The sequence below is a fragment of the Mustela putorius genome, unplaced genomic scaffold, assembly GCF_011764305.1.
Source record: "Mustela putorius furo isolate JIRA1106 unplaced genomic scaffold, ASM1176430v1.1 tig00001230_pilon_pilon_pilon, whole genome shotgun sequence".
Classification (NCBI taxonomy): domain Eukaryota; kingdom Metazoa; phylum Chordata; class Mammalia; order Carnivora; family Mustelidae; genus Mustela; species Mustela putorius.
In genome coordinates this window covers 65,997-138,085 of record NW_025421647.1, presented here as the reverse complement: position 1 = coordinate 138,085, position 72,089 = coordinate 65,997, and the positions used below count along the sequence as shown (strand labels likewise).

The 72,089-nt window shown below is 41.8% G+C and overlaps 1 protein-coding gene and 2 long non-coding RNA genes across 3 annotated transcripts; 2 read left to right on the top strand and 1 right to left on the bottom strand.

The window, feature by feature from the left end:
* The first annotated feature begins 38,149 nt into the window (after nt 1-38,149).
* Nucleotides 38,150-42,256, top strand: LOC101670137 (spermatogenesis-associated protein 31D1-like). Its single transcript, XM_045087511.1, has 4 exons — nt 38,150-38,365; nt 39,307-39,352; nt 39,898-39,958; nt 40,228-42,256. Exons 1-4 carry the CDS (start codon nt 38,174-38,176, stop codon nt 42,188-42,190), a joined length of 2,262 nt encoding a protein of 753 aa, XP_044943446.1. The 5' UTR covers nt 38,150-38,173; the 3' UTR covers nt 42,191-42,256.
* Nucleotides 42,257-42,310: 54 nt separating this feature from the next.
* On the bottom strand, nt 42,311-60,116 carry LOC123394063. The gene is made up of 4 exons (XR_006608831.1): nt 59,906-60,116; nt 57,754-57,960; nt 56,415-56,645; nt 42,311-42,774 (listed from the first exon to the last, which is right to left on the bottom strand). It is a non-coding gene; the product is annotated as an uncharacterized LOC123394063 (long non-coding RNA).
* Nucleotides 60,110-61,603, top strand: LOC123394064. The gene is made up of 3 exons (XR_006608832.1): nt 60,110-60,196; nt 61,034-61,112; nt 61,565-61,603. It is a non-coding gene; the product is annotated as an uncharacterized LOC123394064 (long non-coding RNA).
* The last annotated feature ends 10,486 nt before the right edge of the window (nt 61,604-72,089 follow it).

Here is a 72,089-nt window from a genome sequence, read left to right as displayed (position 1 = left end):
ACAGATAAGAAAGTGGAGGACTAGAATGCTTAATCAGCCTGCTCAAAGTGACACAGCTACTAAGTGGCAACACTGGGACTTGTTGCCACCACTCTGGCGCATCAGCTTGTTGCTTCCCTGTTGGCAATCTCAGGATTGCATTCCACATTCTCTTCTTCTTTACTCTCTCTCTGCCTAATGTCATCTCTCCCCAGGGCTTCTAGAACTGCCTCTAGCTGATGACTTCTCCAATTTCTGTATTTTTTACCTCCACCTCTTTTTAAAATTCCATAACCACATCCCCACCCACCACCTAGAGGAAATTCCAGAGGCATGACTGTATCCAACATGTGCAAACCCTCACAGCCTGGCCTCACCCACCTTTCTGGTTGCATTTCTTAATCTTACTTTCCAAAGGAATGATAATCTGTAGACACAGAAAACTTAATTCCACTTATGGCCAAGCTCTTTATGTCTCCTTGCCTTTATGCAGGCTGTCCCTTGCACCTAGAATCTCCTTTCCTCATTTAGCGAGGGTCAATTCCTGTTCTTTCAAGAGGTCCCTCCTGTGTCAAAGTGTCCATGCAGTCCCAGCTCCACAATGCCTTCTTTCCCCGCAAACCAGTACGACTGGTGTACCGTGCTTCTGTGTTAGCAGCTGTCTTGGGACCTGGAAATGATTTGTTTAGCCTTCTCTCCTTCAGTGCTCACTAATAGAGGGTCCCAGTGTTTGGCATAAATTGAGCATTTGTTGAATGACCAAATGTCTGAGATGATGCAGTTGGCAGTTGTATGAGTTCTCTGTTGTTGCTGTAACAAATTCCCACAAGTGTTGTTGCTTCAGCAATGCACGTGTATCACGTTCCAGTTCTGGAGGTCAGGAGTCTGAAACGAGTCTTATGGGGTGTTCTATGAGGGTGTACCTTCCTTCTTCTCCTGGGTCTTTGTTTCCTCGTCCGTGAAGTGAAGTGAGGATAATAATTCTACCCTGTCACCTGTCAGGGTTGCATGTGTGTTTGTGTTGTGTGATTGTTTATGTGCATTAAATAAGAAAAATGTGAAAACATATAGTATAGCGTTTATTAGCTGGCCTTCAGCAAGAGTTAATTCCTTCCTCTTTTTTTTTTTTTTTCTTCTCCTGAGATATCTTCTTTCCAACTCACAGTATAGAGGTTTTCAAAAGTTAGCACATATCAGCACATTCTGGAGTCCCGCTGACCAATTTGGCCTCCATGGGCCACCTGAATGTGGCAAACCCAAATTGAGATGTGCTATAGGTACTGAGTATGTACTAGATTTTTAAGACAGTATAAAATCATAAAATACTTCATTATTATTTTTATTGATAAAATGATAGAATGATATATTTGCCATATGGAGTTAAAATATATTAATAAAATTAAATTTACCTCTTTCTTTTTACATTTTTCAATATGGCTGCTAAAAAATTTAAGATTACATGTGGATTGCATTATATTTTGATTGAACAGTATTGCTGTACTAGGAATATGCCAGTTTTTAGTAGGTTCAGTTATCTGCTGCTCTGCAATAAACCAAACGTGGTTGCCTGAAACAACTACCACCTTTTAGTTTCTTGAAATTATCAGAATTGGCTAGATCTCAGCTGGAAGGTTTCTCTACTTGGAAGGTTCTTGCTTGGGGTGTCTCATGCATTTGCGGTCAGGCGGCCATGGGGGTAAAGCTGAGGCTAGGTGTCTGCCACCAAGGTCCTTGACCTTCTGGCCTCTCTGCTGGTCCTCTCCACTGAGGACCCTGGCAGCTGAGAGCAGCTAGGCCTTATTAACGCTTGGCTTGGAGTCCCAGCCCACCATTTCCCCTGCATTCTTTTGATATAAGCAGTCACAGAGCCAGTATTGTGAAGGGACAGCCCATAGTGGGAGCTCCCCAGGCTTGATGGGGAAGGTAGGATTGTTTGGAGGCCTCCTGGGGATGAGCTGTCAGAGTCAGGAGTGCCATTCAGGGTCTGCATGTTTCACAGGTATCCCTGGGAACACGCTTAGAAGAATACTATCCCTAGGAGGTTTTCACTTGTGAAAGTGAAGATCTTTTGTCATTGTACCCTCTAGTTGTTAATTCTAAAGGAAAGTTAGGAAGAGGTGGAAGGAAGATTTTTTTTTTACTGGATTTTAAGCATTCATCATTATCTCCATGATCCTGTATAATTAAAGAGTGGTCTTGACGTCATCATTGCTCTTGTTAAGGTCAGCAAGTACTAGTCGGCGATGGAAGCCAGGTTCCAGAGTGCTAAGGAGGGAGCTGTGCGTGGGGCAGACTGTAAAGCATGTGAGACCACAGGAGAGAGCAATAGGGTGTGTGTGTGTGTACGCGCATGTGCGTGTGTGTGTGTTCCTGTGCATGTGTGTCTCGTGTGTGCCTGCCTCGTGCATGCGTGATTATGGCTGGTGCTCAGAGTTCAGGTGTGGTTCCAGGCCCGTTTCTGTGGCTTCTCCAGCCACATGACTGAAGGGAACTTTCCTTCCCCTTTTTTTTCTTTGCCTTTGCTTCTGCACATATAAAATGGGGCCCAACAAATTCACATGGTCCTCGCGAGAATGGTGTCTGGATGACATACAGCAAGTGCTCAGCCGTCTTGTTATTTCTACAGAACCATTTGTGGTTTAGTTTTGTACCTCAGTAATGCATTCTCTCTCTCTCTCTCCCCTCTTTCTCCTGCCCCCTTTCCCGCAGGGAAGTGAAAAAAAAAAGGACCAATGAAGATGACAGCAAATCCATCACCAATCAGACCGGGACCAGATCCAAAAGGTCAACGCAGATGAAGAACTGTTGTAGTTAAATCCCAAACATCCTTGGCCTGTCAGGAGAATGTTCTGGAATATATACTTTGATAATGGCTGCTAACTTGGTAAAAACATGAAAGAACACTGAATTGTTAAAAGGGGAAAGGTTATGGGATGTGAATTATATCTCATTTAAAAAAACAACACACTACCACTTTAACATTTGCCCAAGGAAAATGTGCATGATTGTTTCAGACCTTCCCATGATTTACAAGCATAATCTCCAATATGGTACAAATCTCTGAACTCTGTCATGGCCAGCATTCACTACCTGAAATAATGAACAGTGAAAAAAATGTTACGTATAGTTTTGGAAATTCATCTCTTCACAAGAGGTACTGTCCTTAGGAATGGGAGATCAGAGTCTTTTGTTTAATATGACTAGTGACTCCTCACCAACAATGTGGTGGGTCTTGCTCTCCTTCTAGAACCTGCAGTGCCCCCCAGATTTCCCCACTGAAAGGTCTCTAACAGCTGAAGGAATCAACACTTGACCCTAGGGAAGCCTGGTTTTTGGTTTTTGGCTTTTGGTTCTCAGTGGCCTTGAACCAATTAAGTTATTCCCAACTAGAGGTTTGAACTTACCTTGGTTCATATAGTTCCAGCTTCCAAGTAGTCTGCTGGAAAAACCTTAAATAATAACTTATTTATTGTATTACACAAGCTAATAACATTCCTTTTTGTTGAATTAAAACAATTCCGTGGAGCAGTTTTTCCCCTGTTTATTTTTATGATCAAATCTTTTATTCCCCAGCTTCATTTTCTTTTAAGTGAAAACTGACCAGATATGTTACACACCAAGATTATAAAGAACCACAAAATCCTCAAGTTTGCAAAAGCATGCCTTCTCTCTATTGACATCTAGGTGTTTTTACCGCAAAGTTCGAGCTATCCCTGGCAACTCTACCATGGATTTCTGTTCAATGGCTTAGGTTGCACCAAGTATACATTTTTGACCAGAAAGAGCACCTCCCTGGTAGAATAGTGTCAAACTAAGCGGTGCCATCATGAGATGCACGTTTTGCCACTGCTGGTTGCCTCTGCGGCATCTTTCGAACCTGGATTAGAAAGGATCTGTGTGTTGACATATGGGACAGTTGTTCAGGTGTTTGGTGCAGTTGCACAAAACTCTGTGAGTATAGTTGTTACTGTGTTGCCTTTATTTCCCCCCCCAGGGTGTCTCTCTGTATTTGTCTGATGGTTTTTACTTAGAATGTATCTTTGATACAGAAGTATTGCCTTGGCTTTTGTGTCTGGCTTGTATGGCTAGTACACCCAAATTGACTTGGATGGAGATTACATAGACAAAAGCACTCATCTTTATTCAAACCTGGATAAATATTTTGGCAACAAAATCCAAATCACAGAGGTAGAGTTCTGGTGAGCAATCTTCTTTAAAGAAAAGCTACTTAGAAGCTCTCAGCTGCATTAGTGGGAAATCATCATTATCACCGACATTTCATTTCAGGAAGGTGTTTTCCAAGTGTATTTTTTGATTCAAAAATAATGTTTTTAGCCTAGAATTAATGTGGCACATTCATATAATCTTGAGCAACTAATTCATCTTGACTCAGTTTTTTTCTTTAAGGGCTTTTAAAATCACAATTATACACTGCTCCTTTTTTTTTTTTTTTTTTTTTAATGTATCCGGACACACTTGGTAATATTTTATTTTCATCATGGAAAAGAATGTTAGATAAGGAGACATTTTTCACTGTTAACTTTTAGCCTCATGCGTTTTCATACAAGACAGGAAACAACATGTGTTGGAGGGGATGTGGAGAAAGGGGAACCCTCTTACACTGTTGGTGGGAATGCAGGTTGGTGCAGCCTCTTTGGAGAACAGTGTGGAGATTCCTCAAGAAATTAAAAAATAGAACTTCCCTATGACCCTGCCATTGCACTCCTGGGTATTTACCCCAAAGATACAGATGTCGTGTAAAGAAGGACCATCTGTACCCCAATGTTTCTAGCAGCAATGACCACGGTCGCCAAACTATGGAAAGAACCAAGATGCCCTTCAACGGACGAATGGATAAGGAAAATGTGTTCCATATACACTATGGAGTATTATGCGTCTATCAGAAAGGATGAATACCCAACTTTTTGTAGCAACATGGACGGGACTGGAAGAGATTATGCTGAGTGAAATAAGTCAAGCAGAGAGAGAGAGAGTCATTATCATATGGTTTCACTTATTTGTGGAGCATAACAAATAGCATGGAGGACATGGGGAGTTAGAGAGGAGAAGGGAGTTGGGGGAAATTGGAAGGGGAGGTGAATCATGAGAGACTATGGACTCTGAAAAACAATCTGAGGGGTTTGAAGTGGCAGGGGGTGGGAGGTCGGGGTACCAGGTGGTTGGTATTATAGAGGGCATGGATGGATTGCATGGAGCACTGGGTGGGGTGAAAAAATAATGAATACTGTTATGCTGAAAATAATTAAATTTAATTTAAAAAAAGATAAAAATTTATTTTCATATTTGTACAGTGATCGGCTTCAGAGTGAAGGCTTTTGTGGGCTTTTATTGTAAATGTGTGTAAGAAATTTCATACGTATATATTAAGTAGGCCTCTGAGTATAGAATAATTGTTTAGTGATTTTGATTTACATGGTTTACATTTTTGTAGTATTGGCCATATTTTGTTTATACTGTTTATTTCTCTTCAAACCATTAATAATTATACCATAAAGTATAATTTTTATAGCAATGCAAATGTCTAAGGAGCTACAAATATTTTCTGCATTGTAAATTCAATAAAGCATGCTTCCAAAAACAAAAACAAAAACACACAAACAAAAACATTCTTCCTTTGGTCTTTGGGCTGTTCCCTTCAGTTTCACCGCAGGCAACCCTGAAGTAACTTGATTTCTAGGGTGTGCCTGCATGAGACCATGGCTTTAAAACAGTTGTCTTTTTGGGCCTGGGCAGCTCCTGGTTGGAGAAAAGAATGAATATGTGGCATTTGGTACTGTGGCCCAGCCATGTCACCTTGGCCAGCGGGGCATCAGGTTGACCAGCTTGGTGTGTGACAGCTAGAAACAGTGAGGCTTTTGTAGAAAAATTTCAGGACGTGTCTTGGCCATCCTCAGGACCTCAGGGGTTAGTCCCTTTCTCTGCCACCCATCCTGCTCCTTCCATCCCCCACATGGCCCCAGCTCCTGCTCATCCCCCTGTTTTAGCTGAAACCTCACTTCCTTCAGGAAGTCTTCCCTCTCCGCCCCTATAAGCTAGGATGAGGCTGCCTGCTCTCACCTGTGCGGCACCCTCTTTAACTGAACAGCGTCCTTACTGCCCTTGTACTTACTGAACTAGACGTATACCTGGAGCCCTGAGCCCTTCATCCTCTGCCTCCCTTCGGCTTTATGCAGTGCTGAAATGGCTGAGCAAATAATTAACTTTAAATGAGGCAGGCTTTGCAGAGCCATGTGTTTCTGCAAACACACAGAGGCACATATGCAGTAGTCACGGATGGTGTAATAAGAGGCAGCATATTTTAGTTGCCACAGGTCTGAGCTCTGCAGCCAGCCTGCCTGGGTATGAACCCAGCCTCATATCCCACTACTGGGGTAACAGTGAACGAGGGGCTTACCCTCTGTGTACCCCAGGGTTTTCTTTGGTAAAATAGAGATAAAAGTACCATTCTCGTGGGGTGTATATGAAGGGTTTGGAATAGTACCTGGCACTTGGATCACCCTCAATTAAAAACGATGTTTTGGGGGCACCACAGTGTCCCAGTTGGTTCAGCATCTGCTTTCAGCTCAGGTCATGATCCCTGGGTCCTGGAATGAGAGCCACACTGGGAGTGGGGAGGGTCCCTGCTCAGCAGGGAGTATGCTTCTCCCTCTTCCTCTACCCTCCTCCCACTCATACTCTTTTTCTCTCTCAAATAAATAAATGAAAATTCCCTTCCTTTTTTAAAAGAGGTTTTGAAACACCATTGATTGCATTGGTTTTGGTCAAGACCTTAGGAGCCACCATGGATGAGTAGCAGAACTCAAATTTACCAGATTACCTGGGGGATGGGGCATTGTAGAAGATTCACTTTGACATAAGTTCATTGTCTACTTCCCATATATATTCTTGATATTTCGATGGCCGTGAAGTTGGGTATCACATAGCATAGGATATTGTATTGATGGATTGAAAGAGGAGGAAATCATTGAGAGAAGTGAATGTCTGAAAGTTAAAATTGGGAAATCGTGAAGGGATTCCTTTCAGGTGTAGGACCGCCATTTATTAAGGTCTAATTGGATCAAGTAGTTGAAAGGATGGAGAGAACACCAGAGCTCTGATTGAGAGTGTGAATGTAAATGACAATAGACATGGTAGTGGGTAAGAGGGCTCTTGAACTAAATAAAAAGTAACCTTTATGTTTATACCATGACAGGTAGCCTGTTGAGAAGGATCTCCAGTGGGTATATCCAACCATCCACAAGAGGGGAATTAATTCCCAGGAAAGCATAAGCTTTAAAGTAAAAATTACATCTTTTCTTTCCAGATCTAGCTATTAAAATATGTTTTCATAGCTGAAAATGGAAAACAGGCAAAAATGCCTCAACTCAAAATTACAGGGTCAAGTGGATTTTCAAATGCAAAATTCTACGAATAGTTAACCGATTTCCTTTATTTTTTTTTCTGCATCTGTATCAGATTTATTTGTGAATTCATATTTCTTATATTTTAGTAGAATAGGGGTTTAGTTGTAATGTCCTTTAACTTGTGACCTCTCAGGCTGGCAGTTCATGAGCCATATTTCATAGCATTTGACATATACATTTGTAGGGTTTCTCTGTACCTTTGGATTTTGGCTTTCTGAAAAATTTTCCATGCAGGTTTTCTGGGACTCCCATTGCTGTGCAGCAGGGCAGAACATATGGGCTGGATAAAGATCCCTACAGGGGGCATCTCATGAATAGTTCCAGTGTCATTTTAGGGGTTCTTTAATTCACCACAACTATTTTCTTTTCTTGATCAGTCATTCGAGAAACAGATGTTTTCCCTCTTAGATAAAATCCCCAAACTTGTCATGATCTCTAGGGCCCTCTGTGATCTGGCTCCTACCTGTTTGCTCACAATGTTTCTAGACACCGGGAATGGAGAGGGAATAAGGTAGACTCTCAAGCAGATTATATTCTGGTGGGTGTTGACAACAAATTTGTGAACAAATAAAGAAGGTCCACATTCTGCTTCCTCCTCCCCTTTCTCTACCTCAGAGTCTACATTTCGGCTTGGGGAACTCTGTTCTCAGACATGCCATACACTCTCTCCCCCACCCTTGTGTGTCTGCTTGTGTCCATTTGCCGACCCAATTCCTGTCCACCCTGGGTGTCTCGGTTCCTCCCAGCAGGTTCCTCAGTCCCTGAAGTCTGAGCTAGAGCCTCTCCTCCATGATGTCTCCCTGTAGTGCCCATCATAACATTTCATCAGTGGTTGCAATGATCAGCTGACTTGTGTACTTGCCATACTAGATGATTTCTGCCTCCTGCAGCCCTTTAAAACTTTGACTGAGTGAAGTAAACTTTCTCTACCCTGCAGCATACTTCAGCAGGCTCATGACTCTTCTGAGTCCTCTGGGTCAGCTCTCAGCTTTCCTACACCACAGACTCCTCTGAAGCCCAGGATCCCCTCAGATTAATGTTTCTAATAAAGGAAACCAATGTTGTTGAAAGACTATTCTCAAGATATTTCCAAAATTTTGCAATAATGCAGTATTTGTATTGCTATATTGGCACAAGATCTGTTGATAGAGCTAATAAGCACCGTACTTATGATGTAGTCATGAATGTAAGCTGTATTTTGAGATGTCTACACCAATCTAGAGTAAATTATGAATAACCATGGTTTTGTTGGTCATAGAGTCACAGGTACCAGTGATATTACTACATTTTGTTGCATTTTATGTGAAATGAAATGCTAAATTTCAGTTAGAGTTTAGTTAGTGAAAATAAACATCTGCTTTTTGTCTCAAATTAGAAATATGGATTTCTACCCATAGTGGCAATGGGTCCATGACCCTGAGTAAGAACCTCTGGCCATGGGTGAGAAGGTATGCTCAGATGAGAATTCCCATAAAGTAATCAGAAGTCCAAGTTTGACTTAGTAGTGTTAGTCTTCTTTCTGCTCTCCAGCTCAGGCCTGCTTCATCCTGGAAAGTGGAAATGGGATAAGAGGCTTGGTTGCCCTGGTCTGTCCTGCATCCCTAATGTACTACTTACTACTGATACACTCTCCAAGGCTCCAGGCAAGGAAAGCATGGTGCTTACACCTTGGATACTGTTTTAAGCATTAGCATTAGCAAGATAATAAGCATTAGCAAGATAAATATCACAGAAGAAAAGGGATGTATGTGGCCAGCCATTCTTGACCATCATGTGCACTGAAGTTTAAGGAAAAAATAGGACCCTTGAAGAAATGTGTTGGAGCCCACCTCCTGCCTCAAAACTGCAGTTCTGAAACTAGCCTGATTTAATGATTCCTCTTATAGCCATGAATACTGCCTGAGGAAGTAAGGAAGGTATAAAGCCCTTAAACCCTCAAGAGCAAAAATAAAATAAGTTGATGACAAAACCTCCCCAGGGTGGCACATGGTGCATAAGATTGAGGATAAGATTGGGTTAAGAATCAGAAATATTAAAAAAAAAAAAGATTCAGAAATATTGAATGTTTTCTGGAGGAAGATAGCATTTAAATTTTCTTCTCCCTAAAATACCATTAAATCTAGAGTCATACAGATTTTCTTTTATATAATTAGACCAACAAGAACAGAAGATAATTACAACAAAATTGTGAAGCTGCAAAGTAGAAGGAAAATTGGGAGCTGAATTAACAACATAAGGAAGCTGAATCCTAAACCAGGAATGGGAGAAGGCTGAGAATAATCTAGATTTACATTGCGAATTTCCCAAAAGGCTGAAGAACTAGGAAGCATGTGCCTCTGTAACTGGTGGGAGAAGGGAAGGTGAGGTAAAAGCAGTTTGAGAAGCAGTTCTATCTTTTCCTTATGTATTTTTCTCCCATGCTGTGCCACTACTATCCAGACCAAAGTCCAGAGACTTTGGAGTAAAACAGAGCTGCTAGATTAGGGGATGGATGCCAGACACAGTTGAGTGTTGGTACTATTCAAAAAAATGAGGGAATTAAGTGATACTACATATTCTGGGTACTTGGTGCCGAAAGCCAATATTTCCCACTCAGCTTTCAGGACAGTGACAACCTTTACCTTCCCAAGACTGAAAGGCTTTCCCCTGGAGTATGACCAGCCACAGGGGAAGACCTTAAAATACTGACCACAGACATAATTCCAAAAAATACAACCCTCCCCCATCACCCTACAGTAAAGTTCAAATTTGGCAAGTCACACCACACACTTTCCATTAGGATTTTAGCTCCCCTGAGCAACCCAGAGATCCCTGGATATTTGTGGCAAGGCTCTAGCTTGGAAAGTGGAGAACAAATAAGACAGAAAAATAGCAACTTAGGGAAATGGAGCCCATGCAGAAAAAGAGAAAAAAAATCATGAATATATTTAGATAGACAAAACTATTTGCAGCCATAAAACAAGAATAAGTTACTATCAATAAGGAACATTTCAAGAACAAAAGTAAGCTCTTCAAAATTGAAAGCATGGGAGCAGAAGTATAAAAAAAAAGTATGTTATAGGGTTTGGAAGATAAATTTGAGGAGTCATTCAGAAAGAAACACACAGAAACCAGGAGTGAAAGAAGTCCAATGTCCAAAAACAGCTGTTCCACAAGGAGACATCAGAGAAAACAAGTTGACATGGTCAAAAATTCAAGACAAATTTCCAGAACTGAAAGGCATGACTTACTAGATTGGAAAAGCCTATCTAAAGCCCAGAAGAATGGATGGACATAAAGCATGCTGTCATTAGGGTTCTTTGCCCAGTGAAAAATTTTCCATGTTTGCAGAGAGGAAAAAAAAAAATAGGAAATAGGAATTAGAATGGTTATGCATTTTTCAACAAAAATACCAGAAGCAAAATGACAATGTAGCAATACCTATAAGTTTCCAAAGGAAAATTACTTCCAAACTGTAATTCTATACCTCGCTAAACTAGGTCAGTAATAATGACATTTTCAGGACATTCAAGGTCTCAAAAACCTTCTCACCTATACACTATATACCTTTTCAAAGATGCTTTAGGAGAATTTTCTCCAACCAAGGAAAAGTATGTGACACAGAATACAAGAATTAAGACATTCAGCATAGGATGGTATAAATTCCAATACCCAGAGAGACAGTGAAGGAAGATCCCTGTCTGAGAGACGTCACCAGTAGTAGAGGATATTGGTCCCAATTGGAACAGTGTGACTTAAGAGAGCTGTCACCACAGAGGCTGTAATGGCAGATAAATCATCTTTTTATCTGAGGACAGAATGGCAGGGTAAATCTGGCCCTGATCCTGATCTGTGTACTCCTGACCTTGTCTTATGCTGATGAAGTTCCTGCTTGCTGCTTCATTCCCTGCTTCACAGCTGCCCATTCCTTAGGAGTGTTCTGTTTTTTTCCTCTCTTGGGAGATGATGGGAAGCCATAGGTAGCTAGGCGAGAAAAAAAGGGAGGAGGGAGAGAGAGAGTGAGAGCGAGTGAGCGAGCGCACGAGCTGTACACCTTCCCTGTGTATATTTGCTGTAGACATCCGGTACCCAGATCACACTATATCCTCTCAGAATGCCAATGTTTGGTCAACCCTCTTTCCAGAAACCAACTCATTAAATTTTTAAATGATATGCCTAGAAGGTGGGAGGGATGGAGGTAAGAAGGATGGAAGGAGAGAGAAAAAGAGGAAAGAAGAATGTTACTGTAACACAATTTTAAACATTGAACATTGAACGTTAAATATTTCACATTGAACACAATTTTAAAACATTCTCTAATATAAATATTTGAATTTCATTAAAAAGTTTTCAGTTACTTATTTATGTTTTTATAACTACGGACAAAAGGGTCTTAGCAATACTATTTTAAATTTCTTGATTAAATCCTATGCTGGATAATTCAGACGATCAGAAGCAGTGTTAGACATTTGTCTTTTCCTTTCCTACCAGCATCTGAACACCCTTCTTTTTTACCAGGAATCCCATACCATGTGAATGTTAGTGAGAAACAAAACCCCATGGATCCTGAAAGAAGCTGAAAAGAACAAATGTTCCCTCTCCCCATCACCTAAAACCCAGGGTTTTAGACTTCTCCCTGTCTTCCCACCCAGCCCTGTGCTCTAAAGGAGTGACCTAGACCTGAGTGTGGTTGAGAAACTCCTCACACATGGGACGCCTGGGTGGCTCAGTTGGTTAAGCAGCTGCCTTTGGCTCAGGTCATGATCCCGGCGTGCTGGGATCGAGTCCCACATCAGGCTCCTTGCTTGGCGGGGAGCCTGCTTCTCCCTCTGCCTCTGCCTGTCATTCTGTCTGCCTGTGCTCGCTCTCTCCCCCTTTCTCTCTCTGATAAATAAATAAAATCTTTAAAAAAAAAAAAAAAAAAAAAAAAAACTCCTCACACGACAGTAATGGATCCTAGACCCTCTAGGGTATGGCCTTGGCCACAGTAGCCAGGGCCTAGCTACCCTTGGTTTCTGCTTATCATCTATAATCTCCACTGAGTTCTCGAGCCTTTTTATTGATTCTGTGTTACCCATGACCTTTGGATAAGATCATTTCTGCTAAGTTTCAAAAATTAAAAAGAATATAAAATGCAATTAATTCATCAGTCTTTCTAGTTTGCTTACATGTGGCATCTCTAAATTTTGATCTCAAACTCGGAAATAGTTTGTTGTATACATATATTATGTCTTGTGTTCCTACTCCACCTGACAAATTACCACCAACTTTATGACTGAAAAGAACACTGATTTATTCTTATAGTTCTATAGGCCCTAAATATAAAAATAGGTGTCAGGGACTAAAATCAAGCTGTCAGTAGGATGTCATTCCTTCTAGTAGCTCTAGGGGATAATCCATTCATTGTCTTTTCCAGCTTTGCCAATAAGGTGACATATTTACAGGGTCTGGGGTTCAGTGCTTTAGTGGACGAAATTCTATCTACTGCAACATCCACAATAATTTTATATCATTATCTTTTTCTTTTCACAGTTTGCAAGTATCAGGTGACTTAAAAAAAAAAAAAAAAGAATGCTTGACTCCTGATAATTTGCCTTTTAATCTTTTAATTTGGAAAACGTAAATAAATAAGTACACAACCCAAATTTTCACTTTAAAATATATATATATGTGGGTGATTTAAAAATTTCCAAAATGCTCTCTGAGAATAAGAGCATTTATCATTTTAAACATTACGTTTATGTAAATGGCCACAACTTGACATAGAGTTGGCCAATTAAACATTTATATAGCACTGCTTAGGGGGAGTACTCTCTCAAAGTCTGGGCAGAAAGAAAAAAAAAAGGTATATTCCCTCTTCCTGAAGAATGTATCATTTAGTTGACAAGATCACAAAAGAAGCCATCCCCTCAGTACTGAAGAAAGTAGAGCCATTGGAAATTCCAGCTGTGTAGCAACGGAGAATGCGCATTCCCAAAGGTTTCTGCATCAGCTACTGAGCTGATGTGTACTCTCTTACCATTTTAGAGGCTATTCAAATGGCTGTAAACAGATACTGCCCTTTGAGGAGTTTAAAACTCCCAAGATTGTAGACTTGATGGAATTTCAGTGGAAGCACTGAGCAAGTACAAGATCAATTACTAAAAACATATATCATAGCATGACCTTGTGAAGATGGTCTATCCTAAGGGGTGTGAGATATTTACCAGAGCATACCAATAGAGCATAAACCAGACCTGTGGTCTGCTCAGATATGGGCAAGTCACAGAGAGGATGTATATTTCTTATTGTAGATAGGAAAATTTGTATTTCCCAAGTGTTTCCTTGCGTCCTACAAGCTTTGTACATGTTTTCTCTTGGCAGTAACTCCTGTTTTAGCAGATGAGGAAATGGGTGTAACTAAGCCCAGTGACTTAGCTAAATCGATCTAGGGCCTAAGTGGCAGAGTTGGGCTTTTAACCCAGGTCAGTTTGAGTCTTTCCAAGATAGCGCCCTATCTCAGACATTGTACATATCAAATGTCACCCAAATTTATTGAGTTTAAATGGTCTTGGAGAAGAAAATATCTCACTTAAAAAAAAAAAAAAGGCACAGGAATAGGAAACATCTTTTCTTTCTATTGTCTTGACTCACTGAGCCTGGAAGGAACAGATCACATTGTACTGGGGCTACTGTTCTGATTCAAATTCAAGAAGCCACCTGAATGCCTTTTTCCCTGAGGCAGGCCAGGACATTTAAAGTCTTGTTTTAAAATGAGGATGGTTTGTATAAGGTTTTTCTCCCTCAGTGTTGAGTATTGGAAGCCTTCAAATTCCTGTTAGAACTGGTTCTTGAATTCCCAACTATATAGTGACCAGAAGAAACACTATCCTCTCTGTGGACCCATTCCATTGAGTGGATGTCCAGGATAGAATTAATGCCAGTGCTGAGAAGGATTTTAGAGCTTATCCATGCTAAGCGCCTCTGTAACCAAACCAACGTGATTTCACTCCTTGGTGAGTAGGAAACTGTGCCAGGTTGAGTTGTTACACAAAGATTCTATTTGCAGCAAATAAGGAGATCACGGAGAATGAGAATGATTTCCAAATCTGTGATTCCCTGAGCAAGGGTGGATGGATTCCTTTTATTTAGGGTTAGGATGAATATTTAGATAGAGCAGCCTTGTCATCATATGGAGAGGCAGGAATAAGGTCATGCGTGCAACTTAAGGAAACATTCCTGCACACATAGTATGTTATGAAAATGCGGCTTGTACTCCTCCTTGGGCAGAGATTTTAGCATTACAATGAGGTAAAGGTAGTTGTTGGTCGTTCTAGAGGTCACTCCATGGTCTACCTGCACAGGCATGAGTCAGAGGTTAAGCTCAGACTGGTCTGAGTGGTCTGGACCCGCTGGAGGTTCTGTCCTGGCCGTCGCCTTCTCTCCAGGGGCAGTGTGACTTTATGTCTGCCTAAGAGATACACTAGAGAAATGAGCTTAAGGAAAAATGTGGGACCAAGGTCAATGAGTACTAGCAGGTGGGCAGTGAAGTTTGTGTGTGGGGTCTAGCTGGTGACACTTTGTTTTAATTGGTGAGGTAACTGGTGTTCAGGGATAGCCTGTGATTATCTGTGTGGATTCAGAGCAGGACACAGAGTCCAGGTCTCCTCTCTTCAGGCCAACAGTTCAAGATTCCACACTTCCTCCTGCTTTTTAGGAATGGGAACTGAGAAATTCTTTCTTCATATCTTCTTCTCTCTTTCCTCCATCCCTTCTTTCCTTCCCTTCTCTCTTCTTTTCTTTTCTTCTTCTTTTTGTTGGGTGCAGAGATCAGGGTGTGAGGGTGTGGGGCTCTGCTTCAAGGCAAAGAGGAGAGAAGAACTGGAGGCATATGGTATGGTTATTAGTGACTCCCCTGTTAGGCACAGAAGTAAAATTCTTTCCCTCAAAAACAAACAAGTAAACAGGACCCTAACCTACCATACTCTGGGTATTTAAGGCAAAGTACTCACCATCAGGTAATTTTTTAATAGTAAGCCATGTAATGGCAAAGACTTAGGAAATGAACTACTGATCTTGGGGGAAAGGACTGTGCATGTGAACCTGTTCTATTGATGAAGTTCTAGAACCTAGGTGAGGTTTGGTGGGCTGAGGTCCAGAGCCGATGACCAAGAAAGAATTCTCGAGACATCTTTGGTGCAAAATGGTGGTTTATTAAAGCACGGGGACAGGGCCCGTGGGCAGGCAGAGATGCGGCCGCCCCAGGTTGTTAGGAGTGGTTGGTTATATACACAGGAGTTGGGTAGGTGAGGACAAAGGGGTGTTCAGAAGGGCTGTTGGGGCAAAGAATACTATCAGGATATTGAAGGCTTAGTTGCTATCAAGTAAAGACAATTGGAAGTCTGGTGGAATGTTACATTCCTGCTATCAAGCATCCTTGTTAATGAGATTTCGGTTTAGAAGAAATTTAACTTTATTTACTTTTCCTTCTACCTCCACCTCCTTCGGTTTTTTATGGAGGGGAGGGTGACATTAGGCTTGAGGAACTGAGTTCTGTGTCTTTGGAAATTGGGCTATTGATAAGGTTACTTCTTTGTTGTAATCTCAAGGACATTTGCAAACCAAGGGAGACTCCTGTCTTGCAGGATTGTGATCTCAGCAAGTTAACTATTTATCATTTTATGGCAGTCCGGGGTGCCTGAGGAATGCTACACCTATGGAGGGGAGCGGATGAAAGGGGGGGGTGCAAGGCGCCAGCTCTTGCTTTGTCCTCAGCCAGCCTCCTGCTCCCTCATCACTATGAAGGAGTACAAATCACGTAGTGACTCATCAGAAAACCTACTCCATGTGGCTTTTTCCCCACTGACATGATACTTCAAGTCTTAAGAAAAATCCAGATTTTCCCCGCTTTTTTTCCTTCCATTCCTTTTTAATTTCCTTTCTACTCTTCTTTTTTCTATGAAATATGGGCTTACTTATTTTTTCTCATTAAGTCACTGTTGTGGGTTAAATTTTATCCCCCTAAAATATATGTTAAAATCCTAAGCTTTGGTTCCAGTGAATATGACCTTACTTGGAAATAGAATCTCTGCAGGGGTACTCAGATTAAAATGACATCATGCTTGGTGAGGCTGGTCCCTAATCCAATGTGCTTGGTGTCCTTAGAAGAATAGAAAGAGACACACAGGAAAAATGTAGTGTGATGATGCAGTCTGAGATTAGAGAGATGTGTCAACAAGCCAAGGAACACCAAACATTTCCAGCAACACCAGAAGCTAAGAAGAAAGTACAGGACAAATTCTCCCCTAGAAACTTTAGAGAAAACATGTTCCTACCAACACCTTGATTTTGGACTTCTGGTCTCCAGAACTGTAAGAGAATAAATTTATATAAGAGAATAAATTTATATTGTTTTAAGCCACCTAGTTTGTGGCAATTTATTACAGTTGCCCTAGGAAAATAATATAGTCACCAATCATTTCTAGAATTCCTGCTATAGCCAGTAGCATTGAGTGGGGTATGTGATGGGGAGGAGAGAAAGAAACAGGTGAATATGATACAATTTTTTAGCCTCTAGGAACTCACAGTCTAGCAGCGAAGTTAGGAAGCTTTGTCATGGCCCCATCTTACCCACAGTGATATCCACTTTTCAGAAGACGCCATCAAGGACAGGTGATACCTATGGTGACATCTTTGTGTTACACTTTCAATGCAGGGGATTGATCCCAGGGAAAACTGTGAGGAGAGGAAATGTGAGTAAGTCTTTAGAATCAAGCAGTAATTTCAATGGCATCAGAGAGCTGAACGCCAAAATTTTAAATTATTAAAAGAATGATGGTGATATTGAGTGTTCTGTTTTGGGTTATTTTGGGGTCCATGGCCAAGATGAATAAAACTGAATAAATCAAACAGAAGAAGGTAGGAAAGTTCTCTCTGAAATACTTCTAGTCAGGATTCAAGAGGAAAATATGGTGCAGAGATCATTGGCTCTCAAGGACCTGAATATACATACTCTTTGACGTGAAAGTTTCCCTTTTACAAATCTGTCCACACTCATGCAGAATGCCTACCATTGCGATGATATCTGCTGTAGCGAAGTTTGGAATGGGAACTAAATACACATTTTAAAAATGGGGAAATAAATTATGGAGTACCTGTACAATGGAATATTACGTAGCCTTCTAGAAGAATGACCCAGTTCTGCATATACAAGCTATGAACCATTTCTAATACATCTTTAAGTGAAAAGGAAAGAGACTGATACATATAATATGATATGGTTTGTGATATAAAGGTTATAGGTACAGGCTACCTGTGGAAATATCCAGAAGAAAATCAGCAGAGGAAAATTGGGGAGCTAGGAGACATGGGTGAGAATGAGCTTACCCCTCAGTATACCCTTTGGAGCATTTTGAGGTTTGCTTCATGTGCATTACATTACCCATTAAAAAAAATCACAAAGCAAAAAGAAAACTCATCCTAACAAAATACTGGTGGTCTTGGTGTTGGCAAAAATGGCCCTTCTGCCCATCAATTCCAATCTGCTTGGCTTATCTCCTTTGGCTCGTTGGCATTTTGGATCCTCACTCTGGCGCTCTTGACTCCCAATACCCACCACCAGCCTCCTTTGTCCTGACAACCCACTTTAGACAAACTCCTCTGGCTTCTATCTCTGGCACTTCTCTTGGTCATGGTGCCGTGAATGCTCTCTGGCTTGCTGGAGCTCAGCTTGCTGGAGCCCGCCAACTCCTGGTCAGGCCAGCCAGGTCACTAGACAGCATGTACCTGGCTGCAGACACTGCCTAGGTACGAGAAGGGAATGGTCTCCATGGTTGGTTGTCCATTGTCTGGGTGCAGCAGAGCAGCTGCCTCTAATGACATGTCACCCTTCGGTTGACCCAGAATATGTGGTTCCTTCATTCACTTATTTCCTCATTGGTTGATTTGTGGGTTCTTTTGTTCATTCTTTTGTTTATTCAAATAATATTAGGGGTGTGCCAGGGGTAAGATTTCATAGCCCTCTACTTTCCTTTCCTCCAACCCCATGGATAATTTAGATTTTATTATGTCTTGATAGCATGAGATTTAATATTTAAAGCAACATGTTCATTAAAGAACATGTTGTATGCAGACTGGCAGCTTTTGGGAATTACAATTAAATGACTTCCCTTTCACCCTCACCAGAAAGGATCTAAAAGGTACAACAAAGAGACATTTAGTTTAATGACATTTGCAGATGAGACTTATTTCCCTTGGCTGAAAAAAAATTTTTTTTAACCAGAAAAATCATTTTTACTGAAGCTTGTCAGTGTTCCAGTTCTCCCAGAGGACATCTTAGGGAGAACAGTGAATGCCTGTAGGCAATTGACCACTTTCCATCTTCAGCCACCAGGGATCTTGGGTGAGGTTGGAAGTGCTGCCAGGAACTCCTTCAATATTGAAAACGCCTCTGGCTTGATTAAGCTTTGGAAATACCTTCATTGATCCTATTCAAGTATTTATTGAACATCTCCCTCAGACAGGGTATACTAATTGACCTCAGAAAAGTCACCTTTGCCCAAGGCCTGAGAGGGGAACGCACACGCGTACACGGGGCAGGAAAGGGAAATTCCCGGTGGGGTGACCGAAGAATGGGCTGGCTTAGCTCCAGGGAAGGATCCAGTGGTAAAAACCATTAGGTGCCCGGACACTGATAAGGCTTATCGCTCCTATTATCAGAGGTGTTCTGATCTGAATGGTCATCCAAGCAGTAAAGCTCCAGAGTAGCAGCCAGAATGGACCTCAGGAAGGCAATGGCTTTCATGAGTGGAGGAACCATGTTGAACAACCTCACAGAAAAAAAAAAAAGCAGCAGGTTTCTTGAGTTGTCTGCCCTATAGAAAGTGTTCTTTATTGAGTTAGTTTAATAGTATAATACAGACTCTGAGGACAGACCAACTACCTGGGTTTGTTTTCAGGCTCTCCCTGTAACTTTGCTTTACTTCTCAGGACCTCACTGTCTTCATTTGTAAAAAATGGGATGTGAGAGTCCGCACCATGTAGGCTTGTTTGAGGACTAAATGAGTAAAGTGCTAAAATAGTAATGAAAGCATAAGTACTTGAAAATGGAAAGTTATTTTAACTGTGCCCTTCTGAAAACGACCATGTCTTCCAATGAGTGGAATTATTAATTCACCTAAATTTGAATTTTGTACTTGTAGGGGTAATAAGCTTTTGTGCTGCAAAATACATTTTCTCCCCTTTTGTGGCTTTTCTCTGTTGTCCTTTCGACATCACTTTTTGATCTCAGGCAGATGATGTAAATGACAACAGCCATGTGATCAGTCGTCCCCAGAATTAGAACATAGATGTGTCTCTTAAATTCTAAGAGGTGCCATCATTATTGGCTTAAAATGTCACAAAGGGGTTGCAGCTGAAAATTAGTGAGCTCTTGAATGATTTGTCTCAGTTTCTGCCCGTCTCATATGGAACGTATCATTGAGGGGCACCTGGGCGGCTCAGTCAGTTTAATATCTGACCTCAGCTCACCTCATGATCCTGGGGTCCTGAGATGGAGCCCCAAGTTGGGCTCCCTGCTCAGCAAGGAGTCTGTTTCTCCCTCTCCCTCTGCCCCTCCCCTTGCTCTCTCAAGCTAATAAATAAAATCTTTAAAAAAAGAAAAAAGACAGTGTCATTAATAATATTGACTAAATCATTATCTTTCCCCAAACCTGCCTAAATGATTTTTTCCATTAACCTGTGTGTTCCTTGTATTAATCAGTTGAAAATAATTTTCTCACGTAATATAGGTCCTTCGTGGTTATTCCACATTGTTTTGTATTGTATATAAGTTGACATTGCCTGAGGAGAAAGAATTTCCAGTTTGTCTTCAAAATCGTAACAATTAAGAATATTCCCGTCAAACTCTCATTTGCTGAATTTAGGCTGTCACCCTCAGCCTAAATTCAGCAAATGAATTCTTTCCATCCCCTCAGTACACCTCTTGGCTTCTGAGTCAAGCCTGAATAAGTTCTGAATAAATTTTATTTTTGCAATTGAATTGTAGTTTCGACCATATGGACCTATTCAGACTCTGTAACAATCCACTTCCGAATGACTTTCTGTCAATTCAGTTCAAGGTGCAAATCGAATGTAATCGTTGTGCTGAAAATAACTGGAAAGAAAAGCATTTCCCAAGTGCAAGTTGCATATATGACTTAAAGGGGCTCCCTCTTCAAGGCAGTAATTTTTCACTGAAAGCACGCAGGAGTCATGCTTCTCCCCCGCTGCCACCCAATAATGTATTTTGTTTCAGTTCCTTGAGCCAGCAGAGTGCAGTGGAGAAAGATCCCCTTTTCACAGCGGCCACAGGCCTTTCTGAATAGCAATGCGTCAGTTCTTCAGCGCAACCTCTAGGTGGCAGTGCAGCCCAAGACAATGTGCCTGGTCCCCTGCCTCCTCCCCTCCCCATTGCTCTGGGTTGGCAGCACAGGTTGGATTGGCAGGCAGGGAAAATAATCATTAAATATAAACGCAATCAAAAGAAGTAGGTTATTATAGTGGCACACTGGAACTGCTTTAGTTAGAAGTCTGTCGGCCCCCCGTTAGAAATGTCGTTTGGGAAGAGTGTACCACTGGCTGTGAAAATTTACTAGAGGTTAAAAGTGACATTCTCTAGGTCTCAAACTTGTGGCCTATTTAATCCTAAGAAGTCTGATTTCAGACGGTCGAGTGGCTTTGAAGTAGCACGCAAAGACACACAGATGGATTTGTTTTTCTTAAAGGCAATTCACAACTGTTTTTTTTTTTAAATTTGTTATTGAACCAATTATTATTTTTTTTAAATATTTTATTTATTCATTGGACAGACAGAGATCACAAGTAGGCAGAGAAGCAGGCAGAGAGAGGAGGAAGCAGGCTCCCCGCTGAGCAGAGAGCCCGATGTGGGGCTCAATCCCAGGACCCTGGGATCATGACCTGAGCCGAAAGCAGAGGCTTTAACCCACTGAGCCACCCAGGTGCCCCTCACAACTGTTTTTGTAGCCTTGATATGCACTATGACCCCATGACCTAATGTGGTTTTGTTGGCCAAATGAGGGTGTATGTCCTTAGTAGGATCTTAAGATTAAATTCTGAAAAATACTGAAGTGTGAGGAGGGAAAATATTAGAAAGTGCAGCTTAGTTACACATTTCGGTTGGTTTCATAACAACCCACCTCCCACTTTAGCTGAGGCCAATCCTTTCTCCGACTCCTTTTGACACCGTGGTTTCTTCCACTTTAAAATGTGGTATCATGCTCCGTGAACATTATCATCCTGAGTGCGTCAGGATGTTTGGGTTACGGTATGGTAACAAGCAGCTCCCCAGTCTGAGTGATGTACTACCACCAAAATGAATTCCCAGCTTGTACAGTGGTGTAACTTGGGTGACACATTATCCCGGAAAGTCTACCATCTTGTACCTGCACCAGGGGAATATGTGCCCTTAGGCTTTCTTTTCTATACTCTGTTCTGGAATGTTCACATCACTTCTGCCCCATTCATCGCTTACCACTAGTTTTGTGGATACACTCAACAGCAAGGGAGTGGGGAAAGTACTAGGACAGCATCTCAGCCTCCAGCCTATGTCCCTTTCAGCTCTGTATTTTCTGATTCTGTAATTCTGCTTGGATGTTAGCTTATTTATATTTTAGTGCCCTCAACCGTCAATACCAAGTGCATATTCATTCCTCAAAAACTAAATTGGATTGAATATCTTGATGACCTCCCAACTTCTCATCAAGGTAAATAAGACTATGGAATCTTTTCTGAGAACCCTATTCTCCTTTTCTAGGCAAAATCAATTGCTGCTTCTCTGTGCTTTTGTAGCACTTTGTTCATGCTGATGGTTTTGCATTTGCCACAGTCCATTTTGTTGCTATTCTATCTATTCTGATAGAATACAGTCTCCTTTTTCTTTTTAAGGTTTTTGATTTATTTAAAAATAAAAGAGTGATCGAGAGAGAGTCAGAGACAGAGAGAGAGAGAGAGAGCATGAGCAGGGTGGGGAGGAGGAGCAGAGGGAGAGGGAGAAGCAGGCTACCCGCTGAGCAGGGCACCTTCAGATGTGGGGTTTGATCCCTGGACTCTCGGATCATGACCTGAGCTGAAGGCAGGCAATCAACCACTGAGCCACCCAGGCACCCCTAGAATATAATCTCCTTGACATAGGCACTCATTTTTGTTTTTTTTAAGATTTATTTATTTATTTGTCTGTATATGTGTGTGTGTCTTAGAGAGAAAGAGAGCGAGCACAAGTGGGAGGGACAGAGGGAAAAGGACAGAGAATCTCAACTAATTCCACACTGAACATGGAGCTGGACGTGGGGCTTGATCTGAAGACCCTGAGATCATGACCCAAACTGAAACCGAGTCGGACACTTACCCAACTGTGCAACCCAGATACTCCCGCAGACACTCATTTTTATCCAAATTTGTATTGCTGATGTCTGAAAAGACACACACACACACACACACACACACACACACACAAGGATAAAAAGTTAATCTATGAAAAAGCATGATAAAAATAATATTTTTGAGCTCTGTGTATTCAAAATAAGTTTTAAATGTATGGAATATGCATTGATACCTCATCTCTTTCAATTCCTATAATAATTCTATAATGTAGATCGATGAGGAAACTGCATTTTGAATATTTATTTTTATTTTTTCTTAAAGAATTTATTTATTTATTTGATAGAGAGAGGGGAGGAAAGCTTGAGCAGGGAGACCAGCAGGCAGGGGGAGAAACAGCCACCCTGCTGAACAGGGTGCCTGACTGAGGGCTTGATCCCAGAACCCTGGGATCATGACCCGAGCCAAAGGCAGACACTTAACCAACTGACCACCCAGGCACCCGGAGAAAACTGCATTTTAGAGTAGTCAAATTACTTTCCCAAGTTTATGAGGTAGAAAATGCTAAAGCTGAGATTCAAGTCAAGGTCTCTTTGATTACAGTGTAGTATTTCTGAAGCATTACGCTATATTTACTTATCTTCTGATTTGTACGTTTTAATATCTGTCCAGAGATCTGGATTCTGCTTCCATCTGAAGGAAGCCTGTTCCAGAGAGCTCACCCCCAGGGAGCTCTGGTGGGTTATCTACTTCTGTCCCAACAATCATAGGCATTGACCCCTCCAGCTTGTCAGTTTTAGACCTCCCTTGGTGGCAAACACATGCCAGAAACTTCTTCCCTTCAACCCTGGCTCCACGTGCTTTCCATCAAGAGTTTATGGCCCTCCATTCTTCCGAGGCTTCTTCCAGGGGAGACCCTGCAGCCAACCTTGTAGAGCCTGGTACCCTCTCACTTCTCAGCCCTGATGCCCTTGGCACTTCTAGAGAAACAAGTCCAAAAGAGGAGTGACTTCCTCAGGTGGAAGGAAACAAAGCGTTCTTTTCCAAAACAAACAAGTGCTGATGAGCATGATTTGGCATCCTCCCTTCCTTTCTGGAGCAGCAAAGACCAATCAAAGGAGCTGCCTATGCAGCAGCAGCGCCCATATCCTGCAACCTTGGAGGAGGGCCAGTCACAGCAAACCCACATGCAGCTCTTCTGGGGTCTCACAACTCTGCATAGTGAGTCCTTGTTCTCTGCTGCAGATGTCTCAGATAATTGTTCCTCCATCTTTATTTTCAATAAAATCTCAAATGCCTCTACAGAAGAGGAATCCCCAGTAGTTCCCCATCCACTTCCTCCATCCTTGCCTCAGAACCAACCTCAATGCCTGCCTCAAACCTAGTGCCAACCAATCCCTCAGGTCCAGCCTCAGGTCCAGCCCCAGGCCCACTTTCAATCCTCACTCCCAATCCTGCCATCTGGTCCTCTACCCCACATCAAGATCTGTGGAGACCTCAGAATGAATCAGAGAGTCTCAAATCAAATGAAATGCAACATCTGGAATGGAACGTGTTGCAGAAAGAGCAGGAACGTGTGTGGGGTTTACCACTATTGTCCAAAGATCCCAGGAGGAATTTTGTCCTTTAGCTCCTAACCATTCTCTCACACACCGGGCCTCCCAGGCCTATGCTGCAATCTCTATCCCTCCTAGACAGCTTTCTATCAGTGTTGAGCTTCGGAAAAAACTAGAGAGTCATTTTCAAAAGAGGCTCATCCAACACCAGTGGGACCTGCCCCACAGGATCATTGAGTCTCTAACAATGCCGATGCGTCCAAGTACTCTTCCACAGCTACCTGAGTCACAGCGTTACCGTGGACGCTCATGGATCTCTAAGAAACAAAGAAAATTGAGTGACTATGAAAGTATTTATGAGGAGGACTCAGAAATGCTTCAGCTAGATAACAATGACCTGGAAAAGTACAAAGGTGACATGGAGAAGCATAACAATGACCTGGAGAAGTACAGTGATGACGTGGAGAAGAACAATGATTACCTGGAGAAGGATCAGGGACACAACCCAGAGAATGGCCCAAAAAATCTGTTGAGTGACCCAAAGAGCTCTTTAGATAATGATATATGGGGTATGATTCTGAGAAAAAACTGAGGAGCCCATCAGAGAAAAACTCCATGGTGTCTGTGGAGACCATAGATCAGAGACAACTTGAAAATGTCCTGAAAATACATTTGTGCAAAAGGTCTGTGGAAATCACTGAGGGTCAGTTGTCTGGGACTGTGCTTAATTCATGGCATACAATGAAGCAAAGATCACTTCTTTTCTGAGAAATCCCAGGCTGAAGTAAAACAGAAAAAACTTGCCACTGTCAGAGGTTGAGGACTACTCCCTGAATACCTTCCAGGAGCTTCCCTTTGTTGAATCTAGTGCAGAACAGATGCTGGAAGCCCATATTAAAAGATTTCATTGGAGGATGCTATGGGGCCTTCCCTCCAGGGTTCTTGAATCCATAGAGATCTTTAAATTGAGAAAGGCCACATTCCCTTGAAGCTTTTCCTGTTCAACCAACCCCATTCCTGCAGCAAATTCTAAAGCTGAGGGCTTCATCTCCTATAGAGGAAGCTTGAAATCTCTCCATGGAGACAAAGCAGGAACAGCAAATTCAGCCCCCATTCCGGATGGTCCTCGCCCTGCCATCTCAACTGTGGGCAAAGAAGAACAGAGAATTCTGAGGGAATCACTCTCTATTATCAAACATCAGTTTGCAGAGGATGTCCGGAAAACTAAGGATGGCAGACAGACTCTTACACCTGTCTCACATGTCACCATTAGCAACGGACAGTCCTCAAAGCCACCTGTAAGCGGGGGCCAGACGTGAGCCAAAGAATAAAAGTGAAAATTCCAGTGGTAGAAGAGGAGGGCAACAAGGAAGAGATGAGGAATCCAGAACCTGTTGTTATGCCCACTGTGTCCAGGAAGATATCCAGGGCCAAGGAACTTGATGCAGGTCAACCACAATCTAGAATTTTGACAACCAGCAAGACAGTAAGGCCTCATATTATAAAGCAGAATGAGCATCAAGTCAAAACCACTATCCCATCAAACTTACCAGTTCCGCAGGATCCTGAATCATTGAATCTCAAAGAACAACTCTTGCCTGAGTTAAAGCTTATGCTGGAGAAGAGGGAGCATAGCTGGGTCAAAGCCCAATGCACTGGCCTACCCCCTGCATCAGATTCTTTGACTTAGAGGGCCTCACTGACTCCTGCCCAGGGTGTCTCCCCCAGGGACACGAGAGCTTCCCAGGTGCTGCATGTCCATCCAGAGGACACAGGAATTACTGTGGAACAATAGCAGGAGCCCTGGGTGCCTAACCATGTCTTAAGAAAGTGCCAGAATAAGAATCCCCCACCTGCTGCATAGACCATGAGGCCTCTGGTCCCAAGGCACAAGAGCATGGTGGAGGGGATGCAGGACTGGGAACATCCCAACCGAGAATGAACAGGTTCCCTACTGAAGATGTGGCATCAAAGAATAGGTTCCCTACTCAGGACACAGGTATGGAAGGTAAAGCTGGGGAATCCAGCCTTCCCAGACCCTATCACAGAAGGGTCAGCTGCCTCCTGAAAGCCTTTCCCGGAAGGGTCAGGCTCCTTCTATTTTCAGTAAAAAAAATGAAGGATTTTTTGCAATGACTTACTCTTGGGATAAAATGCAAAAGTCAAGGAAACTCCCAGGAGAAGCATAGTCCCCTATCTGTGGAAAGCAGAGGCCTGTTTAATGGTAGAGCTACCTTTACTGGGATACCTGAAGCTCAGAAAATCATGACAGCTGTTGGGAAGTTCCAAGAGGAGAAAATGGGGCGTTGGCATGCAATAGGCAGCACCTGCCCTCAGCAGCCCATTCCCTCCCCAACCAAGTTTGGAAAAACTCAGCAGAAAGCACAAGTGCAGGCCCAGGCACAGCCTGTCCCAGGGTTTCCTTTCAACTCCAGGCTTCCTGCCTGAAAGGAGGCAAATACCATATCTTGTAAGGAAAAAGCTGTCTCTGCTGGCCAAGGCCTTCCTGGAAGTAACAGACAGCTCAGAAACAAGGACACACAGCCCCAGAAAGTTGTGGCATTTAAGGAGCAGCTACCACATCAGAGGTATCCCCTCTCCATTCCCCTCAGGGAGCCTGCACCCCACCCAAAGGCCATTTGTGGGCATCAAGCTATGCAGTGGCCTCCAGCTACTCTCAAGATTCCTGAAGGCACTGTGTGCAGAGATGTGTGTCTACTATTTATTTAGACAGAAAACCCTTCTCCAGAATTTCCAGTGAGAGGGTTTTTTTTTGGGGGGGGGATTTCCTACCCCAAAATAATGGCTTGTGAGGAATAAATATTTCTCTAATAACATGTTGTCTGTTCTGTGTACTGTCTTGGGAGCATGGGTTTGGGTAAATCAGTTCAGCTATTACTGATTGCTTCCTTCAGCTTCTAAAAGGTGACCAATCTCCTGGACCTCTTGAGAAATATGTATCATGTGCCCCCAAAAGCCCCCAAAAGCCCATTCCCTCTCTGATGAAGCCTGTCCCATGGCTTAGCCTTACTGAAAACGTATAGTAGCTCACACCTCTCCCCTCATTGAATGTTTTACACCCTCAGCAAGTCTTCTATATCTGAGGAAGATTAAAGACAGAAATAGTTTTCAGAAAATAATGATTAAGCCACTGTTGTTTCTTCACAGTTATTGTGTTACAATAGCTTAATCATTATTTAGAAGTCAGTGATCAGAGGTTCCCACAAGTGAGTGAACTCTGAATGGGAGTGTTTTTGGGGGGCGGAGTGTTGTTCGGGTTGATCTTGGGCTGGTTGGGGTAGCATCAAAGAATACCCTAGATGCTGCTGAAGAATCTGTCCTTTAAGTCAGGTTAAACTTGACATTGAGCTTTCCTACTGGAAGTGCTTCCCCTCCCTGGGTGTTTCTTCAGGCTGCTGGACTGAGGATGTTTTTTTGCAGAACAAAAGCATCACTTAGCTGTTAGTGGTAGGAATGTTGACAAGGCAGCTACCACCTTCCAGGATAAGACACCTTTGATGAAATGAAAAAGTGAAAGAGGTAGAACAAAAGTTTATGTCTAATCATCCCCTTCTCAGGACCCTGTCCCACTCCTCTCCGTCCTCAGTCTGATCCAGGCACCACCACTTTGAGGCAGACTGGAATCTGGCACAGCCTACCGATGCCTTATACCAAAAAGGCATGGCTCTGTTCCTTGAGTATGCAAGCAATACCTGCAGGCTGTCAGGCATGGCATCCCCTTTGGGGGAAGGTGATCTTGGTGCCTGCCTTATATCCACACTTGATGACAATATATAAGATACAGCCTTTACTATGGCTAGGATGGCAGTATGCCACCTTCAATATTCACGGCCTTAGTAGAGCCACGGTAGCTCTTCCCCAGAACAAGTGCAACTTAAGAACCAGAGGTGAGTTCTAGATTGTGTGCCAGGATACAGATATTTGGGGGCTTATCATGGAACTCCATGGAATGCTTTTTTGGGGGGGAGGTGAGGGGGGCCATGACGGCACACATTCCCACACTTAAAACAGGGCTCTGGAGGGAAGGCAACCCCACCTCAGACTGGGACTCAAAATGGGGTGAGTGTGCTAGAGAACATCCGAGGTAATCTTCTGGACAGTCTCAGGATGCTCAGTGCTAAAACAAAAAACCAGGTGTCCATGACCTCGCTCACTTACCACACTTGTAGCTTCTTGTCCAGGTTATCATTGACCCTACACTATCTGAATGTTGGGGTCTCAGAAAGAATGCAGATTTGATGCGGTGGAGGCCCTGAGGGGGACAATAGGTGGGATGGGGCCCCGGCCAAGAAACCTGGAGAGGTGAGGAGGGGGTGCAGGAGGCTCTAAATCTATGCGGACAGACCAGCCAGTAACGCAGCCTGCCGGTTCCTACATAATCTCATTTTAGAGTCCATTATGGCCAATCCAGTGCACTTCTTGCAACCCTGTAGAGCTCATTACCGGGAATACTTCTGGAATCAGAATCCTATAGTTTGACATTCTGTCCCTCTGCCTCATGCCCCTGTCCTTCCAGCTTCTATGTCCCTGTTAATTTTTCTACTCTACCTCATCCACTTTCCACTTCTTGCCTATCCCGCAAGGCCTTGTTCTTCCTTTCCTCACTGATGGATTGTTAGGTAACCAACATGTAAAAAGTGAAAGAGCCCTCTCCCCTTGCTAAAGGCTTGTTTAAGTAACCTGATGTCCCCAAAGCACCCCCTATCCCCTTGCTGAAGGCTTGATTGTTCCCATAGCCGGATGGCAACACATACCAGGATGTCTATTGTCTGTGATCACCCAGTCTGTCAAGAGAAAAGACAAATGAGGAATAGAGTGTACCTGGGACTTTCCAGAGTGCTGAGCCAAGGCCCACCAGAACAAACCGTTGTGTCCTTGCCTTAAACCCAGCGCCTGACAATGCTTGATTTAAGTTAACCAATCAGATCCCTGTAACCAAGCATCTGCTTCTGTAAGCTCGCTTCCCGCCACCCCAACCTTGCCCTATATAATCTGCTCCCCAACTTAGTCCGGCGCGCTCAGCCCACAAAGGCTGATGCGTCCGCAGGTGCCTGTGTAACCAATAAACCTCTTGCAATTTGCATCCAGTGGAGGCTTGGTGTCTGCTTCTTGGGTGCGGATCCAGGGTCTTTCAAAAGCACCAGTCCAGCAAAGGAGACAGAGTCCAATGTACTGTAACAGCGTAATCTGGTGACATGTGGTAGCCACAGTTGTGATGAGCACAGCAGAGCATAGAGTTGCATACCTGACACTAATGTGATATTGCATCAGCCATTCTTCAGTTAAAAAACAAAACAAAACAAAACAAAACAAAACAAAACAGGCTCTAGTACAAGTGAATGACCCCATCTAATCCCCTTCAGTCCTTCCTGTGTGGCAAAATCTTGTCTATCTGCCGTATTTAGAAATGCCTTTCTATATGTAAGTGATTATTGTTGGATTAAATCTCCCATGTCAAAACTGAGTCTACTCACAACAGAGTCGACTGATGCCACATGAAATTCAGCCCCAGCACTACCTGGAAATCATTCATCATTCCACATATATTTATCCAAGACTTATTAACTTGAACAAAATAAATGGAGTTAGGTCACTATTTCCTTAGTACATTCTCTCCTCAGTGTACTCAGATCTAATTTATTTTATTTGACAGAGAGCAGGGGCACAATCAGAGGGAGTGACAGAGGTAGAGGGAGAAGCAGGCTTCCTACCAAGCAGGATCAGGACTCAATTCCAGGACACCCGGGTCATCACCGGAATCGAAGGCAGATTCTTAACCGACTGAGACACCCAGGTGGCCCTCAGATCTATTTCAGATTTCCTTTACTTTCCTCAAACTTAAGCCATCTTCACTTGCCCAGCGGATGTGCTGGATCAGAGCTCACAGAAGAGCAAGAAAGTAGTGATCGAGCCTCTCACAAAACAAAGCAAACCCAAATCCTTTCAAAAAAGTCTCCCCATTCTTCTTTTTCCTCTTCCTTCCTGTTATACGGAAAGAGGTTTCCTTCCCAATCTCAAAGGAAATATACTTTCTGAGATGTCTTTATTCAGAGAGCTAACTTCTGGTCTTGATGGACTGATCCACCCTTGCCAGGTCTCCTTCTGACCCCTCCTCCCTCTCCCTTTGAGGCACCCAACATCTTTGTTTTTTATTTATGGTTTTACTACATCTATTTTTTTTCTTTTAATGGCTTTTACTACAGAAACATGTCCAAGAGCACATATAACAACATGACTTCGCACATATCTGCCACCCAATTTGTACTGTTATCATTGGGCGGGTGTGAGACACTGTGACTAAAGTGCAAAAGCCCCTTTAAAACACCTTGCCTAGGGAAGCAAGGGCAAAAATGAACTATTGGGATTTCATCAAGATCAAAAGCTTTTGCACAGCAAAGGAAACAGTTAACAAAATCAAAAGACAACCGACAGAATGGGAGAAGATATTTGCAAACGACATATCACATAAAGGACTAGTGTCCAAAATCTATAGAGAACATAGCAAACTCAACACCCAAAGAACACATAATCCAATCAAGAAATGGGCAGAGGACATGAACAGACATTTCTGCAAAGAAGACATCCAGATGGCCAACAGACACATGAAAAAGTGCTCCATCTCACTCGGCATCAGGGAAATGCAAATCAAAACCACAATGTGATATCACCTCACACCAGTCAGAATGACTAAAATCAACAAGTCAGGAAATGACAGATGCTGGCGAGCATGCGGAGAAAGGGGAACCCTCCTACACTGTTGGTAGGAATGCAAGCTGGTGCAGCCACTCTGGAAAACAGCATGGAGGTTCCTCAGAATGTTGAAAATAGAACTGCCCTATGACCCAGCAATTGCACTACTGGGTCTAAGGATACAAACGTAGTGATCCAAAGGGGCACGTGCACCCGAATGTTTATAGCAGCAATGTCCACAATAGGCAAACTATGGAAAGAACCTAGATGTCCATCAACAGATGAATGGATCAAGAAGATGTGGTATATATACACAATGGAATACTATGCAGCCATCCAAAGAAATGAAATCTTGCCATTTGCGACAACATGGATGGAACTAGAGCGTATCATGCTTAGCGAAATAAGTCAAACAGAGAAAGACAACTATCATATGATCTCCCTGATATGAGGAAGTGGTGATGCAACATGGGGGCTTAAATGGGTAGGAGAAGAATCAATGAAACAAGATGGGATTGGGAGGGAGACAAACCATAAGTGACTCTTAATCTTACAAAACAAACTGAGGGTTGCTGGGGGGAGGGGGGTTGGGAGAAGGGGCGGTGGGGTTAGGGACATTGGCGAGGGTATATGCTTTGGTGAGTGCTGATTCACAGACCTGTAACCCTGGGGATAAAAATACATGTTTATAAAAAATAAAAAAATTAAAAAAAAAAACCACCTTGCCTTCCATCTCTGAGACATATGCTATGCGTCCACGTCGAAGCCCTCAAATTTCTTTGATATTTATCACCTGTGCTACACACTTATTCACAACAGATGCATGGAACTTAGTGTTAAAAAGGCCCTGGGCTTTAGAGGCTTTGGCAATCAGTCTGCTCTGCCTTATAGTAAACGCTGAGGAGCCATCTGAGTGAATTCCTCAACCCCACAGAAGAAGTAATCTTACAGAGCAAATTAAGGGCAGAATTTCACTGTCCCTTAATCACTCGGTAACTGTAATATGTAAAAAGCATAGAAGAACACTTTATATGTTGTTAAAGGCTTGACATTGTGTGCTTTCAAATATTTAGAAGAAAAACTTGTCATGTTACTGTTTAAATAAGCTACTGTGTATCACCTTAAATGAAATAGACCAAACACTCCCCTCTTTCCAAAATTCCATTAAGAGTTAAAGGTTAGATGAAAACGGCTCAATATCATTAACCATCAGGAAAATGCAAATCAAAATCAATATTTACCAAAACTTCACACCTACAACGCTGGCTAAAATAAAAAAGAATACAAATGTTGGTGGGAATGTGGAGAAATTAGAACCCCCATGCAATGTCGGTGGGAATGAAAAACGGTGCAGCCAATTTGGAAACAGTGTGGCAGTTGATCAAAAAGTTCAACATAGAGTTAACATAAGACCCAGCAATTCCACTTCTCGGTATATACTCCCCAGAAATGAAAACATGGGTCTACACAAAAACTTGTAAACAAATGTTTATAGCTATCTTATTTATAAGGTCAAAAGATGGAAACAATTCAAACATCCATCAACTGAGAAATGGGTGAATTAAAGATAACATATTCCTATGATACAATATTTTGGGGAATAAAAAAGACCAAGCCGTGCCACTACAGGGATGAACCTTGAAAACATGTTAAATGAAAGAAGCCATTCACTAATGGTCACATATGACTCTATTCACATGAGGTGTCCAGAATAGTAAAATCTACAACACAGAAAATAGAGTCATCTTAGAGCTTGAGGGAGGAGAGAAAGGAGAATGATAGCAAAAGGTTGCAGATTTGTTTCTCTTAAGTCATGACAATGTTTTAAAATTGACTGTGGTGATGCCTGTACTGAAAATCAAGGAATTATACGTGTTAATGGGTAAATTGTATGGTATGTGAACTGTATTTCAGTAAGGCTGTTAAAACAAGTAAAGGATTTAAAAATAAGTGCTTAAGGATGACAAGAAGGGGAGCATAAAGAACAAAAGCTGTCAACACATTTTTGGAAAATGGAAATCTGGTGGAGGAGTGGAAACTGACTCGCAGAGCAAACAAAGTGCTGGCAAATCAATTCACACTGCAAAACCCAGGAGAAGAGCAACGTGGTGGCACCAGAGAAAAATGAAATTAGGGGTTTTGTGTTAGTAAACATGTAGAATTTTTGTTCTTTGTTGTTTTTTTTTTTTTTATATTGCATATAATTTCTAAATTTTTTTTTGAAAGGGGGCACTCTTTGCCAGTTTTGTAAAAACTTGCTGAAATGTTAGCATGTTCCAAATGTGCAGAGAGGATCCCAGGTTTCCTGCATAGGACAGAACCTGAGTCAACTGTTTTAAAGTTGGCATTGCACACATCTGGGGTCAGAGTATGGTGGAGGCACTAGCTTCTGGAATCAAAGTCAGAAATCTAAAAGGTTGGGTTAAAAACATTTTTAAAATGTATTTGAAAATACAGTTGTGGAAAAGTTGCATAGATGGTAAAGCCATAGATGGTAAAGCCATATCCCCTTTATCCAGATGTTCCTATTATGATTTTGACCTGTTTACAATCTCTCTCTCCTTTCTTCCTTCCCCTTCTCTCTCTATAGGAAGACATGTATATGCCTAGGAAAACTATGCATACATTCTTGAGTATTTGAGAATACATTTCATGAATCATGCACTTTTTCCCTGAATATTTCCTTGTGTGTTTCTTAAGAAAAAGAATATTCTCTAACACCACAGTTATCTCCTTCGGTAAATTTCATATTGACATAAAATTTTTAACTAATCTCTCCATTTTTATCAATTTATCAAGTAACGCTTGTGTGTGTGTTTGTGTGTGTGTGTGTGTGTGTGTGTGTGTGTGTACCTCTTTACAAGATCTAGTCTAGGATGACCTACTACATCCAGTTCCTGTGCATCTTTAGTTTCCTTTAATATGGATCAGTTTCTCAGCCTCTTTTAGAACGAGGCCAGGTTTGAAAAATAAAATCATTGTGCCATATTTAAACCCCTTCTCACCTGGAAATGTTTTGGGGTGGAACTTATCTTGCTCAGACTTTAAAGGATGTTTTTATAGTTGTGAGTCCTAGGGGCCTTAGGGACAGTTAAGACCACACTTTCTATTTGAAAACAATTCCAGAAACTCAAAGATATGTGGAGGGATTTTTTTTTTTTTTTTTTTTTTTTAAGATTTTATGTATTTATTTGATAGAGAGAGATCACAAGTAGGCAGAGAGGCAGGCAGAGAGAGAGAGAGAGAGAGAGAGGAGGAAGCAGGCTCCTTGCTGAGCAGAGAGCCGGATGGGGGACTCGATCCCGGGACCCTGAGATCACGACCCGAGCCGAAGGCAGCGGCTTAACCCACTGAGCCACCCAGGCGCCCCTGGAGGGATTTTTCTTAACCGACATCCGTCTGAAGTCAAGGAGGGTATGTGACGAGGGGTGGGCTTGAAGAGTACCTTCCTTTGGGTAGAGACAATGGTGAAGGAAGTACCTTCCCTTGGGTAGAGACAATGGTGAAACTGTGGATGCAGGATAAGAGAGGGGAAAAAAAGGAACTGTCATTATAGGCAAAACTTCTTCAAATGGCAGGGAAAGGATTGGGTGTCTAGGGCCAAGACTGATTCATCATCAGCAAGGGAATGTAGGCGAGTCAAGTAAGGAAATGATACAGGGCTTAATTTCAACAGTTTATAATCTAAATAATGAAGCTGTAAGAGTTCCAACAATGAAATGACTAGGTAGCATGGGGAGAAGAAATAAATACATATAACCATCAAAAAAATGAGATTATTGTTTAAAATCAGTAGAGATGACAATAAGGTATTTTGGTGAAAAGGTAGAAGGTATGTGGGAAAAAAAACTTTTCTTGGAAGAAATAAACATAGGTGTCATTCAAAAAACAACAACAACAAAAAAAAAACTTGTCAGCATTGAATAGAAAAAGTGGATACTATTTGTATCCACATGGCTGCTTTAATTTTAGGACTAAGGTGGCTTTTTAGGATATCACTTATTATTTAAAATAGAGGTGTTGAGAACATTGGGGATTTCATCGTCAGTGCTCTACGAGTTACAGCTGAGTGATCTAGAGAAGTCACTTACCCTCTCCGAGCTTCGGTTTTGTTCTTTCATAATAGAGGCACACTAATACCTGAGCTGCTTACACCATGGGGTGATTGTGAGGTTGCTCTCAGTAAACTTCTTGAAAAGGTAGCAAATCATTTACACTTGCTGTTAGTGTAGGAGGAGAAGTGCTGTGAACCTCCCTACTGAACCTCAGTGGAGGTTATTTTTGGTGAGATTCTATATATATATACCTTTCAGGTCTTGTTCCTGAAAATAGAACTGCCCTATGACCCAGCAATTGCACTATTGGGTATTTACCCTAAAGATACAAACGTAGTGATCCAAAGGGGCACGTGCACCCGAATGTTTATAGCAGCAATGTCCACAATAGGCAAACTATGGAAAGAACCTAGATGTCCATCAACAGATGAATGGATCAAGAAGATGTGGTATATATACACAATGGAATACTATGCAGCCATCCAAAGAAATGAAATCTTGCCATTTGCGACAACATGGATGGAACTAGAGCGTATCATGCTTAGCGAAATAAGTCAAACAGAGAAAGACAACTATCATATGATCTCCCTGATATGAGGAAGTGGGGATGCAACATGGGGGCTTAAGTGGGTAGGAGAAGAATCAATGAAACAAGATGGGAATGGGAGGGAGACAAACCATAAGTTCCTTTAAATTTTGAAGGAACTTCTACCAGGTTCTGAGAAAAGATTTAACTCAAGGCACAGAAATGTACGTAAGGATATCGAGCCAACACATGCCCTTTTAAAAGAGAAAAACCATTCTTCGACTATCCTCTCAAAGAGCCATTAATCTGTATCACATAATCGCAGAGATTAGACATGCAGAGTTGCCTTTCTAAGGAGCATGGTGTGTGCGAGCATTTGTGACCCACAGTACCTGTCACTTTGTTCCTCTGTTCCAGAGATCACCTGGCAATTCCCAAATGCGGCAGGATACCTGTCCTGGGTCCTGTGTAACTCTGAGCCTGCACAGGGCTTTTCCCTAGAACAGCACCATGAGGTCCTTAAGGACGGAGACCAGGACTTAACAGGTGTTTGTGTCTCTTGGCTTCCAAAAGTAACTATTTATTAAATGAAAATGTGGCTGAGACTGCATGTCAGGATGAGGAAGAAGCGGTGCCTCTGGGCAGGTCTGATCTTCCAGGCAGGTGACCTGTTCCTGCAGAACCAAAAAGAGACTCTGCTGGGCCAGGGTGAAGGCTGTCCTACCCTTTCACAGATGACCAAGTTCATAATGCTAGGCCAGGGGTGTCAAATAAAGGGCATCCCAGTTTAAGAAAGATGTGTGAGAAGTTAGGAACAGTTCAGAGGACAGCTGCTGTGAAGATAAAAGAAGATGGAGGAAGAGTGGGATTATTTAAACCTGACAAAAAGGAACCTGGAAAACCTGTCACAGGTAGTTGATTTTCAAACATAGGTGGGGATGATAATCTAGGGTGGAGCTTCTCAACCGCTTTTCCTGTAAGGCGCTCCTAGGAAAGGATATACAAGGCCCACAAGGGCAATCAGCAAGACTACATTCTGCAGGAAGGCTGTGACACTCCTGGGTCCCACCCTGCCACCACAGGAGGGGATCAGTAGCTTACTTAGCAGCCTGTAACCTATCCCAGCCTTTGGGGAGTTTATGAACTGTATGTTTGTGCTCCTCCCCAAATTCATATGATGAAACCCTAATCCCAGTGTGATGGTATTAGGAGATGGGGACTTTGGGAGGTGATTAGGTCATGAGGGTGGGGCCCTCATAAATGAGTTTAGTGTCCTTAGAATAGAGACCCCAGAAACCTCTCACCCACTTTTTCTGCCACATCAGGTTGTAGGGAGAAGATGCACCTGCGTGTGAATCAGGAGGAAGGTGTCAACAGACACTGAATCTTCTGTGCCTTGACCTTGGAATTCCCGTCCTCCCGAACTATGAAAAATATATGTGTGTCATTTAAACCACCCGGTCTATGGCATTTGTTACAGGGCTGCAACTCACTGAGAAGGAACTTGTACAAGTATTAGGGTGTTGATGTACAGAACACAGTATTTTAGGTAGAGTAAGAAGACCTGGGGTCAATATTTTATGAAATACTGAAATAAAAGGAGAAAACACTTTATTCTTCAATATGAAATATACTGGATTGTTTTGTCAAAGGGTGTGTGTGTGTGTATGTGTGTGTGTGTTAGCTTGTCCCCAAACCTTTTATGCAGTTTAGCTTCACTAACTTTAGGAATACGAGTGCTACACAGTTACCCCCAAGACTATTTGAAGGTTTAATTATTTACAGTCATTTTACACTGACTTTGGTTTGGGGATTATTGAATAATGCATTATTGAGTTTAATGGAGTCAGCCTCTCTGACGGAAGATACTAAAGGCCGAATGAAACAAAAACTGAAATGTGCTGTGCAACATGTACAGAACTAAGTGAGTGTGAAAGAACGTTAAGGTCTCTATCTGGGCTCATGGAAGCCAAACACATTTTCTTTTAAAGGTTTTATTTATTTGACAGAGAGCACACAATCAGGGGAGCTGCAGGCAGAGGGAGTGGGGGGGGAAATCAGGCTCCCCGTGCCGTGGAGCAAGGAGCCAAATGTGGAGCTTGATCTCAGAACCCTCAGATCATGACCTGAGCTGAGGGCGATTACTTAGCCGACTGAGCCACCCAGGTTTCCCAGGCAAACACATTGTATATGAAAGCTGGATCTGAGGACCTATGTGATCCAGGGTACAAGCAAAAACTCCAGGTAGCCTTGCAGACTTTCAAGGCACAGACCTGGTAAGACCAAAGCCAAGTTCTCAAACAGTGAAGAGGGACCCAGGTAACATATGAATTATACATGGAACGACAGAAAATTTCATAAGTTTCATAAGTGATGAAAAGGAGTAGGAAAATAGGATGGCAGACCTGAAGGACCAGGAGGATGGAGGGGTCTCTGAGCTAGTAGGTGGGGAGGGGCTCTGGACACACCTTGTTCAACTGTCCCCTCCCTCACCCTCAGAAACTCTTTGTGACAGTGCTCTGTGATGTAAGCCTGGGGAGGATATAAATTCAGCGTGTGCACAGTATAGGCTGTCTTGTGATTTAGACTATGGATTTCCAACACTGGAATGTTCTCTCATTTATGAATAGCGATACCAAACCATGTCTGAGCTCTGGCTCAACATGTTGGGAGATGGACCCCAACTTCACCTTCCTGTGTGGTTTGGGATTGCTCCTTCTGTTCCTGTGCTACCTGGTGGGGATTCCATTTCCAAATTGGAAAATCAAAACTACCCAAAAGGTAAGAAAACCTTGGAGAGGGGGGGAACTCAACATGGCTTATTACGGTTTCCATTTCTAATCCCAAATCTTATTCCTTTTTTTTTTTTTTTTTTTTTTTTAGATTTTATTTATGACGAAGAGAGCACAAGTGGGGTAGAGGGGCAGAGGGAGGGCAAAACAGGGAGTGCAATGTGGGGCTATATCCCAAGACCCTGGAACCCTGACCTGACCCCAAGGCAGACACTTAACCAACTGAGCCATCCAGGAGCCCTAATCCCAGGTTTTAAAAGGAGTTTGGTAGAGTGGGAGAAACACCTAAAATGGGAAGTCTTAAGAGAACAGAGATTCAGTCCTCTAGGAAAAGAGGCCTGGCAGGGGTAAGTGTTAAGAAAGGACTAGGGGTTCTAATTGAAACTACAGTCTATCTGGGTATGGTGGTGGTTCTTGGATAAGATCCCAAACTCAGGGATTCTGTAGTCCTGGATTGGGTTATTTTGAGAGGATGGGGTCTGTGTAAGAGAACAAAGTTTCCCAGCACTCGACCATATCAAGTCACATTCCCATGTCCAGCATCACTCGATCAAGCCTTCCTTCATGCTGAGCTGATCAGGAGAACACTGCTAAGCCTCTGAGAAGACAGTGAGGTCGGAGCTATGACCTAGTTTACAGGGTCCTACCTGAGGCAGCACAGGTGTGACTGTTGGGCTTCCTTTTCTATGTCCTCAATGAACAAAGGACTTCTGATTGGGAATACCAAGTGTGGACCTCCTAGACCAAGTCGTCCCCTGGGTTTTCTAAAGAGTAAATATTGACAACATTTTATCATCTTTAAAACTGAAAAAAGCAAGGAACACAAAGTTCTACTAAAGTCCTAGAATTCTTGCATAAAGGACGTTTCCATTTCTGAGAGAAGAGTAAGACATGGATCCCAACCCCCCTCTTTGTTCATTTTTCTTCTAGCATCAGGGCAGAGCCAAGAGGAGGAGGAAAGGAGGGACACTGGAAGGTAAGGTTCTGCCTATTCCACCTGAGCTCTCTCCAAGGCTGATGCTTGCTGTCCTCTCCATGAGGGCCCGGTCCATGAACTCTGAGGATGCGAGCTGCTAGATACATTCCCTCAGAGGAGAGGCTCATGGAAATGTAGCCAGAGGGCAAAACCCTTCTCAGATCCCTGCCCTGACCATTATTGAGCATGAAGCAGTGATGGATCCAGACGAGTGCTTCCCACTAGGTGGCCGTGTGAGATGAGGAGTCAGAACTTCTGTCTCCTGACTTTGTGAAAGCTCTCTGACATCATGGACCTTCAGGAGTCTTCCCTGACCTCTCTGCTTCATAGAGGTGGTCTGATCATCACATGGATAATTTACATGAAAGTACTTTATACAGGAAGCTAGATTACTAACCAGCTTCACATCACTGGCCGTTTGCCCTCATCTATTGATTGTTGTGGCTTTCAGAGTCCAACATCCCAAGGCTGTCCTATAAGGGGACTCCTGGATTAATACCTATGTTTCTGCTTTCACTATATAACACAGTCTCCTGTTTCCCCAGATGGCAGATGGTACCAACGGGAAGTGGAGGAGGCCCGGAAGCTGATCTCGATTTTAAGAAGGTGACCAGTTTTCCCCCTTGATCCTATTGCCTCTTAGAGCAGGTTTTATGCAATTGCAGGATTCACTGCAGTCTGTCATAGCCATGGGGTGGGGGTAGCCATAGGAACAGATATTGGGGTGAATGCTACTGAGTACACTGCCAGGTCATAAAAGTGGGGCATTGTGAAGGGATAGCAGGCTTCAGGTGGCCCCTCCCTTGTCAGGTCTGCATGGCCACCTCCCCTTGTTCTGGTCCTGGCTGCAGTTTTTTACCTCCTGTCTCCTGCAGCCCCCTCGGCCGGCATCATGATACCATCCACTTTCGTCAACTGTTATGTCCAGACCCCTCCTGTGAGATATGTAACAGCACATCTGCTGAGATCGATCGGCTGCTGTTCCTGCAGGCTCTGGAAGATTCTACTCCCTTGGCTTCCACAGCTTCTGTGACTTCTTCATCATTCACTCTCTCCACTGACTTCTCAGCAGTCCCTCCAGGAGAGCTAATACCAGCTTCGCTGTCTGAGTCTTCCCCACCACCTGCCTCCATCTTCTCACCTAACCCAGTGATCCCTGTGGCTGATTTCTTTCCACCCTCACCACCGGGTGATTCTGTGCCACCAGAGCCCTTTCCTCCCTTGGATTCCAAATTCCCAATGGACCATTTCCCAGCCCAGCCCCCTGCCTTTCCACCTCCTGTCCCACCCCATCATGCCCATTCAGTGGACCGTAGCGTCCAAACAGAGACAGTGTCTCTAAATACCCTTTCCCAAGATGTCAGCCCCTTACCGGAGTTGTGGGAGCAGTGTCCATATCCTACCACCTCGGAAGAGGGCCATTTACAGCAAACCCCCATCCAGTTCTTCTGGGGTCTCCAAACTCCAAGCGGGTCCTTCTTCCCTGCTGCCTCCCCAGAGCAGGAATCCCCAGGAGTTCCCCATCCACTTCCTCCATCCTTGCCTGAGAACCCGCCTCAACTCCTGCCTCAAACCCAGCCCCTACCTCTCCCTCATGTCCAGCCCCAGGCCCACCTTCAATCCCCACTCCCAATCCTGCCATCTGGTCCTCTACCTGACATCAAAATCTGTGGAGCTTGTTTCCACAGACCTCAAAATGAGTCTGAGAGTCTGCCATCAACAGAAATGGAACATCTGGAATGCAACGTGTTGCAGAAGATACAGAAACGTGTGTGGGGTTTACCCACTATAGTCCAAAGATCCCAGGAGGACTACTGTTCTTCTGCGTCTAACCCTTGTATTAGCCACAAGGCCACCAAGGCTCATGCTGCAGTTTCTGTCCCTCCTGGGCAGTTTCCTCTGAATGAAGAGCTTCGGAGAAAACTGGAGTCTCATCTTGAAGACAGGCTCATCCTACACCAGAGGGGCCTAACCCGCAGGATCTATGAGTCTCTAGCACTGACTCTTCCACAGCTACCTGAGTCTCAGCGCCATGGTGGACGCTCGGCAAACTCTAATAAGAGTCCGATCAGAAGGAGTATGTCAAAAAGTGTCTATGTGGAGCTCCCAGAAATTCTGCTAGAGGAGAGTTCCTGCAAAGATGACCTGGACAAGGATCAGGGACACAACACCAAGAATGATATGGGGTATGGTTCTGACCAAGAACATAGCCCATCCGTGAAAAACTCGATGGTGGCTGTGGAGACTACGGGACAGAGACAACTTAATGCCGTGAAAACTCTCCATAATTCATGGCACTCCGTGGAGCAGACATCACTCACTTCTAACAAATCCCAGAAAGAAAGAAGACAGGGAAGTTTGCCACCATCACAGGTTGAGGATGACTCCCTGAATAACTTCCAGGAGCTTCCCCTTGTTACACCTACGGCAGCAGAGATGCTGGAAGATCACATTAAAAAGCTTAGTAAGAGGTTGACTTGGGGCCTTCCCCCTAGGGTCCTTGAATCCATACAGCACTTTAAATACAAAGAGTTCAATGGAAGCTTGACATCACTCCATGGACACAAAGCAGGAACAGCAAATTCAGCCCCCATCCCCGATCATCCTTTCCCTGCCACCTCAACTGCGGGCAAGGAGGAACAAAGAATTTTGAGGCCATTAGCCTCTAATATAACCCATCAGACTCCTACATCTGTCAAACGTGACTCCATAGGCAACAGATGGCCCCCAAGGCCACCTAAAAGGCAAGGTGCACTCAGACGGCCTACAAGGCAAGGTGTGCTCACATGGGAGCCAAAGGTCAAAAGTGCAAATGCCGATACTGGAAGGGGACAGTAACCAGGCATAAAGGGGAAGAAGCCAGAACCTGGTGGTGTGCCCACAGAGTAAATATTTCTCTAGTAACATGTTGTCTGTTCTGTGTACTGTCTTGGGAGCAATGGTTTTGGGCAAATCAGTTCAGCCGTTACTGATTGCTTCCTTCATCTTCTAAAAGGTGACCAATCTCCTGGACCTCTTGGGAAATATGTATCATGTGCCCCCGAAAGCCCCAAAAGCCCATTCTCCCTCTGATGGGCTCTCTCTCCTGTCCCATGGCTTTGCCTTCCTGAAAATATACAGTAGCTCACACCTCTCCCCCTGAATGCTTTACACCCTTTACAGTAAGTCTTCTATATCGGAGGAGAATCAAAGACAGGTATAGCTTTCAGAAAATAATGATTAAGACACTGTTGTTTCTTCACTGTTACTGTGTTAGCTTAATTATGACTTAAAAGTCAGTGTTCAGAGGATCCCACAGGTGGATGAACTCTGAATGGGAGTGTTTTTGGGGGATGGGGTGTTGTTCTTGGGCTGGTTGGGTCACTTAGCTGTTAGTGATAGGAATGTTGACAAGGCAGCTACCACCTTCCAGGATAAGACACCTTTGATGAAATGAAAAGTTGAAAGAGAAACCTTGCTGGTAGAACAGAAGTTTATGTCTAATCATCCCCTTCTCAGGACTCTGTCCTGCTCCCCTCCTTCCTCGTCTGATCCAGGCACCACCACTTTGAGGCAGACTGGAATCTGGCACAGCCTACCGACCTTATACCAAAAAGTCATGGCTCTGTTATTTGAGTATGCAAGCAATACCTGCAGGCTGTCAGGCATGGCATCCCCTTTGGGGGAAGGTGATCTTGGTGCCTGCCTTCCATCCACACACAATGACAATATATAAGATACGGCCTTTACTATGGCTAGGATGGCGGTATGCCACCTTCAATATTCACGGCCTTAGTGGAGCCATGGTAGCTCTTCCCCAGAACACGTGCAACTTATGAACCAGAGGTGAATTCTAGACTGTGTACCAGGATACAGATGTTTGGGGGCTTATCATGGAACTCCGTGGAATGCTTTTCTTTGGGGGGGGGCCATGATGGCACATATTCCCACACTTAAAACAGGGCTCTGGACGGAAGGCAACTCCACCTCAGACTGGGACTCAAAATGGGGTGAGTGTGCTAGAGAACACCTGAGGTAGTCTTCTGGACAGTCTCAGGACGCTCAGTGCTAAAACAAAAAACCAGATGTCCATGACCTCTCTCACTACCACACTTATAGCTTCCCATCCAGGTTATCATTGACCCTACACTATCTGAATGTTGGGGTCACAGAATGCAGATTTGATGTGGTGGAGGCCCTGAGGGGGACAATAGGTGGATGAGGCCCCAGGCAGGGAACCTGAAGAGGTGGTGAGGGGGTACACACTGATCTAATATCTATGCGGACAGACCAGCCAATAACCCATCCTTGTGGTTCCTACATAATCTCATTTTATAGTCCATTATGGTCAATCCAGTGTTCTTCCCACCACCCTGTAGAGCTTATTACTGGGAATTCTTCTGGCATCAGAATACTATAGTCTGACATTCTGTTCTCTTGCCTCATGGCCCTGTCCTTCCAGCTTATATGTCTCTTAATTTTTCTACTCACATCATTCACCTTCCTCCTCTTGCCTATCCAGCAAGGCCTTGTTATTCCTTTCCTCACTGATCGCCACCAGTCCAGCATAGGAAATAGAGTCGATGGTACTGTAATAGTGTTATCTGGTGACATGTGGTAGCTGCAGTTGTGGTGAGCACAGCACAGCATAGAGTTGCATACCTGACACTAATGTGATACTGCATCAGCCATTCTTCAATTAAAAACAAAAGAAAACAGGCTCCAGTACAAGTGGACCCCATCTAAACTCCTGCCCTCCTTACTGTCTGGCAAAATCTTGTCTCTCTGCCTTTTTTTTAGAGACATGCCTTTCTATATGTAACTGATTACTGTTGGATTAAATCTCCCATGTCAAAACTGAGTCTACTGGTGCCACATGAAATTCAGCCCCAGCACTACCCGGAAATCATTATTCATTCCACAAATACTTATCTAAGACCTACTAATGTGAGCAAAATAAATGGAGTTAGGTCAATATTTCCTTAGTACATTCTTTCCCCAGTTTCTCAGACCTAATTTATTTTACCTTATTTTTAATTTCATTTGAGAGAGAGAGCAGAAGCACAATCAGGGGTACTGGCAGAAGTAGAGGGAGAAGCAGTTTTCTGCCAAGCAAGGAGCAGGACTCAATCCCAGGACACCATGGCCATCACCTGAACCGAAGGCAGATTCTAAACTGACCGAGACACCCAGGTGGCCCTCAGATCTATTTCAAATTTCCTTTACTTTCTTCAAACTTAGGCCATCTTCGCATCCAGCACATCCAGCACATCCAACACAGCTCACAGAGGAACAAGAAAGCAGTGATAGAGCTTCTCACAAAACAAAACAAAATGAAATCCTTCCAAAAAAATATCCCCATTCTTCTTTTCCTCCTCCTTCCTGTTATATGGAAAGAGGTTTCCTTCCCAGTCTCAAAGGAAATATATTTTCTGAAATGTCTTTATGGAGATAGAGCTAAGTTCTTGTCTTGATGGACTAATCTACCCTTGTCAGGTCTCCTTCTGACTCCTCCCTGTCCTTATGAGGCACCCAACATTTCTTTGAAAATGATTTTTACTACACAGAAATGTTTTAAAAATGTCCAAGAGCACATAGAACAATATAACTTCCCACATATCCATTACCAAACTTGTTCTGTTATCATTGGGTGGGTGTGATACACTGTGATTAAAGTGCAAAATCCCCTTTAAAACACCTTGCCATCCATCTCTGAGACATATGCTATGTGTCCACGTCGAAGCTCTCACGTTTCTTTGGTATTTATCACCTGTGCTACACACTTATTCAAAACAGATGTATGCAGCATTTGTGATGAAAAGGCACTGGGCTTTGAGGCTTTGGCAATTAATTTTGCTCTGCCTTAAAGTCAACCCTGAGGAGCAATTGGAGTGAATTCCTCAACCACACAGAAGAAGTAATCTTAATTCAGGGCAGAATTTCACTGTCCCTTAATCACTCGGTAACTGTAATATTCCAAAAGCATAGAAGAACACCGTCTATGTTTTTGAAGGCTTGACATTGTGTGTTTTCAAATATTTAGAAGAAAAATTTGTCATGTTACTTTTCAAATAAACTACTGTGTTTCCCCTATAATGGAGTAGATAAAATACTCCCCTCTTTCCCAAAATGCCATTAAAAATAAAAAATTAGATGAAAACTGCTCAATATCATTAACCATCAGGAAAATGCAAATCAAAATCAATATTTACTAAAACTTCACACCTACAATGATGGCTAAAATCAAAAAGAATACAAATGTTGGTGGGAATGAAAAATGGTACAGGTATTTTGGAAAACAGTGTGGCAGTTGATCAAAAAGTTAAACATAGGGCGCCTGGGTGGCTCAGTGGGTTAAGCCGCTGCCTTTGGCTCAGGTCATGATCTCAGGGTCCTGGGTTCGAGTCCTGATCCGGCTCTCTGCTCTGCAGGGAGCCTGCTTCCTCCTCTCCCTCTCTCTGCCTGCCTCTCTGCCTACTTGTGATCTCTGTCTGTCAAATAAATAAAATCTTTAAAAAAATAAAAGTTAAACATAGAGTTAACATAAGATCCAGCAGTTCCACTTCTTGGTATATACTCCCCAGAAATGAAAACATAAGTCTACACGAAAATGTGTAAACAAATGTTTATAGCTATCTTATTAAAAGATCAAAAGATGAGAACAATTCAAACAACCATCAACTGATAAATGGCTGAATTAAATACACATATTCCTATGATATAGTATTTTTTGGAATAAAAAAGACCAATCCATGCCACAACAAGGATGAACCTTGAAAACACGTTAAATGAAAGAAGCCAGTCCCTAATGGCCACATATGACTCCATTCACATGAAATGTCCAGAATAAGAAAATCTAGAACCAGAAAGTAGTACATCTTAGAGGTGGAGGGAGGAGGGGGGAGGAGAATAATAGCAAAAGGTTGCAGATTTGTTTCTTTTAAGTCATGACAACATTTGAAATTGTAGTGATGTATATACTGAAAATCAAGGAATTATACATGTTAAATAGGTGAATTGTATGGTATGTGAGCTGTATTTCAATAAAGCTGTTAAAACAAGTAAAGGATTTAAAAATAAGTGCTTAAGGATGACAAGAAGGGGAGCATAAAGAACAAAAGCTGTCAACACATTTTTGGAAAATGGAAATCTGGTGGAGGAGTGGAAACTAACTCGCAGAGCAAACAAAGTGCTGGCAAATCGTTCACAGTGCAAAACCTAGAAGACACGCAACCTGATGGCACTAGAGAAAAAAAGAGATTAGGGATTCCATGTTAGTAAAGATGTTGAATTATTGTTCTTTGTTGTTTGTTTTATATTGCATATAATTTCTAAAATCATTTTTTTTTGAGTGGGGGTGCCCTTTGCCAGTTTTGTAAAACCTTTTTGAAATGTTAGCATGTTTCAAATGTGTAGAGAGGATCCCAGGTTTCTTGCATTGGACAGAACTTGAGACAACTGTTTTAAAGTTAGCATTGCACACACCTGATGGTCTGAAAACATACTGTGTGTGATTTCTATTTTATATTTGTTAAGGTGTGTTTCGTGTCCTTGAATATGGTCCATCTTAGTGAACGTTCCATGTGAACTTTAGAAGTATGTGTATTCTGTGGTTGGATGAGGTATTCTATAAATGTCAATTAGAGCAAGTTGATTGAGGATGTTGTTTGGGGCAACTATATCTTTACTGGTTTTTTGCTTTCTGAATCTGCCCATTTCTGATAAGGGCTGTTGAAATTTCCAAGAATAACAGTGGATTCATCCATTTTTTCTTGCAATTATAGTGTTTTGCCTCACAGATTTTGACACTATGTTTTACATGTGTACCTGTTAAGGAGTGTTCTGTCTTCTTGGAGAATTGACCCCTTTGTTGTTATGTAATGCTCTTCTTTACCTATGATAATTTTCCTGTTGTGAAGTTTGCTTTGTCCAAAATAATAGAGTTACTTCTATTTTCTTTTCATTAGTGTTTTCATGGTACATTTTTCTCTGTCTCTTTTTTTTTTAATCTATCTGTATCTTTATATTTAAAGTGAGTATTTCATAGGTCTTCAATTGGGTCTTGTTTTTTTATGTGCTGTGACAGTCTCTTTTAATTGGTGAATTTAGACCACTTCCATTTAGTGATTTTTAAATATAGTTAGATTAATATCTCTACCTTGTCCGTTCTATTTGTTATTCATTATGCCTATCCTTCCCCTCTTTTTCTGTTTTCTTTTCTGGTTTTAAAAAAAGCATTATATATAATTCTATTTTCTTACTTTGTTAGTCTATCAATTATTCTGTTTAAAAATATTTTAGTGTTTGTTCTAGAGTTCATAATATATATTTACAAGTACTCTAAATTCCCTTTCATGTAATGTTATATCACTTCATAGATAGTGCAGGAGTGTCCAATTCCTCCTGTCCCTTGTACCACTGATGTCATTCATTTCACTTATCCATGTACTATACTCACTGAACACATTATCATTATTGTTATTATTAGGTCAACTGAGAATAAGATGAATGAATGTTTTATTTGACCCTCATTCATTCCTTCTCTTCCTTTCCTTTATGTATATCTGAGTTATTTTCCTTCTCACCAAAGAACTACTTTTAACATTTACGTAGGGCAGGACTGTTGCTGATGAATTCCCTGTTTTTATTTGTCTAAGTTATTATTTCTGTTTTACTTTTGCAGGATAATATCACTAGATATGAAATTTTGGATTGGTGGTTTTTTCTTTCAACAGTAAACATTCTAATCTCTTACTTTCATGGCTTATGATAATAGGTCATAATTCTTATTTTTTTCCTCTAAGGTAGGGTTTCTATTTCCCTCTGGATTCCTTCGAAATTTTACCTTTTGTTTTCCTATCACTTGAATATGATATGTCCAGGTATAGACTTTTAAAATATTTCCCTACTTGATGTACTCTGAACTTCCACAATGTATCGCTAACCTTTTATTAATTTTGGAAACTCCTTGGCCATTATTACTTCAAGCATTTTTTTCTGTTCTTTCTTCTTCTGGTATTCTAATTATATATCTGTTGTACATTTTGAAACACAGTTCTTGGATATTCTAGATTTTAGCACTAAGAAAATTCTTTTTCTCTTTGTATTTCAGTTTGGAATGTTTCTACTGACATATATGCAAACTCACATATTCTTTCCTTGCTTGTATGGACCTACCGATGAGTCAATCAAAGTCATTTTTCATTTGCCATACTGCTTTTGTTTTCTAACATTTCCTTTTGATTCTTTCATAGAATTCCCTTTCTTGGCTTCCTCTGTTTTTGTATGTTTTCTACCTTTTCCACTAGAGACCTTAACATAATAATCATGGTTATTTTAGATTCCATGTATGAGAACTGTGAAATTTGTCATATCTGAATGTGCGCCTGATGCTTGGTTTGTCTGACAAGTTTGCTTTTTCTTGCCTTTAGCATGCCTTGTAAGGTTTCTTTGAAAGCCAAACATGATGTATTGGGTAATCAGAACTGAAATAAAGAGACCTTTAATGTGAAGTCTTATGTTAGTCGGGTTAGGTGTTGGGGTATGTTTAATATTTACTGTAACTATGCATATCAGGGGCTGCAATTTCCTTTAGTGTCCTTGTTTTTGTCTGTCCTAGTGTCTTTAGGTTTCCCTAAATTTCCCTAAATAGAAACTATACCTTGCAGCTCTGTTTAGCTATGATCCTGTTCCTATACCAGAGCCATTAATACTGTAGCAAGGTGTCAAGGGAGGGGATATGATTAATCATTCATCTTTTAATGGGCTTATGTCCCTGGATTATGATGTTCACTAGTGTTTAAAAGTTTTTTTTTTTTTTTTGTTCCACTTTATCAATAAGAAAGGAAGCCTAGAGGGGGCTGCTATTGTTGGGTAATTTACCTTCTTCCATGGGGCATAACGCTCTGGTAGGATTTTCCCAGTGAGTAGGTTTTTGTTACGGAAAAACCCTCTGGGAATATTTCACGATGTTTTCAAAATGGGTTACCTTTCTCTTTCTCTCCAACACTACATTCCTCTGCCAGAAACTTGAGCTTTTTTTTTTTTTTTTTTTTTTTTGGTAGCTCTACTGTGAGAACTAGTTTGGGTTCCTGGTAATATCACCTATAAATAAATGGGGGTCCTCCAGTAGATTGTGACCCCAGGAGTTTCTCACTCTCATGCTAGCCCATATGCATCCTTCAGGAATTTGTCCAAGTGTCTGTTTAAGTGTTCATACCAGGAGAGCAGTGTTGAGCCTCCAGTGCTTCTGTTTCAGGTAAGTGAATCTTAGGTATGATTTTCTGCACTGACACTCTCAGAAGATTTGAGGTAATGGTTTGCCACTATGGTTCCAAGAAATGTCATTGATTTTTAGTCTGTTCAGCATTTTGCTTCTTTCACAGACTGAAGTGATGACTCCCAGGCTTTTTAAAATGTTAGATCTGGAACCAGAAGTTGCCCTTCAGAGAATGACTCTTTATTTTCCTGTTCCTCTTCCCGCATTTCTAAATGAGTTTGGTAGGGTCAGAGAAACACCTAAAATGAGAAGTCTAAGGAAAGAACAGACATAAACTCCTCTAGGAAAGGAGATCTGACAGGGTGAAGGATTAAGCACGCACTAAGGATTCCACTTGAAACACATGGTCTATTAGGGTATGGTTGTGGCTCTTGGGTAAAATCCCAAACACAATGATTCTGCAGTTCTGGATTGGGTTATTTGGAGAGTATGAGGTCTGTGTAAGAAAACAAATTTTCCCGGGTCTTGATCATAAGTCACATTCCCATGACAAGCAAGCCTGCCTTCACGTTGGGATGATCAGAACAGTGCTGAGCCTCTTAGAAGAGACTTGGGTCTGAGGTATAAGCCTACAATACAGGGTCTACCTCAGGGAGCACAGATGTGACTGTCAGGCTTCAGTTTGTATGTCCTCATTGGACAAAGAACTTCTGAGTGAGAATATCAAGTGTGGACCCCCCAGACAAAATCCTCCTTTGTTTTTCAAAATAAAACCTTAAAAATTGAGAAAAGCAAGGAACACAAAGTTCTATAAATTAAAATACAGTCCTTGTGTTCTTGGATAAAGAATGTTTCCATTTCTGAGAGAAGAGTGAATGATGAGTCCCCACTCCTCATTCTTTTCTTTTCATTCTAGTGTCAGGGCAGAGCCAAGAGGAGGAAAGGTGGGACTCTGAAAGGTAAGATTCTGCCTATTCCACCTGAGCTCTCCAAGGCTTACCCTTCCTGTCCTTTCAATGAGGGCTCAGTCCATGGTCTCTGAGGATGCCAGCTCCTAGATACATTCCCTTTCAGAAAACAGAGGCCTCAGAGGAGAGGATCATGGAAACACAGTCAGAATGCAAAACCCTTCTCATTTTCCATGCTCTGACCATTACTGAGCAAGAAGTAGTGATAGATCTGGGCAATGGGTGCTGTCCAATATGTAGCCTTGTGAGACATTAAGAGTCAGAACTTCTGAGACTTTGTGAAATACCTGTGATGTCATGGATACTTGAATTCTTCTTTGAGGTAATCATTGACCGATGTCCCACATAGGGCGGTCTTCAGTATCACATAGAATAGATAATACACACAAAAGCCCATTGTGAATGATAAAATAATGTAAGTCTTATGATCATTGATCATGTGACCTTATATCCTAATACATGGTACTCTCCAAGTCCAGTCTACCAAGGATATCTTTAAAGGACACTCTATTCAGCCTTCTATTAGATCTCTCTCTTCTATCTTCATTATTTTCCTGGTTTCCCAGGGTGGAGAAGTTGGGGAGGCAGAAAGGTGCTTCCTCTTCTGTAAAGGTGAGTAAACATTACCTTCTTTCCTGTACCGCTCTTTTAAGCAGAGTCTATGTATTTCTAGAGCCTTAGGGAAGCCTCAAATTGACATAGGATGAAAAATTCTAAGAGTTAGAATTTGAAGTCTTGGGGATGTTGGTGGGTGGGGGGCTACCTTTGCCAGACCAGCCATGGTCACCTATGTTTGTTCTGGTCCTGGTTTCAACTTTGTTTGTCCTATCTCCCATAGCCCCCTAGGCTGGCGTCATGATACCATCCACTTTCATCAACTATTATGTCCAGACCCCTTCTGTGAGGAGTCTAACAGCACAACTGCTGAGGTGAATCAGTTGCTGTTCCAGAGGCCCTGAAATATGCTACTCCCTCTGTGATCCCCTTGGTTTCTATAACTTCTGTGACTCACTCATCATTCACTTTGTCTCCTGACTTCTCTGCAGTTGCTCCAGGAGACCTAATACCAGCCTCGTTGCCTGAGCCTTCCCCCCAATACCCTCTATCTTCTCACCTAACCCAGTGACCCCCTTAGCTGACTTTTTCTTACCCTCACCCTTAGGTACTCCCTGCCACTAGAGCCAAACGCCTAGGATTCTTAATTCCTAGGGAACCATTCCATACCTCTACCCCCTGCCTTTCTTCCTTTCCTTCCACCATATGATGTTCAGACAACAAGAGGCCACTTTACCTCTGAATACCATCTCCACTCTTGACCCCACCATTTCACAAGATAACAACCTCTTACCACATCTGTCTCATATAAGGAAACCCACTGATTCATTTGCTTGTTATCAGGCATCTGTTTCACCACTGCCAGACTGCCCTTTAACTGTGACTCAATCTAAATCAATTTCCATCTCATTTAAACATATTCCTGAGAATTCATCTCCAGATGGTCCTCGTGGGATATCTCCTTGTGTCCCAACAATCAGAGGTAGTGAGTGTTCAAACCCATCGAGTTCCAAATTCACTTATTGGCAGGCCTATGGCAAGAACATGTTCCTCCCCACATTATCACAATCCAATGTTCACCAAGAGCAAGTCTACCTCCGCCAACCAGAAACCTGTTTCAGGAGAGAGACTGCTACTAAACACAAGGAGGCCAGTGGAATTTCTTTCCCTGGTCTTAACTTCCAGGCCCTATTGGAGAGACAAATGGAGAAGAGGATGGCTTTCCAGATTTTAGAGAAGAAAGTAAAAGAGGAGGGGCCATTTTCCAAACAATTGTGGTCAGAGTACCAATGTCCATTGGTACTTTAGGGAATGTTTTGCATCTGCTTGATGTGCAGGTCACCATAGCCTCCAAAAGTGGCTGGAACACTGAAGCAAAACCAGAGCAGCTCTCTATTTATCAACAGCTCCTCTATGTCAAGGCTTTGGCAGAAAACTTGCATCAGATTTATAGCCAGCTCTTCTGGCGTCTTCCTTCTTTGCACAGTGAGTCCTTAGTAGTCACTCTCCTGATTTCTAGTAGTATTTCCCCACTAGAGTCTCACTTTGTCTTATTCAAAGGAATTCATAATACCTCTGCTATCAAAATACAAGCATCTCCACCACTTCCTCATTCCCAACCATTTCCTCTCCCCATTGTACACCCCCAATCCTTGCGTCAAACCCTGTCCCCATCCCAACCTCTACCTTTCACTAAGGTGAACACCCATTCCCATTTTCAATCCTACCTCCCGATCATACCACCTTCTTCATCCCTAATTAGAGACCGTGGAGTGTCTTTCCATAGATCCAAGAATGAATCAGACTCTCCTATCTTGACTGAAAATCAACACCTGGGATGGCATGTGTTGCAGAAGCAAGAGGAAAGGTTGTGGGCTTTAGTTCCTGTATTTCAGAAATCTGAAGAAACCATTTGTCCTCGAGCTCCCAACCTTCCACTGGTTAGCCAGACGTCCCATGCCTATGTACTCGTCTCCATCCTTCATGGCCATTTTCCTATCTTCTGTGAACCCCAGGAGACACTGGAGTTACATAGCCCAAGGAAGGTAATCCCACGCTGGTGCCTCCATGACTGCAGAAATCTAGACTCCCTAGCAGTGATGGAGCCTCAGCATACATTATCAGAACTCTCCTAGCAAAAAGGCAGGCATGTTCACTTAAACAATTCTCTGAGTTTCAGGGCCATAGTAACCAGGATCTAGCAAAGACTGAATTGAGTCTCCCCGGAAGTTTCCACGAGAGGGTCCAAACAGTGTTCCAGCTAAGAAAAGATATGAGGAGGAATCTTGGGTATATCCTAGAGAAGAGTCCAGAAGACAGCCCACAGAGGATCTTAGAATGCCACCTAGTGAAGGGTCTGAGGGCTGCCTTGGAGACAACAAGGAACTGTGTGTGTCATTCAAGGAATCACTCGGGGAATGAAATATTGAATGTCTCAAGGAAGGACACAGACCAGAATCAAATGAAAAGTATTCTTAGTTTACATATGAGCAAGAAGTTTTGGCAGATCACTGCGGGTAGGATTCCTATAGGTGTGTGTTATTCATGGCTTGCTGATGACAATACATTGCCTTTCTCTGGGAGTTCCCATACTGCTCCAGAAAACACAGATGCTAAAGACAATGGTGGGTAGGGTTTACTGCCAGAGCACCACTCTAGAGCATTCTTTTCTTGGTCCCAGTACTCGACAGGTGCTAGAGGCCCATATTATTAGATTTCGCATGAGTGAGAGGTGGGGTCTACCCCTCAGGGTTCTTGAATCCATAAAATTCTATAAGTTGAGAGAATCCAAAACATGGCCTCTTCCCCAATTTGACTTTCCCTCCTCAGCCATGCATATTTCTGGGGTGGATTCCAAAGCTGAGATTTTTAAACACCTTGAGGGAAGCTCTAAACCTATTTTCAGAAACAGGGTGAGAACAACAAGTCAGTCCCCACTGCGGATCATCCTCTCCTCACTATGTCATCTGTGGGCAATGATGGACGGGGGACCTGAAGGCATCACACTCTGACACTGACCATAAGACTGCAGAGGGTATCCAGATAGCTGAGTCGGGCAGCCAGACTTTTCAGCCCTTTACACACAGCATCAGAGCTCAAGTGCGACCCAGTGAGACTGTACCAGACAACACATGTGGCCCAGAGGTACCTGCAAGTCAAGCTGGTGCTGGACTTGAGCCAACCCATGAGAATGTGAGTTCCAGTAACAGAGTAGAAATGGAACAGGGCAAAGATATGGAGGAGAAGAATTTACAACATTTTGCCATGCCCATCCTGTCCAGGGATATATTCGACACCAAGGAGCTCTATACCCTTCAATCCCAATCTTGGGAAATCTTGATGACCAGTGAGTTGGAAAGCTCCAAAATGATAAATGTCAACATGAATGTAGTAGAAACTGCCATGGCCATGGAGCACCCCTCACCCAAAATACTGGTTCCCTAAGATTCTAAACTATCAGACCTGAAAAGACAGATCCTGAGTGAGTTAAAGTTTAAACTGGAGAGTGAGGAGCATAACCAGGCTCAAGGATGTCCCACTGACATGCGCCTTCCCTCACATAGCTTGAATTCCAAGGCTTCACTGACTTGGTCCCAGGGTGTGTGCAGCGGGGGGGACATGGAAGCATCCCAGGTGCTGCACATCCAACTGAATGTTAGCACAGAGGAGCAGCAGGAATCCTGGGACTCAAAACTGGCCTTCTGTAAGGGCCAACCTACAAATTTCTCACAAAGAAGAAGTGCAAAGAAAGTGAGACCTTAGGATCCCAAAGCAAGAAAATGCAAAAGTGAGGACTCAGGAGTAGGGACATCTGTAGGCAGAGAGGAGAGTCTCCATGCTGAGGACAGAAAATGAGAGAGTGCTTCCCCAACTCTGTCACAGAATGAACAGTTTCCTCTTGAAAGTTACTTCAGAAAAAAGATGAGACAATTTTCTCAGTGGATCAATTCCAAGAAAAAAATCATAGGGCATCAGGAAAGTCCCCAGCAATAAGCCAAGCTCATGTCCACCTTACTGCAGCACCAAGAACCATTTGAAAATGTGGCTACTTTTGGGAGTGATCGGCCTCCTGAAGATCACAAGCTCACTTGGGAAGGTCCTAGAAGAGAAGCTGGAACATATACGTATCTGAGGCCCCAGAGTTAAGCCAGCAGCAGGAGGAACTACAGGCCCAGGTAGGGCACGACAAGAGACCTCCCTCCAACTATTGGGCTCTTTCTGACCCACAACAAGAGAAATGGGCAAGTTATCAAGTCCTGCAGCCAAGAATCTGTCTGTGCTGACCAGAACTGTCCTACAAAATTTAGGCAGAACAGAAAGAGGGTCAGACAGCCCCAGAAACCTGAGGCTTTTGAGAATCAGCTATTAGGCCAGAGTCAATGTCCTTCTGGAGTCTCTGCCTTCTGGAAAGTCTGTGCCTCATCCAATCCCCACCTTTATGCATCAAGTTTGCCAGGTCCTTTGGGCCACCAGGGGTGACCCTGACAAAAATACTGTGTTTAGCAATTTGACTCTTCTACTCAGGCAGAAAATGCTTCTCCAGCACTTCTTGGGAGAAAAATTTCTCTAAAGAAATCATTCAGTCCTTGTTGAGAAAACTTCACAATGTTCATGACAATATATCCTCTGATGAGAACAACCTTCAGCACAACCAAGAATATTAATCCTCCTCAATAAATGTTTTTTTCTAATAGAGAGTGGTGTTCTCTGAGTACTGCACTGGCTGGGCTTGCAATCAGGGAAAGGAAGCAGTGCGTTCAACTCTTAGTAGTTAATGCTTTTGGCTTCTACAAGTACACCAGTCCCTTGTAGAAAGCCAGACAGTGGCCTTCTCAGTTTTATCCTGGAGTCCCTTATTTGATCCTGCTTTGATATCCTGTATTTAAAACCTGTACTTTTTTTTTTTTTTAATAAGAAATATAACGTGCTTACTCTGAAACCTTCAGGCCTTTACAAATAATGAGAAAAACCCTTAAAGACTAGAACTTGATTTAAACTCTCTTTCACCTTCTCCCAAACTATTTGTCAGGTAAGATACTATATTAGCTAGGCCTCACCTCCTGGAGGTTACTCAGGCCCAATGATACGATTTCAACAGATGAATATACGGGATAGTCTTTGAGCATGAAGACAGTGCCCTCAGGGATGTTGCCAGGGACATTGTCCTCCTATATGATGCACCTTCCCAGACATGCAACATTTTACCCCAAGGTTACAGTAATTGAGGTGTACATTAATTATCTATTGCTGTGTAATGGATATTCCAAAATTTAGTGGGTTAAAAAAATACATACTTATTATCTTATGGCTATTGTGGGTCAGAAATTTGGGTGAGGCCTACCTGGATCCTGGATTCTCGGCTTCAAGGCTGCAATTAAGGTGTCAGCTGAGGCTACTACCTTCTCATCTGGAGGCTTGACTGGGGAAGGACCAACTCCTGTACTCATTCACATAGTTGCTGGCAGGATACGTTCCTCAAAGTCTATTGGAATGAGATCTTTAGTACCTTGCGGGCTCTTGGCTGGGGCTGGCTGGTTCCTTATCAAGTGGGCTTCTCCAGCATGGCAGCTTACTTCATCAAAGCAAGGAGAGAGTTTGCAAACAAGATAGAAGTTACAATGTTTTGGAAACCAGTAATGGAAATGATATCCTATAACCTTTCCTTTATTCTATCACTCAGAGGCAAATCACTAAGTCCAGCCTATGCTTAAGGGGAGGTGTAATTACACAAGTGTGTGAACATCAGAAGTAGGGATGATTGGAGTCTTCTCAGAAGTCTTCCTAATGCAAGGGTTTCTTTTTGGACACTTTCCTCAGTTTGCTGGTGCAAAAGTCTCCAAACATGCCAAGTTGGATCTTTGTCCTCATTCATGTCCAAGTCATCAAGGTCAAAATTGCTTAATGGCTAAATGAAGTGGCACCTGGGAAGTAACCATCAAAGAGACTGGAGCATCCAAAGAAGGAAGGAAAGATGACATAGAGAGGTAAAGGTAGTTTGGGTTTATCCTGAATGGTTAAGTAAAATAAACCCTGAGAACCACCTGACTTACCAGTATTCAAACTGGGGGCAGGGGCAGGCAGGGAAGCTGGTGTAATATGACTCATCCAGCTCTACCGCAGTCTCTCTATTTTGACCTAGCTCCAGACCACAGGTGTGTAGAAGTAACCTTCAGCTTCTGTAGACCTAGCTAACGTTATACAGGAAGGAACCTATAGGTCGCAAGGTTTAATTTCTGTTCTTGTTAATATATTTAATATAGTGCTATCATTTCAAATTTAATTCTCATAGTTTGAACATCAGAGAGAATGTGTCGCTCAACTGTTGGAAACGGCAGTACTAGGGATCTTAGAGCACATACTCCCATTTTGGGATATTTTCCACATACCTATGCCTTGAAGGCTCCGATGCCTGGGAAGTCTGCCACACTCAGGCACCCCTGTTCTTTCTGTGATCCCGGGAATCCTGAGACCCACTGCCCCAGCGAGGATTCTGCCTGCTTTGGCACCTAGGAGTCCCTCAGGCAAGGGCATCCCTCACAGGAGCTGCCTTCTAAAAGTTCTGATTCTGTGCTCTGCTACTCTATCACTAGCCTGTAGCCAGCTGATGGAGGCTCCCTCCCCTCCCCCCATGGCTTATCTTCCCATATATCGCCTCGGATTCCCTCCTTTCCATCTCCTACCTGGCAGAACACGGTCACTTTTCTATCTGATGAGTTGCAGGTATTCTTTTCTTTGAACTCCCCTTGATTTCACAGGTGTTCAGAATGATTTTATAGCTATCTAGCTGAATTCCTGCCACCAGACAAAATTAAGGTCTCTCACTGCTCTGCTTTCTTGGGCTGCAATCTCAATGCAGATTTCTTAATCCCCTCTCATAGAAGGGCAACCTGAAGGACAGAGAACATAATATATATTTAGAGGGCTAGCATGAAAGAGGGAGACAGTGATGGAGAGCCCCCTTATACTGTGAGGAATTATTTAGATGTAAAAGACAGGAAATATAACTTACCTGACTTAAAAAGGAGAATCTATTGACTTAGGTACTTGAAAAAGTCTGGGAATAAAGCTGGCCTAAAGTACAAGGTTTCATGCTGGGGCTCAATTGATGCCTTCAAGATTCACTTTCTATCTATTTCTTGGCATTCTGGACTGACTTTCTGTCCATATTTTGTAGCTTTAAGTGTATCTTCCAAACTTTAAGTGTAGCTACAAGTGGTTGTGTCTCTCAGTAGTCCCTGCAGAAAATCCCACTGTGCCTTACTGGCTCCAGTTTTGTCACATGCCTATCCCTGACCAATCACTGTTGTCAAAAGCATAATATCATCTTTTGGCCAATACTGATTTATAGATGCATTCTCAAAAGAGGAGTGTTAGGGAAAGACAACTCTACCTGCCCATAGACTAAGACTGAGAATGGGGTTAGTTCCCTAGAGATCAATAAAGGGACTGTTTCCAGAAGGTGAGTGAATGCTAGGTATCAAAAATAAAACAGATGTCTACTCCAGACCTCTTTCTCTGCCCCATTTATGCTTTCTTGTCCAGAGTTATGCCATGACTAAAGCTTGGGGTTGCAGGAAATGCTGATTCCGGAAGGTGGGATGGGCTGGGGTCAAGGAGAAGAACCTGAAGGAGGAGGAATCAGTCAGAGTCCCCAACACCCATGTGGATAGACCGTCCAATAATCTGGTCTCTCACTGTTCACCCCTTCTCATCCTTGAACCCTTTACTTCCATTCCAGTTTAGTTATGGCCATGTCCTAGAACTTATCACCAGGAACACTTCTGCCATCTGAAAAGACAGTCTGACATTCCACCAAGTTCATCCTTTCAGCTTATGCCCTCAGTACGCCAATTCTTCAACTTAGGAACTACAAGGCACTGTACACATCTCCCTATCCATCTAGACTGGTTTGTCTCATTTCCTCACTCTCCAAGGAAAACTTCATTGTTCGTCACTTAATTCCAAACCTAAAGAGCTCTATTTTTTCTTTAAATTTTTATTCATTTTAAAAAATTTTCAGTGTTACAAAATTCTTTGTTTATGCACCACACCCAGTGCTCCATGCAATACGTGCCCTCCATAATACCCACCACCAGCCTCACCCAACCTCCCACCGCCTTCCCCTCCAAAACCCTCTGTTAGTTCCTCAGAGTCCACAGTGTCTCATGGTTTGTCTCCCCCTCCAATTCCCCCAGCTCCCTGCTCCTCTCCATCTAAGAGCTCTACTTTTGACAGCTTTTCATTCGCCTTTCATCTGTCATGCCAGGCAAAAGGCAGTTGCGTCTTTTTTAGACCTGTATTCTAATAAAGGGGTGATTCATGTAGGATAAAATCAACACAAGTAATTGTGTTGATGCCACCATAAATGTTGTATAGTATTAGCTTCAACAATCCGTGAAAACAACCCATTAGTTCCTTCAGTGTTTAATGTGCACTAGGCATTCTTCGAAGCATTAGGGGCACACCAGTGAAGGAAACAAAGCTCCCTGTCCTGGCCGACCTCATATGATTGTTCTTTAGTCAATTCTCTTACCTAAGCGTTCAAAATGATTTCACTTTTCTAGAATTTCTCGTCACCTCATTCGTTGAGCGGATGTGCTGGACCACGGCAGGGGAATAAAAGGTCACCAGAACTTTTCATCATCAAAAGACTTCAAAAGAGTAACAATATCAACACGTGAACATCTATCCTTCTTTTCTCTTTCCTTCCTATTATACTGAAAGGTTTTCCTCGGGGATCTGTCCTTGCTTCCCAACTTACAGCACTTTTTTTCACTGCTTGAATATTTGGCTTTATCGTCTACTTTTCTCAAAAACTGAGAACATATTTACCTCAATACAGTCTGGCACGCCAGCAGAGTTCAGAAACTCCCAGACAGAAGAGCCAGTAACTGAAGGGATTTCTAAGGAGAGGTTCCGACCAGCCTGCGCTGGGGGCGGAGCCACGCACAGGGCAAGTCGCACCCGGGGGTGTGGCTACGTACAGGCTACATACGCCACACCCTGCGACGGTTCGAGTCCTGAAGGGGACTGCATCCAGGGGCGGGCTTCGTCTCGGGAAAGCCACACCCAGAGGCGGTATTATCCCAGGGTGAGCCACCCTCAGGGGCCAGACGCGTCCAGGTAGGCGCAGGGCAATGTGGAGGTCGAGCCACACTTGGGGTGGTGACTATATCCAGGGCAAACCGTGCCAAGCGCGGGATAACGTTCAGGGCAACGCATACGCGGGGACGGACCATGTCCAGAGTGAGCCCATCTAGGTGCGGGGCTGAGGAGGCTGTGGTGTTTGGCTTCTTCATGGCGGCGGTGCTGTACCGTCTGACTGTTAAGCATTTCACCTCAGTCTTCTGGATCCTGTCTCCATCACTTCTGAAAATCGAGTTTTGATTTGCCCCAAAGTCAGATTTTGACGGAGAACTTCTGGGTGTCCGAACGACCTACCCTTCTGCCCCGAAGGACCCTTCCCACAGTCTGCCTTTTCCATCCTGGCTGTTGGCTCTAGAGGCCTCTCAAAGCTTAAGGGCCTCAGAGAACGTGCTGAGGCTTGGGGGTGGGGCCGCGCCTGGGCCACGCGAGCGCCCTTTGCGGAGGTCACTGGATGGAACTTGCTGAGGTGATCCTAGTAATGAATAGGGCGGCGATATGGCCCCCTGTTAAGACTTCACCTTGTACCAGCTGCCTGCCCTTGTACAAGAAGCCTGGCTCAGATCTCATCTATTATTTGCAGAGATAATAATATCTGAGAGGGGTGGCCCTGAGACGTGGAATGAAGTGAAACATTTAGAGTCGTGTTAAGGGTTGATGTTACTGAAGGGTTTGGGGCGCCTGTGGTGACCTCGTGGACTTCCGGCCCCCGGAGAGCCTAGTGCCTTGCAAGTGCCTGCACTGGTCGGGACAGTGAGACGTCAAGATGTGAGTTCAGACACTCAATTAACAGTCATCATTTCTGATTCGCGGCAGAACCCGGAACTGGAAGGATGTTCGCAGTTCGCCAGTTTTCAAACAAGCCAACAAGAGCTTCAACCACGGGGACCTAGCGGTGAGTTCAGTAGGAATGGTTTGTGGGAACCTCAGGTATAGGTCATCGAGGCATTATGGACAGGCTAGAGGCAGAGAGCCCTTTGTCACGCCTTGCCTGAACCAGGATAGCAGGACGCGCACCTCTCCAGCAGGCGGGACTACGTGTCTTTGATTAGAAACACTCAGGTAATGGCCTTACATTGAGGGCATTGATGCATTCATGCCACTTTGTGTCCTGGTTCTGTGTTAGGAAGTGTCACCATGATTATCATTGTAAGAGGTGGAAGAGAATCCCAATTGTGACTAATTCTACTATTAGAAAGTATTAAATGTGAATTTGAAAGATAGGTGAAGCTAAAATAAACCTCGTAGATTCCCACCTTCAAAACAATTACTGTTAACTTTCTGGTGCATCTTCTTTGAGATTTTATTATGTCTACTTTAAAAAAAATTAATATATTTATTTGACAGAGATCACAAGCAGGCAGACAGCAGGCAGAGAGAGAGAGGAATGGAAGCAGGCTCCCCGCCAAGCAGAGAGCTGGATGTGGGGCTCCGTCCCAGGACCCTGGGATCATGACCCAAGGGGAAGGCAGAAGCGTTAACCCACTGAGCCATCCAGGTGCCCCACTATGTCTACTTTTAATACTGCTTAAATAATATATATTTTAACTGAAAAACACTATCATAAGCATTTTTAAGTCATTATAAACTTTCATAACGTTTTTATGATAACATTCTTGTAAGTGGTAGAATATTCAACTGCTTTTTGTTGACATTTTGTTAGTTTCTAACTTCTGAAATTTTACTATTTTGGCTTGCCATGTTTGGTCATAATTGTACTTATTTATAAACCCTCCTGTTCCAAACAGCGTCAAGCTTTTCCTATGTCCGAGTAACCCTGGATTCTGCCCTAGGCCAAATGCTTTTTTCTTTCTCCTGCTTCCTTAGATGAGTTGTGTCCTCATGTGGTTAGCTGATTCAGCAGTAGACTGTCCTCTGAGTGTCAAGCCAGTGAAACCAAATGCTTGCTGAACCTCCTTTATCAGATCTTACAGACTGAACCTGTTGTCTTCCTTTATCTCTAACCTTCCCTTCCCCATACAGTTCCAGTTTCAGTAGCACCTGAAAATCCAAGCAAGAAACACAAGAGCCACTTTACATTCTTCTCTATTGTAGCTAGGCAGTTACTTCGTGGAGAAGCTGGAAAAATATGTTGCGCAGAGAAATCCTAGAACTCTCACAGTATAGTACGTTCCCCAAAGAGATTATAAGATCCTTCAGGTCATGAGCTATATTTTGGTAATTAATTTTAGTTATATTAGTAATAGATGTTCACATTCTCCTGAGTCAAAACTCTCCTTAAATACCCCATTAAATACCCCATTCCAAAACAAAGTGTCTCATTCCACATCAATCAATTAATTAATTTCTGTGCTACTTATATCAATACAGACTATTGGTTTCTAGTTGATTCAATTCAGTCTGCTACTGTTCACTTATTTTGGTGCCCAAATTGTCAGTTTTAGCTGATTACCTCAGTCTGACTGTTGTATTCTTTTGATTTATCTCAAGCATTTTTTACTTTCTGACACAAAAGATGTTTCAAGCTGATTGTATACTTTTCCTTGCATAATCCTTCAGTTCTTGATTTCTTTAATGGAAAATGGTATTCAGAAGCCAACGTCAGTTTGCTAGATGTGTTCATTATTATTAGGATGTTGCTGTTTGTTGACTGTCTCAATAAATAGAGTTAAGGAATATGTATATATATGCAGACACACACACTTTCACACATTTAAATACTAATTTATTTTTCTCATCTCTACATGTGTTGAAAGTTGTGAGTTCACACCAATACTTCTAGTTATAATCTAACACCACAGGGTTCATCCTAGTTTTCTCCCTTTCCAGTTTTGCAACTTCTTTCTCCAGCTATATTGGCTGGAGCTTTATTAAATTTTTAAAAATCTTTTCAGAGAACTAGCTTTTGGTTTAGTTGATTTTTCTCCACTGTTTTTGTTATGTGTTTTCTATTTCGTGGATTTCTTCTCTGGCTTTTATTATTTCTTTCTTTTTTTTTTTTAACCTACTTTGGGTTTAATTTGCACTTCTTTTTTGTAGTTGCTTAAGATAGAACCGAAGGTCACTGGTTTGAGACTTCTCTTATAAAGACATCTAGTGCTATGAATTTTTCTCTTAATACTGCTTTAAGTACATCTTGGAAATTTCAGTGTGTTATGTTTTGTTTTCATTCTGTTCAAAGTATTTTTAATTTCCCTTTTGATTTATTCTTTGGTCCATGGGTTATTTAGAAGTTTTTATTTAATTTCCAAATATTTGGTGGATTTTTCACAGATTTTTCTAATACTGATTTAAAAAAATTCCCTGTGGTAGAAGTACATACTTTTTCCAATTTGAAGAGTTTAAATTTTTTTGGTAATGTGTGTGTGTGTGTGTGTGTGTGTGTGTGTGTGTGTGTGATTTATTTATGTCTCAATACAGAACGTGTTTTGTCTTGGTTAATCTTGTACATTTTTCTCTTGTGTGGAGTATTGTATGAACGTTAATTATGTCAAATTGATTGACAGTGTGTTCAAGTATTCTATGTCCAAACTGATTTTTTGTTTGTCTTTTCAGTCACTTACTTAGAGAAGGCTATTGAAATCTTTGACTGTAATTGTGGATTTATCTATTTCTCCTTGAAGTGGTATTTCTTTCTTTATATATTTTGAAACCTTGTTATTAAGTATGTCAGTTTTCAGACTATTCTTTGTTGTGTGTGGGTGAAGTCTGTTTTTTAGCTTAGTGCTCAGGTAGTGGTTTGTCAGAGATTTTCTTAAATGACTGGGGAGAAAAGAAAAAAAGAGGAAAGAAAAGACTCTAGATCTTTGCAGATTGGCTGTGTGCTGGAGCACTCCCTTCTTGTTTTTGCTGAGCCTAAAGATTAGCTACTGGTGAAAGAGTAGTGTTCTCTCAGGTCTTTTCAGTACATTGTCCTATCGTGTATATGTCTGTGGCTTCTAGATTCTCTGGTGTATGGGAGAACTTTTCAAAGCCTCCTGGAGTCCTAGTCTACTGTTTTGCATCACTCTTCTCTTCCCAGCTTTGTTTTGATTAGGGATCATTTATCTTTTTGTTTTTTTTTTTAAACAAATTTAGAGTGTTTCTTAATATTTGAAGTGTGTTAGTTTTGATTTTTTTTTTTTTTTAAAGAGAGGAGGAGAGAAGTGGAGGAAGGGGCAGAGGGAGAGGGAGAGAGAGAATCTTAAGCAGGCTCCCAGCCCAGTGCAGAGCCTGATGCAGGGTTTGATCCTGCAGTCCTGAGACCATGACCCTATCTGAAATTAAGAGTTGGACACTCAACTGACTGAGCCCCAGGCACCCCAAGTTTCTGTCTTTTAGTGAATGTTTAAAATGGTGGTAGGTGGAATAGTGGCCCCCAAGAGATGATCATGTCCTAATCCCTAGAACCTATGAATATGTTACCTTATATGATATAAGGTAATTAAGTTTTCAGATGGAATTAAGATTGTTTATCAGCTGTCTTAAAATGGGTATATCTTGGAATGCCATGTGGGTCCAGTGTGAGTCCTTAATATCTGAGAACTTTTCCCAGCAGAAATCAGGTTGATTTGAAGACAGGAGGAGAGGTAAGAGAAATTCAAAATTTGAGAGTCTTTGATCCTCTATTGCCGGCTTTGGAAATGGGGGAAGGCAACCATGAGCTAAAGCTTTCAGGTAATTATTAGAAGCAATAACAGCCCTCAGCTGATAGAAAAGAAATAGTCTTTTTTTTTTTTTTGCAATTGTAGGAGTCTTAATTCTTCAAACAAATTGAATTAGCAAGGAAACAGTTTCAGAGAGTCTCCAGGAAGGAATACATCTTGCAGATCTCGGTTTTAGCCTGATGAGACTTGTACCAGACTTCTGTTGTTCATAACTGTAAGAGAATTAATTTGTATTGTTTCAAGACACTAAGTTTGTGGTAATTTGTTATGGCAGCAATAGAAAACTAATGTAGGCTGTTTATGTATAATGTGATTATTGATTTAGTTGGGTTTGAATCTTTTTTTTTATTTTTGCTATTCATTTGTTCTTTGTTCTTTGTGTCATTTGTAACTCTTTCATATATTTCATTCCTTATTTGTATTGAATATTTTGTTTATCATTTATTATTCGGTCTTATTAGCTCTGTTTTTTTGTGGTAAATTTATGGTTCATCGTACGTATCTTTAACATATAATAGTCTATCTTAAATAATATGCCACTTCATATAGTGTCTGTCTTTTTTTTATTGTTTCTCTTTTACTTGTTTTATTCTGTTGACTATATTTGTTTAAATGTATGTCTCTCTATATTTGCCAGAAATACTTGGATACAAGTGGGTAGAAATCTAACCCAAAGTATCTTAAATTAAAAAAAATTAATACTGATATGAATATTTGCTAATTCCTGAACCAAAAATGTGGTCATAGGGATAGAGGTATTGATGGGCCAGACAAGGTTGTGGACCCACCTCTATGATCAGAATGGCATTGGGTTGATTGCTCCATGAGATAACACAAAGTGAGAATATAGTATTTGAAAGATCAAGTGAATTGGATGGAAAAGTATGCTTGACAGAAGAGAAGCACTAGACTTATCATTTTTAAATATATTCCCAAAATAGAATGCAAGCTACTTTGGGTCAGTTTTATTTTAAATTATTTCTTTTAATTATTTTTAAAAATGTAAGTAATGTGTGATTAAATTATCTAAATTAAAAAATTAAAACAGTATTAAAAAAATAAAAAAAAATTAAAACAGTATCCATAAGCATAAAGACTCCTACAGATCACCCATTCCTAGGAGTTAAGCACTATCATTGTCATCAGGCTGGTATAAATTCTGTGCTATGCATAGACCTAAAATATGAATAGTTGTTTATTTCACTTAAAAAGGTATCATATTATGGACATTGCTCCTGAGCATTTTTTTTTAATTCAACAGATATCTTGTCAATCTACATATAATAGTGCGTGTAGATTTACCTCATTCCTTTTAACTGCTGCATAGTATTTCTTTAAATGGATATTCAACAGTTTATTTTTTTGTATTGCTGCACATTTGTTTCCTATTTTTCATTATTATAAACAATGCTCCCATGAACACCTTTGTATATGCTTCCGTGTGAATGTTTTCAAGTTATTCTCTAGAGTATATACCTAGAAATGTAATTTCTGGGTCAAACTCTTTAGTTTTCAAATTGTATTTGTTTGCTTAAAATTTTTAATGGATAAACTTTTGAATAGGAAGTAATGCACATGGTAAAAAAATATTAAAAATTTTGTAATGAAAAATAGTCTCTTTTAGTTTGGGAGAGTTCCTCAGCTGATGCTTGATGGCCATAAATTCTTAATATTAGAAACTATTAATTTTATAGCATATCTTTCAGTTTGGATTTGTTTGATGTTCCCATATATTTAGTTTTAGACTTTAAGCCTTTGGTAGGAGTAGCACACAAGTAAGGCTGATTTCTTATTTTGTCCTATCAACTTATCAATATTTATCAATATCAATCCTACTACTGATAATGCTCAGTTTAATCACTGATTAAGGTGTTGTGTGCCAGGCTTTTATACTTTTTTCTTTGTGATTACTATTTTGTGGTGGGTTCTTTGAAGCTATGTATATGTCTTTTTATTCATCAAACTTTTCATTCTTTATTCATTTCTATTCATATGGGCTCATGGTTTTCTATCTTATTTAGAGGATTATAGTCTGTTATTATCAATATTTATTTTGATGTTCCTATTGTCACAGGATTAGATAGTGGAAACCCCTAAGATTAACTTCTGGGTACTTTTGACATATCTCTATCATTCTTTGAACATTTTTTTAATTTCTTATTTAGCACCATATGTCAAGACCATCTGGTATTTTCCCAGCACCAGTCCTAGAATCAGCCATTTCTCTAAGATATCCTGGTTCTGTTTGCTGGAGTACAGTATTTAGAAGCCAATATATGGGTGCTAAGAGTGCTAAGTGTGTTCATTGTTACTGGAGTATTATTACCCCCATGCCTTCTCGGTGTATACACACACACACACACACTCACACATATAATATACATCTATATTTATCCTATATCTATATACATTAAAAACTATGAGTTTACACTAATATCTCCACTTCCAGTCAAACCCAAACTTCAGGGTTAATTTTAGTTTTTTCCCTTCCATATCTGTAATCCCCTTCTCCAATAGTGAGAAATCTGTCTGCCATTATTATTATTATTTTAATTACAGGGTAATTGACATTTAACAAGGCTCCTATTATTCTTAAAATAGGAAACACTAGTGATATTTGGTAGACCAATATTAATTTTTCCTGTCTCTGACTTGGGTTGTTCCAAGGGCAGTAATCATGCAACATGAAAGCATATATGATTGAGTTTTATTTGATAGTTTAATCTACATATATCCTTTTGAAAAATGTCAAATGCAGTTAAAACTCTAATTTCATATTTGTAGGTATTTATACTACTGTGTTATCATTGTCAGGAGAAGCAAAATCTTAATTTGACATCTCAGGAGGTAATCATAGTTACACTTCAAATGAGGGAAATGAATTATTTGATATGAAACTGTCTTTTTTTTTTTTAAGATTTCATTTATTTATTTGATAGAGAGAGAGATCACAAGCAGAGAGGTAGGCCGAGAGAGAGAGGGAGAGGCAGACTCCCCGAGGAGCAGAGAGCCCCATGTGGGGCTTGATCCCAGGACCCTGACATCATGACCTGAGCTGAAGGCAGAGGCTTAACCCATTGAGCCACCCAGGTGCCCCGGAAACTATTTATTTGACAGACTGAGATCACAAGTAGGCAGTAAGGCAGGCAGAGAGAGAGAGAGGGAGGAAGCAGACTCCATGTAGAGCAGAAAGCCCGATTCGGGGCTCGATCCCAAGACCCTGGAATCATGACCTGAGCCGAAGGCAGAGGCTTTAACCCACTGAGCCACCCAGACGCCCCCCTGTTTATATCTTTAAATACGATGCATTGTGCTGATCAGATGCCCCCCTGTTTATATCTTTAAATACGATGCATTGTGCTGATCAGGCTAGACTTCTCTGCACTCCAGTGTTGAGTATTGAAAGGTTACTTCTATATTTACATTAGATATCAAAAAGGAAGCTTAAACTTAACATATACAAAATAAAACCCTTGTTTTTGTTACATAACATCTGGTATATATATATTTTTTCTTTTGAGATTTTTGTTATTTGTCAGAGAGAGGGATAGAGCATATCAGGGGGAATGGCAGACAGAGGGAGAAGCAGGCTCCCCATTGAGCAAGGAGCCCAATGCAGGACTTGATCCTAGGACCCCCGAATCATGACCTGAGCAGAGGCAGATGCTTAGCAGACTGAGCTGGCTAGGTGTCCCTCTTTGTTTCTTCTTAATCAAACCTTATCTTCTCACATTTTTTTTTTTCCTTAACTCAGTTAATAGCTACATCCTTTTTCAGGTTCCTCAGGTCAAAAGTTTAGAGTCAGCTTTGATTTCTGTCTCACTTTTATACCTCATAATTGGCCCATCATTAAATCCTTTACAGTATATCCAGAATCTGCCCAATTCTATTTCCTTCTCCTCTATCATAATGGTTTAAGCCATCATCATCTCTGCTGTGAATTCTTATAGTAGCCTCCCAGTTGTCTCCCTACTTCGATGCTTACTTTACATTCTCTTCTCTACCTTGAAGCCAGGATGATTTTTACAAAACATGTATCATTTTACATCTCTGCTCAAAACTTCCAACAGCTTCACTTTTTGATGCAGAAAAAAGCCCAGTGACCTGAGTTCCTTTCATATGTTCTAACTTCCTCTACATTTGTGGCCTCATCCCCAATATTCTTTCCTTCTCTCATTCTGTTCTAGCTATGCTATTCTATTCATTGCTATTCTAACTATGCTACATCTTGCTGTTCTTATAACATTCTTATAGCATTTGCTTACCTCAGGGCCTTTGCAATTATTAGTATCTCAGGCTGGAATCCGCTTTACTCTGACATTTGCTTAGCTTAAATCCTTCAGCTTTTTTTTTTTTTTGTCCTTACTGTGTTTCTTCTCAGATATTGACTTATCATAAACAGCTTTCCTGACTGTCCTAAGTAAAATAGCATCTACCTCTTAATGCTCCCTATTTCCTTAATCCTGTTTAATTTTTTTTTCCATAGCACTTGTCAACTTATAGCATGTCTATGTCTGCTTATACCCCCACTAGGCTATTACGTCCGTAAACTCAAAGACTTTGTTTTTCTCACTAGGTGTCCCCAGTGTTTCGAACAGTACCTAGAATGTAATTGGTGTTCGGTTAATATTTGTGGAATAAATAAATAAATAAATAAATAAATAAAAGCAACTTCTGAGAGAATCTATTTTGTTCAGATTCTAATAGTAGTAGTCAAGTCATTTTCAGATGCTTCCTTCTCCTCTTCTCTGACTGCATCCCTGATGAGAGCAGAGGCAAATTTGTATGTGCAGCTGGGTATGGAATGGGTAGAAAAGTGGAAGGTGGGGAAATGGAGAAAAAGAAGGCCATATCGTTCTCCACTCTTCCAGCCTGAAAGTACTAGCAATTTGGCAGAGGGAACTTTGAATTTTAAATGAAGTTGGTGTTTATTAATCAATAATAACCTGGACTGGGCATTTTAATTACCTAGTTGGGTTATTCTTGGCACTACAGAAGAGTGTTTAAGGAAATCATGGGACCTTTCTTTGCCCAACTTTTCCTTCAAAGGGCAAGAGAAAAATGAGTCTGTAGATTGGTTACAAAGAGGCTGTGAGGGGAAAAGATGAAGGGCTTCCCCCCACCACCCCCCATATTCTGTGGAGTTCTGCTTATTAAACACAATGGTTACCCTTCTTTTGTGGTTTTTATCATAATGTTTGTTTACATGTTTGCTTCCTTTACTGGACTATGAGCTCAAGAAGAAAGGGCCAGCAGTTTATTAATCCTGTTTCTCTAAGACCTGCCCTGGTGCCTGATACATAGCAACCATTTAGTATTTGTTGAATAATCTCCCTGCCCCCATCTCAATTCAAGGATTATTTGAATAACAAAAATACCTTGAGTGTCAAAAATGGAGTATTTGGTGATACACAGGAGGCTTATTGTTTAGATAATTAAGATTATAGCATATTCTAAGATTTGGATCCATTTACCATGAAGAAAATTCCCATTCTGAGGGAAAACACTTTACTTTTGAAATATATCACAGGGTTGGCTTTATTCTTCCCTTTTTGCCCAAGGTCTTAACTATCTAATCTGTTTCTCCTGTTTCAGCACGGCACCAGTGAGGCTTTTAGGAAGCCCAGTGTTGGGAATAAATGCTAAAATAATCCTCTTCTCTCCACATCTGGTATGGCTGTGATTCCTCTTTAAAGGAAGAGCCTGGATCCTTATTATTTAAAAGTCTAAAAGTCAACATCTTGTGTATTCTTGTGGTAAATGCAAAATATTAAGCAATATTCTGAAAGACTGAGGAGAGGGTCTGTGTTTCAGTATAAAAACTACAGCATTATTATCACTGTGATATAGAGATGAAAAGTTATAAAACATTTTGGCTCAAAGAGATGCCACATGAATTTAATAATTTTCATGTGGATAATTTTCCAAACAAACTGTAGCCATGACTTAATCCCTCCTAGAAAGACAGGAGTGTATCTTCAAACAAACTGCCTAAGCTCTTTGTTCACAGTTTGCTTTTTGATTCAGCAAGATGGATTATGAGGGGTAACAACCAAAAGCTGTGACAGCTTTGGCTAAATCCCACCTGGCGTTCAATCCCTTTCTCCTTTAAAAAGCTCTCCAAAGTTCATAATTCTACAAAAGGATTAATCAAAGTCATTGGAGGGGTGCCTTGGCTTGGAGGTGGTGGGGGGGAGGGATTTAATATGCCAATTAAAAATCCATTGTTATAGAGAAATTCTTGGTTTGTTTTATTTGTATAGTGAAAGCAACCCAAGTATGAATCTTATTTGAACAGTAGTGCACTTGGGCTGACAATGAAGTGAACTAAAAACATTTAGGGCCTATTCCACTGCTTTTAGTGAATCTTTACTGGTCAGTGACAGCCCAGTGAACCTTCTTTGGGCACAGTGAAGCTGCCAATTTCTTAGCCTCTAGATATCGTTTCATCCATAGCACTGCTCCATGATCACATTATATATCCAACACACATATGAATGTGAAACCTCCTCCATCATACTCATCAGCTTATCTCCTTTCTACCTTCATCCCCCCCACCCCCCTCCCAGCTAGAACTCTCAGTAAGGAAGGAAAGAAAAACTGTAATAGTCTTTTAGTGTATGTGAGAGCTCCAGACAGAGGAGTTGCAAAGTACAGGACTAAATGGTTACTTAGTATTTCTTTCAGGTCTGTGATATTATGCAAAATACCTCATGGTTAGAATAGGCAAGTTTTTAATTGAGGCCAGCGAATGTCCACTTTGGGATATCAATATATTGGTTCATTTTCATCACTCATGAAATTTGTAGCAGATAATTTGTCATTAATAACTTAAATATTAATGTTTAAGAATAAATTACTTAAAAATGGGAGTTAAATTAAAGCTGCCCTTATGTGTAGTAAAATTGTTTTTCCTTTACTTGCATCGAAGCAGCAGAAGAGAGGATAGAATTAACATGGAGAATTGCTGACTCTGTCCATGGGAGTGTGACAGTCCTGGGAGGACATGTTAGGAAACAGATAGAGGCTCAAAGGCCCTAAAAAGTAGATGCAAGAGATGACAAAATTAGATGGCCTTATACTCTTTCATACTCTGTCATCATTCCCTGGATGGAAAGTAATTTGCTACCTCATCCTTTCTTCGTAAAGTAGTTTTTGAGACTTGATTTCTAATATTTAACTACTTATCATGCATTTAATTATATATGTTAACAAGAGAGGAAAACCCATAAATAAGAAACCATACATCAAATCTTGCTTTCAGA

Bases quoted from the DNA above. Each gene is read 5' to 3' on its own strand.
- LOC101670137 (XM_045087511.1), top strand. From the start codon at position 38,174: ATGGATTTCCAACACTGGAATGTTCTCTCATTTATGAATAGCGATACC. The intron at 38,366-39,306 runs GTAAGAAAACCT...TTTTTCTTCTAG, and splicing joins AAATCAAAACTACCCAAAAG to CATCAGGGCAGAGCCAAGAG. The intron at 39,959-40,227 runs GTGACCAGTTTT...TGTCTCCTGCAG, and splicing joins CTGATCTCGATTTTAAGAAG to CCCCCTCGGCCGGCATCATG.